The 72,089-nt window shown below is 45.2% G+C and overlaps 1 protein-coding gene across 1 annotated transcript; it reads right to left on the minus strand.

Moving 5' to 3' along the window:
* Window positions 1–10,083: 10,083 nt before the first annotated feature.
* SDHAF3 (succinate dehydrogenase complex assembly factor 3) lies at window positions 10,084–47,085 on the minus strand. Its single transcript, XM_044291765.1, has 3 exons — window positions 46,968–47,085; window positions 45,299–45,482; window positions 10,084–10,511 (listed from the first exon to the last, which is right to left on the minus strand). Exons 2-3 carry the CDS (start codon window positions 45,467–45,469, stop codon window positions 10,308–10,310), a joined length of 375 nt encoding a protein of 124 aa, XP_044147700.1. The 5' UTR covers window positions 45,470–45,482; window positions 46,968–47,085; the 3' UTR covers window positions 10,084–10,307.
* Between the last annotated feature and the right edge of the window lie 25,004 nt (window positions 47,086–72,089).

Below are 72,089 nucleotides of genomic sequence, written 5' to 3' on the forward strand. Positions count from 1 at the left end.
CTGACAGCCAATGCATTACAATACAGGTTGTATTGTAATGCATTGCAGAGGGGATCAGACTCCAGAAGTTAGTGGGCCAAAAATACGGTGAACACCGTAAAAAAAAATATATATAAAAATTGTGTCAAAAAAGCTATTTTTTGTCACCTTATATCACAAAAGTGTAATACCAAGCGATCAAAAAGTCATATGCACCCAATCAAACCGTTATCTCATACCAAAAAAAAATGAGACCCTACATAAGACAGTCGTCCAAAAACTAAAAAAACTATGGCTTTCAGAATATGGAGACACAAAAAAATATATTTTTTTTAAAACACTTTATTATGTAAAACTGAAACAAATAACCAAATAAAGTAGTCATATGGTATTGTCGCGTCCGTAACAACCTGCTCTATAAAAATACCACATGATCTAACCTGTCAGATGAACACTGTAAAAACAAAAAATAAAAACTGTACCAAAACAGCTATTTTATGTTACCTTACCTCACAAAAAGTGTAATATAGAGCAACCAAAAATACCTCAATACCAATAACATGAATATGAGCTTTACCAGTAAAATAGAAGACCAGACTATCGAATTTCTAGATGTACAAGTCAGAGTTATAAATGATAAAATAGACACAACTGTATACAGGAAACCTACTTCAACTAACTCTCTTTTACACTACAACAGCTTTCTTTCTCCACATGTAACAGTAGCAGTTCCCTTTGGTCAATTTGTGCGACTTGCTAGAATAGTTAAAAACGATGAGGAATTTGAAAGCTCTAAAGATGAGATTTGTGCAGCGCGGTTCTCTATCTGCCATCATTGTTCAGGCATACAATAGAGCAGGGGTGCACAACGTTTCCTGGTTGGGGGCCACATTGGTTCAGTCTGGCAATGACGAGGGCCGAAATTAAAATTTAAAGGTGCATTAACAACTGAAATATTGCACTTATGGCATATTGAACACACATTATATACCATTAATGTCTAGTTACACTTCCAGGACTCCCATCTAATGGGAGAAATACATGAAAAATACATGTGAGCAGCCACAAGACATAGGCATACATGTCTGTTACCAGATGGTTGGGGGCCGCACATAATGGTATCAAGGGCCACATGTGGCCCCCGGGCCGCAGGTTGTGCACCCCTGCAATAGAGCATATGCACGTAGACCAAACAGTAATTTCTACAAAAAGAAAAAGAAAACGCAACAAAGCAATAATCCCCCAGATACCGCTAGTGCGGTGTTCACATTTGAATATTCTCCTATGGCCCAGACCATAAAAAATGCGATCTTAAGCAACTGGCACATGCTGCAGAGCGATGGCCAACTGAGTGACAGAACCAAAAATAAATCTATTGTGAGTTTTAAACGTGCAAAAACTCTAGGTGACATAGTTACCAACACGAATCTCCCCGATACCAGAAAGACCTGGCTTGATAAATGGCGTCCCATGGGAAATTTCAAATGTGGACACTGCTCAATGTGTAACTCGAAGCGCGTAGGTACATATATGCAGATGGGAGGAATAACACATATAGTTTGACAATTCATTCATTGCAAAACAACCTATGTGGTATATGCGATTTATTGTCCCTGTGGGAGATTTTATATTGGCAAAACCCACAGAGCTCTATATGTGCGCTTTAGAGATCGATTGCAACGGGTATTGGTGCTATACGCCTCATAAAACACACTGATGAGGTACATCAAGGGAATAAAGAGGTGTTGAAATGTGCAGGTATTGAAATAGTTAATTTACCTGCGCGAGGTGGAGACAGGAAGCGTATCCTACTGCAAAGAGAAGCCGAATGGATTATTAAAACCGATGCCATGGGAGCGTTAGGTATCAATGACAGAAATGACCCTGCTGTCTTTGTTTGACTTTTATGATTTTAATGTTGTATATATTCACAGAGGTGATCCATATGCATGATTGATTCACCTGTCTAGCTGGGAAGGTGTTGCGGGGAGGCAGGTATTTACGCAGCTCCTCCACTACGTCACGGTGGGCTTGACACTATCTAGCACGAAACGGCTGTTGCCTTACATTTCTGCACTAGTGACCCGCATCTGCTGTGTTTTAACGGACAATAAAGCTGCGATTTGTGAACATTCGGTGAGTGCCGCTTTTTCATTTATAGAGCAACCAAAAATCATATGTACCCTAAAATAGTACCAACAAAACTGCCACCTTATCCTGTAGTTTCCAAAATGGGGTCACTCTTTTGAAGTTCCTACTCTAGGGGTGCATCAGGGGGTCTTCAAATGTGACATGACAGCTTAAAATTATTCCAGTGAAATCTGCTCTCCAAAAACCATATGGCGTTCCTTTCCTTCTGCGTCCTGCTGTGTGCCCGTAAAGCAGTTTACGACCACATATGGAGTGTTTCTGTAAACTACAAAATCGGGGTAATAAATATTGAGTTTTGTTTGGCTGTTACCTATAACAGCGGTTGCTGTGCGCCGCTGTTCCCCTGCTTACCACCGCGGTCCCGGGCGCCGTGTTCAGCTGCCAGTGCTTCCCATTCACCGCTGCAGTCCTGGGCTCTGCCTGTGTAGGTACTGTTATTCTGGGATCCACTCCACAGTTTCCTCTCAGCCCTGGCCACAGTATGCTTGCTGCTTGTTTCCTACAGCACTTTCTTAAGGGCCGGCGCGCGTCACTTTCTGTGCTTTATGGGTTAGGTTATGTGACCTCGCTGACCAATCCTAGCCCTCCTGCACATATATAAGTGGCTCAGCCCCCTTCGCAGATGCCTCAGTGTCAAGGTCCTTGTGTCCTGCTAAGGTTCCTTATATCAGCTTGTATTCCTGGACTCTGCTACCTGTTTGATTCCTGCCTGCTTACCTTGACTCTCCTGTTGCCCACTGGATTGCCTGACCTGTGCCGTCTGCCCTGACCTATTGCATGTCTGACTTCGCCTCTGCCTCATCCTTTGGTCCTGTACTGTTGCTCCTGGTTATGACTCAGCTTGCTGACAACACCTGTACCTCTGGTACCTTTCTTAGGTACCTCCTGGTCAGCCTGGACCAGCTGCCTTATGCTGCCAATCCTCCTCAAGAGGTAGCGAACTGGTGTTCCCCTTGGGAAAGTCTATCCCCACCATCAGGGGTACTGGGAATATCGAAGGATTCACTTAGACAACACCCTTAGAGAAGGTAGGACACGTGGCACAGTGGGTTCACACCCGCTGGTTCGTGACATAACCCTTGCTTTGTTACTGGAATTTTTTCTTATTAAAATGGAAAATCTGCCAAAAAAGTAAAATTCTGAAATTTCATCTCCATTTTCCTTTAATTCTTGTGGAACACCTAAAGGGTTAACAAAGTTAGTAAAATCAGTTTTGAATACCTTGAGGGGTGTAGTTTCTAAAATGGGGCCATTTATGGGTGTTTTTTTATTATGTAAGCCCCACAAAGTGAATTCAGACCTGAACTAGGCCTTAAAAATTAGGTTTTGGAAATTTAAAAAATGTTAAGATTTGCTTCTAAGGGGCGTGGCCTAGCGGAGGATGTGAGCGGACGCGCGGTGCAGAGCTCCTCTGGCACCTCGGATAATTTATCCTGTAAAGTCTCCTGATTCACAGCTTCTCCTGCCGATACCTTAGTAGGCGAACTCTAGAACACTCACTCGAACTGTGGGGAGGACTGAAACAGGCCGATATGACCCGCAGGAAGGAGCAGAGAGCGCCGGAGAAGGACAGCCAAGATGGCACCGACGCCACTCCAGGGCGGTCAGGCCGCGTCACGGCTCTTCAGAAAGACGCCGCTGCTAAGCTGGAGAAGTACGCCAGGCTCTCGAACGCAGCCTCAGGGAAAGGTACGCCTAAAAAAGTAGCAGCAAATGAGGAAGTATCTGATATGGACTCTGATGCTGAAGGGCCTGGATCGGATAACACTCTGCCGGCCCGATCAAATAGATTTGGCGCGTTGGCCGCCGCAAGAGACTGCTTGCCCTCTGCGACTCAAGATTCTGATTCAGAGGAACCGACCCTTAAAGATGTTATGCAGGCCATTGCCAGGTGTGGCAAGTCACTGAACACGTTAACCATGCAAGTGGGGGCCATTAAGGAAGATATCTCTATAGTGAGACATGATATGAGGAAGCTGGCAGACCGCACGACTGCATTGGAGGGGCGCGTGGGTGAAATGGAGGACGCCGTGTCACCCCTGGTTAATACTGTGAGAGACCATTCACTAAGACTGGACACTATTGCTGCAAAGCAGGACGATCTTGAAAACCGTTCCCGCAGAAACAATGTGCGGGTGGTGGGGGCGCCGGAGAAAGTGGAAGGTGGAAATCCATCAGAATTCTTTGAGTCCTGGCTGAGGGAGAACTTTGGCGCAGATGTATTGACCCCCCTGTTTGCGGTGGAAAGGGCTCACAGGGTCCCTATGCGGCCTTTACCGCCAGGTGCTCCACCTAGAACAGTCCTGATTAAGATCCTGCATTTCAGGGACCGGGACATTATTCTACAAACAGCGCGTGATAAGCCGTATTTATCCATAGATGGCCATAAAGTAGCGCTTTTTCCGGATTATTCGCAGGAAGTTCAGAAGCGGCGGGCCAGATTTGCGGATGTTAAAAGGCGACTGAGGGGACACGGCGTGTCATACTCCATGATGTATCCGGCCAAGCTACGTGTGGCTGCACTGGGGACCACGCATTTCTTTGAAGATCCGAAAGAAGCAGCAAGATGGATGGACCGGCATGAAAGACAGCTTGCAGCGGAACAAGCCTGATTCATGAAAGGAGAAATGACATTCAGCTTATAGGTTCAGGGCATGGTCTCCTGGTTGGTATGGTCTGTTGTTGAATGAGTGTGAGTGCTTGAAGGTACTGCTATATTACAACATGTGAATAGGGGGAGAATATTGTGCCGATGTTGGAATGTACAGTCTACAAGGTATGATAATCCTTTCAATGATTTTCCTGTAGCGGTCCGAGGAGAAATGGAGGAGAAAGCCCTGCCCTACTCTCGGGTTAGGTAGTTAGGGTTGTGCACTCGACTGAGTCCGGTAGCGGGTTGTGTGCTGATTCCCACGGGCCTTATCTAGGTGTTTTAGTGGGACCCGTTATTGGGTTGGTCGCTGGTTGGAGTAGTGAATTGAATGTTCAGTAAGGAATGTTGAGGGGGAAGGGGGAGGGTAATGTTTTGTTCAATCTTATTGCACTCACTGGATATGAGGATGCAGGTAGTAGTCTACTGTCTGTGTATGATAGGACTTGCTACTATATTTGCTCTCCGGACGCAAGTAGGTGGGACGCCGGGCTTAACCTTATTTGGATGCTTAAATATGGCGGGGAGGGTTAATGTGCTTAGCTGGATTATAAGGGGGATTAAGGATGCAGTTAAAAGACGAGCAGTTATGGACTGCCTGAACCAGTACCAACCATTGATGTGCTGTGTGCAGGAGACTCACCTTACCTCAGACCAGACTAAAGTGCTTACCCCTGGCTGGGCTGAACACTGTTTTCATTCCACTTTTTCGTCTTTTGCTAGGGGGGTGAGCCTTCTGATACACAAGTCAATTGCATTTACCTGTTTATCCCAAAAGGTAGATAGAGAAGGGAGATATGTCTGTATACACTGTGTGATATTTGCAGCAACATGTATACTAGTGGGAGTGTATATCCCGCCACCATATTCGCCAGTGGTACTTAGAGATATACTACTGTTTATAGCAGACGTTCCTGAGGTTCCTGTTCTTTTAATGGGAGACTTTAATAATGTCCTTGATCACAATATGGACAGAATGGGGGTGGGTCATACTTCTCATGTGACCGGAATGACATCTTTTGGAGTTCTGATGCAAGAAGCTATGATGCTAGATTTTTGGAGGTTAAGAAACCCAGCAGTGAGCCAGTTCTCTTGCTGCTCTAGCACATATAATTCTCTATCCAGAATTGATCTCATTCTTGGTAACGCCCATATAGGGCGATATGTAAGGGAGATACAGTATTTACCACGCAGGATCTCTGATCATTCTCCGGTGTTGGCAGTGTTAGACCTTCGTACGACAAGAAACCGAAGTAGTGGGGGTTGGAAGTTTAATCCATATTGGCTACCTCTCCTGCCGGATGCTGGCGGGATTGGTGAAAAACTCGGGGAATTTTTCCAAATTAATTTACCGTCCGCAACCAAATCAATGGTGTGGGAGACTATGAAAGCGTTTTTGAGGGGATTGCTTATAGCGGAAATTAATAGGGAAAAAAAACGAAACTAGGGCACACACGAAAAAGCTGATTATGGAAGTGGAGGCGGCAGAAGCGGAGTATATTTTACATCCACTAGACGGTGCTAGAGAAAAATGGAAGGAATCTCAGCAGCGACTAAATGAGCGGTTGCTGTCTCAAGCGAAAAACAAAAGATTTTTTCAAAAGCAAACCTTCTATGAGGATGGTGAGAGGGCCGGTAGACTTTTGGCATTATTATCTAGAGCTCAGTCGCGACCTACATACATTGCAGCCTTAAGGGATTCGAGTGGTGTGGTTCAAACTGAGCAGTCACATTTGCTCCAGGTCATGTATTCGTTTTATTCCACACTATACCGTTCTAAGCTGACAGTTATGGATGAGGAGATTGTTTGCTTTTTACAACCATTAAAATTATGCTCCTTAGCAAGCGAACATAGGGTGTTGTTGGATAGTCCAATTGCTGTACAAGAGCTGGAGGTAGCTTTAGGTTCGATGTCCAATAATAAAGCCCCAGGTAAAGACGGTTTACCTGCTGAAATATATAAACGTTACTCCAGTGTTCTTCTTCCCCAATTGGTGGAGGTGTATAATGACACCAAGCAGCGGGGTAGGCTCCCTGATTCCATGAATGACGCAGTCATTGTGCTCCTACCTAAACCGGGTAAGGATGTACTTGAACCTGAATCGTATCGGCCCATTTCTTTGCTTCCAGTAGATGTCAAACTTTTAGCGAAAGTATTAGCAAACCGCTTGAACGCGGTAATCCTGCTTTGTCAGGACCAAGCAGGATTTATGCCCAATATGTCAACTGCAGTGAATGTTAGACGCCTCTTTCTAAACATACAAGCGACCCAGGTTCACGCCTCGACCGCGGCGGTCGCATCTCTTGATGCGGCCAAAGCGTTTGATAGCGTGGAATGGCGTTATTTATGGCTGGTGCTTAAGAAAATGGGTTTTGGAGCTGAATTTATTGCATGGGTTCAATTATTATATGCATGCCCTAGAGCGGTGGTGAGGGTTAACGGGGATCTCTCGGACCCCTTCCCGCTGTTTAGGGGTACTAGACAAGGGTGTCCACTGTCGCCGCTCCTTTTCGCGGTGGCGGTGGAGCCCTTGGCGGAAGCGCTGAGAATGGCGGAAGCGGTCAAAGGACTTTCATATGGATCTAGAGTAGAAAAAGTGGCTTTGTATGCCGATGACCTGCTTTTATTTTTGGATGATTGGGCTCACTCTCTACCTGCTGCAATGGCGATCATAAACCACTTTGGTAATATGTCTGGGTTGGTAATTAATTGGTCAAAATCTGCCCTTTTACCCTTAGGGAGTGGTTACAATGGGCCCCCTCTAGATACGGGAGGGTTGCGGGTGGTGGCGTCTACAAAATATTTGGGGGTGTGGGTAACTGCAAATTTAGACGATTATGAAAGATTGAATCTGAATCCACTGCTCACTGAATTTAGGAGGAAAGTACAGGCCTGGAGCAAATTACCTTTGTCTGTGATAGGTCGAGTTAACCTTGTAAAAATGATATTGATGCCGAAACTTCTATACCTTTTACATAATGCACCAATCTGGATTCCGCTTCGGTTTTTTAACACCCTTAACGCAATATTCAGAGATTTAATATGGAGGGGAGGTGTCCCTAGGATTAAACTTTCAACCCTACAGCGGCCCAAAACGCAAGGGGGCTTGGCGGTGCCGGATCCTTGGTCTTATTATATTGCAGCCCAATTGCAGCATTTCAGAGGATGGGGGGATTAACCCAAATTGAATAGTGCGGGGCGTATTGTCCAGCACTTACTGCATCGCTCGTGTCTATTGTCGGCCCTGGAGGATGGTGCGTTTCATTCCCGTGGTACTCAATACCCACTGCTATGATTGATGGATAAAATATGGTGGAAAGCAAAAGAGAGAGCGAATGTTGTAGGGTATAGTACTCATACACCCATATGGCCTAATTTTCTATATTCTGAACTAGATAAGATTAGCGGAGTGCAACAGTGGGGGCAATATGGGCTGGGCAAGATGGCTCAATTATTTTCGGACAAGACACTGAAGAGCTTCGAGGGTCTGAGGCAGGAATTTAACATTCCGCATAGGTACTTTTATGTCTACTTGCAGTTGAGACACGCTATCCAGACGCAGGAAAAGAAGGGGAAGATCCAGCAGGCAGCTAGGTGTCCTATTATTGACTATACAGTGCGGGCAGGGACCACTAGCGGAGTGATATCCCTCTATTATAACACAATCAGGGAGGAAGTTGACAAGTCCAACCCGCTGAAATTGTATGAAAAATGGAAGGGAGATGTTGAGGAATTAACGGATGAGCAATGGAAAGAAATCCTCAATGATGTACCAACGTTGTCACTAAGTGAGTCCTATAGACTATCTCAGATATATCTCTTACATAGAGTTTATAGAACACCTGTACTGTTGTTTAAAATGGGGTATAGGGTGGATGATGTATGCCCATGTTGTAATTTTGCGAGTGCAGACTTGATTCACCTCATGTGGAATTGCCCGCGCTTAAGGAGGTACTGGGATGGAGTAGTGGATCTTATCAATAGGGTGTTTAGCATTAGATTGGAGGCTAGCTCACTGACGTGTCTATTGGGATTGGTGAAAGTACCTAGGCACATGATGAAAAAGAAGATAGCGGTAATGAGAATTTTATACCAAGCAAGGAAATGCATAGCGGCTCATTGGATAGATGAGTTAGCCCCCGTGGTTTAGGAAGTGATAGATAGGGTGCATACTCTGGTCCGGCTGGAGGAATATGTGTATTTACGGAGGAACTCAGCAAAAAATTTTGAGGCAATTTGGTCCTCATGGATCTCTCACTTTGAACCGTCCTAATATATGTTAATGGAAGGGGAGCTGGCGGGTCAGAAGTGAAGGTGATGGGTGTATGTGAGTGGGGTGAGGTACGAATGGGGGTATGTAGGGTGTGCGTGGAGTGGTATGCTAGTTGGAATGATTTTGAAATGTGAGAGCGTTCGGATGTCCTATAAGATGTTGTAGGAGACTATATTATGATTCTTTTGGATGGACTTGTCGATCACAGATATGGACTATGATATGCATCTTCTAAGTGACTGTGCCTTTGGTTGGGGGGTGGATGGGGAGGGGGGGAGGGTTACTATTGTTGTTTTTGTATAACAAAAATTTTGTAAAAGCAATAAAAATCATCTGATTTAAAAAAAGATTTGTTTCTAAACTTTTAATGGTACTTTCACACTAGTGTTAGAAGAATCCGACTTATGCATTGAAATACCAGATCAGTCTTTCTGGTAATATCCGGAATAACGGATCCGGTATTTAATTTCTCAAAGCTAGAAAGTACTGCGCCTGCGCAAACCGGAAAACCGGATCCGGCAATTTATGGAACACTTGGTACCGGATCCGAGATGAACAAATTTCAATTGAAAAGAATGCCTGATCCGGCAAGTGCGGTAGTGTTCCGGGTTTTTGTCCAGTCAAATACCATACAAGGGACGGAACGGAAGACATCCTGATGCATACTGAACGGATTGCTTTCCATTCAGAATGCATGGGGAAAAAACGGATGCATTTTTTTCAGGTACTGAGACCCTTTACCGGATTTCAATACCGGAAAAGAATAACGCCCCAAAAAAAGAAAATGTCATTTACTAAATGATCCAAACATGAAGTAGACATATGGGAAATGTAAAGTAATAACTATTTTAGAAGGTATCACTATCTGTTTTAAAAGCAGAGAAATAAACATTTAGAAAATTGCTAATTTTCCCAAATTCTTGGTAAATTTGGTATTTATTTTTTTTATAAATAAAATATTTTGACTCAAATTTACCACTGTCATGAAGTACAATATGTGATGAGAAAATAATCCTAGAATGGCCTGGATAAGTAAAAGCGTTTTATAGTTATCACCGCATAAAGTGACACACATCAGATTTGCAATAAATGGCCTGGTCCTGAAGGTGAAAAATGGCAGGGTCCTGAAGGTGTTAATAATCGGCAGGCTAAATTACACTTTATTATCGTTGTCTCCAAGTATTGAGAAGAGCAAACCTCATAATGATATTATAAAGATAACATGTGTCCGGTGAATCCTTGCCATAGAATTCCTATCGTTTCTGCCCGTCATCTTCAACTACATCAAACTGCCTTTTAGGTTTTGTGGTTTCTCGCATAAGTTCATGTAGCTGTCCGATCTGCTCCTCGTTGAAGTAGTCCAGCTTATTTTCTGTCAGAGGAGCGCCGTAGTGTCCTTTGGCCTCTGAATGCTCGATTCCTTGTTTGGCTTGCTCCCATAGCATCGCTGCATAGTCCTGGAGAATACAAAAAAGAGGCCATGTCACAAAATATTGTGAAAAATTTGAAAAATTCTAGTGGGAAAAAACAACACAAATACTTTTCCCAACGCAGGTTCAAACCCTGCCGACTATGCCCCAAAAAAATATATATATATATTAATTATTATTTTAATGCATGTTTCTTACCAAAACATCTCATCTTGCTTTTACCTATATGCCTTCACTATAGGCATCTTGCCCTCTGAGACATACGGTTTGTGAGCATATGTCCCAGAGCGGCATTGATCGTGCACACGGGAGTACACAGCATCATAGATTACAATGATGCTGTGCACCTTGGGCCGCCCACGGGGCTATTGTCCCGTTTTCATATGATCTTATGAGTGCGGGACAATAGCACCGCGGGTGGCCCGACGTGCACAGGATCATTGTAATCTATGATGCTGTGTACTCCCGTGCGCACGATGTACGCCGCTCCGGGACACATGGCCCGCTCACGAACCGTATGTCTCGGAGGGCATACGGTCATGTGCAAGAGGCCTAAGCATGTTCTAGCAATCTGCTGTAGCTGGCCGGGTACAAGGTTTTGATATGGAGTCTTGTCCCTGAAGCCCTATGGCCGGAAAAGAGTAACCACAGCTCAGACCCAAGTAACCTAGACATACAGTATGCCAAAAAGTTGAATGCTCCCTCCAGTCTTCAGAAGCCAGGCATGTAGAAATACACACGTTAGGCCATCGGACAGGTCTGATCAACTGGTCTAATATTTAATAGGTTAAAAAAAGACACATACCCAGAGTCCATGGGGACATAGGTTCATCTTACATGAGCCGATGCTGGGCCTGATCAACAACATAAAAGTCAATCACATGGCTCGATGCAAGTGAAAAGTGGAGGAATGATCGTTATGACGATCGATCGTCTCCCATTTACTTTGCATATGTTAATTTAGATGCCCGATAAGCAAGTGTTTTGCCCATATGTCGGATGACTGGTGGCGCCTTGACGCAGGCCAATTATCGAGAACTACGCGTTAGAGGGCACATTGGCCTGCCATGAGGAGTGGTCACAGCTGGAAGGAGCCTTCGTGTTGGCCTGGGCCAGATGAAAAAAAGACAGTGGTAATAACTGGTCATGGCAGCATTATTTATATTTAGTGGACACAATGCTCTGTGAGACTGATACATTGTATCAAACTATAAGAGAAATCTCTGCAGCTGCTGATGATGTATCTCACAGAGCATTGTGTGGACTGGATACAACTGTGTCCACTTCTCAGTGAAGACCATGACCAGCCATAGACAAAAGTGTTCTAATTCACTGACAGCAAGCAGCAACATTGATAATGGAAAGGAAAGACAACATATACATTAGAAAATTGTATAAGTAATTGCAGAAAAATGTGGTTTCAAATTAGGGCCCCTCGGTGCAATGGAGTGCCACCCCTCTGCACAGTAAACTCCTTCCCCATGCTGACTGACGGGAAAAGGCGGTTGAATACGGCTCCTATGTGACCTCATTAACTTGCGCACGTGCCAGAATTAAAACGCATGCACAGTACAGTTCGTCCCGGCACTGGAGCAAGAAGCTATATGGTGCTGGAGCGAGATTTCAGGGGCAGACGAGAGCCGTACCAACCTAAGAAAGGTGGCCCTTCAGTGCACTAAGGAGCTCGGGCCCGCCCTTGGTGCACTGAGCATCTCAAATGCATCTCAGCAACAGATTGCCCTAAAGGTACTGACTTGTGTCTGCAATCCCTACCAGCCACCTGCTGACAGGCTCCCTTTAAGGACTGACTGTCATGGAACCATGAACCAGACGTACAACAAGAGATAAGTGGAAATAAGAAGGCTTTATTGAAAAACAAGCCGTAAGCAAAAGTCCAAACGGATGGCTAAACCGAAGCAGGGTCTTGCGTAGACAGAGGTCAGGAACCAGAAGGGTAGTCAGACGAAGCCAGGATCAGGAACCAGCAGGGTAGTCAGACGAAGCCAGGATCAGGAACCAGCAGGGTAGTCAGACGAAGCCAGGATCAGGAACCAACGGGGTAGTCAGACGAGGCCAGGATCGGGAACCAGAAGCAGCAGCAGTCTTAGAAGCATGTGAACACAGGAGGACCAAGCAAGGAACTGAAGCCACAGACCTCCTATATATATGAGCTAGGCATCCAGCTCCTCCCAGTGGGAAGGAGAAGCCGCAGGGTGGGAGGCTACAAGAAACCCAGAAACCAAGATGGCCGCCAGCACATGTCAAACGAAGGAGAACAGTAAGAAGGTAAGACCATGACACTGACCTGCATTATCCTGTACTAGTAGCAGCTGTAAAGGCAAATATTTAAAGGGACTGTCACTCCTGAAGAACATTTTGCACATCCCTTTTACAGACCTGAGACGTAATATTTTTCTATCTTCTTCTGCTGAAACATTTATTATTATCATCTCCAAGACACAGTTTACAACTGGCAGGAAATAATGAGCACAATTTATGTGACAAAAAGTTGACTCCGCTGTCATCCCAGACGTTCCAACCTCAAACCCTCATCTCTTCGTGTCGTGACGCGTTACCATGGTTTCATCACAGCAAGATTCTGCTCTGCTGATGCAACGATTTCTCCGGACGCCGCACGTAAAGAACTCGTGTGTAATTTAATGTTGCGTTTAGATTTTCTCTCAAACACTGACATTTTATTCCGAGACACAAATCCATTCCCCGGAGTTCAGACCCCTTACCGGACGGGCCGATGCAAATAAACCGCACGATGAGCGCGCCTGTAATCATTGTCTACCTCGCCCGCCTGTCAGTGACAGCATTATAGAGTCAGACAAAGGGCATCAGTGAGGAAGCCGCTGCCCCATACGGCTCTGACGGCACAATGTGTTATCATGTCTCCGGGATTTTATGATCAGCAGAATATCGGAGCACAATGCAACGCGGAGGAGACGGCCAGGGATCGCTGCGGTGAGCCAGAACTTCTAGGACGGATACGCAGGAGTCTGACACATGAACAGAATCAAGTTTTTTGGAAATTTCTCTAACAGGCGGAGAAGCTGAACTAAAACTTACTGTTCCATTTTCTCGGAGATAGTTTATGACTAGTGTTGAGCGAACGTGTGTTTTAAGTTCGGCGTCTAAAGTTTGGGTTATCGAAGAATTGCGTTATGGATTCCGCTACCACGGACCATAACGGAATTTAGATTCCATAACGCGATTCTACGATAACCCGACACCGAACTTAAAACACAAGTTCGCTCAACACTATTTATGACTCAAAATATTCAAGTGATTAAATGAGTTTTCTGGGATTTTATCCTTTGGATAGATCATCAGTATCTGATCGGTGGGGGTCCGACAACCAGTACCCCCATAGATCAGCGCTTGCACTAGCGCTGTGGCCTTCTCTCAGCTTACCAAGGACAGCGCTGTACATTGTATAGCGGTTGCGCTTGGTATTGCAGCTCACCCCTATTCACTGCAATGGGGCCGATATGCGCCCAGGACATGTGACCAATGAACGTGATGTCACAAGGCCTGAGGAAAGGTGAGAGAAGGCCGCCATGCTATTGAGAGCGCCAGTTCCTTCTCAAATAGCACTGTGAGTAGGACCTCCACCGATCAGATACTGAAGAGCTATCCGGAGGCTAGGTCATCAGTATTAAAGTCTTGGAAAACCCTTTTAACCCTTTCTGGACGCGGCGATTTTCCCTTTTTGCGTTTTCCCTGCTTTCCCAGAGCCATTACTTATTTTATTTTTCTATTCTCATAGCTGTATATTGTACTTTCTAACTATAACTGTACTTGCCACTATTTAATATTGCATAGGATGTAGTGTGAAGCGGGGGGGAAAAAAAATATTTCTAATGGGGTGGAATTGGAAAAAAAAAATGCAATTCCGCCACAGTTTTACAGGTCTTTTTTTAACTTTTTTTTTTTTTACTTGTGATCCTCATTCCCCAGGTCAGTACGTATCCGGCGATACAACATATGTATAGTTTTTCTTTCTTTTTTAATACTGAAAGAAAAAAAAGAAAAAAACTTTTGAAAAAAAAGATTTTTTTCTTTTCACTTTGTTAGAGTTATGTCTATGAAGATGTGTGGGCACTCATTTTCTGCGGGACGATCTGTAGTTTTTAATAATACCATTTTGGGGTGTGTATGACCTTTTAATCAATATAATCAAAATAATCTCTTTATTAAATTTTTGGGGGAGATAAAGTAATGAAAAAAAACAGCTATTTAATTTTTTTTTTCCCCTATTGCGTCATTCACCGTATGGGCTAACTTTTTTTTTATTTTATTTTTTATATATCTTAATAGTATGGGTGTTTTTGCATGCGGCAAGGCCATGATGTTATTTTTTTTTTTGTTGTGGAAAGGGAGGAGAGTTGAATTTTTATATATATATTTTTTAGATAGTTTTCAACACTTTTTTTTACTTTTTGTTAGGTCCCTAAGTGGACCCCAACTTGCAATCGTCAGATTGCAACTTGTACAGAATAATGGAATTTGCTCCATTATTCTGTACAGAAATCACTATATCCCAGTTCAGTGCTGCCACCTGCTGGCCGGAAATGGAATATACTAATATTCAGCCTGGAAGCCTAGTACAGGTTCCCTCTAATTATTACAACAGGGCTGGATTTTTCCATCACATTATACACTGCTCGTTTCCATGGTTATGACTACGCATGAGTGAATCGACTTCGGATGAAACATCTGAAGTCGATACGCATAAAACTTTGTTTCAATACTGTACGGAGCGAGCGCTCCATACAGTGTTAGAATGTATTGGCTCCGAAGAGTCGAGGTTATTACTTTGCGAAGTCTCGCGAGACTTCGCATAATAACTTCAGAAATTAATTTATATTGTAAAAAACCAAAAGGTACCACTTGGAACCGAACCAGGAGTTTGGGAAATGTTTTTTTTACAGTAGAAATACATTTTTGAAGTTATTATGCGAAGTAATAACTTCAGCTCATCGGAGCCAATACATTCTAATACTGTACGGAGCACTCGCTCCGTACAGTATTGAAACAATGTTTTATGCGAATCGACTTTGGATGTTTCATCCGAAGTCGATTCGCTCATCCCTAGTTATGACCACCCTGCAATCCAGTACCGGTGGTCGTGCTTGCACACTGTAGGAAAAAGCACCAGCCAATGTGAGCTCCCGCGGTCTCAGCCACCAGAAAGGCTGGCACTTTTTCTTATAGTGTGCAAGCACGACCAGTGCTGATGGATTGCAGGGTGGTCGTAACCATGGAAACAAGCAGCGTATAATGCAATGGAAAAATTTGCAAGGGGTACAGGGCCTTCGTCCTCATGATCATTGGAGGTCCCAGCAGTAGGACCCCCACCGATCTAATAGTTATCCCCTATCCTGTGTACAGGGGATAACGTCTAACATCCGGAATACCCCTTTAAGAAAAGGGGAAGGCTGATTTAGCTGCTTATATCTTGGGACTGGTAGCAGCTAGAGATAGGGGCCTGGTCTTGTTTGTAAGCTGGTATTCCAAGCTTCCAGGCAATATCAGAATCTCAGAATATCTCTACATCTGAAGATATAGCTGTTAGAAATCGAGCCAGGAGTGAAATCTGTGAAATATGGTTTTACTTTCACTTCCAACTGTATTCTCTGTCACTCGACTTCTAGCAGCTATATCTTCCGATGTAATGGATATAATGCTGTGATTCTGGTATTGTCTGAAAGCTTGGAATACCCTATCCCTGATCACATGATCTGACAGACTCCCTTTAAGCTTTATGAACCTAAAACAAAAAAAAAACTAAAACATTAATTCCACATGGTTTTCAAGATCTCTGCTTGCTGACACTCTATAGGAACCTTCACTGTTCTTTCCCTGGTCCTACGATGGAAACACAGGTGCACAGTACCGTCATCGGAGCTGTGTTTTGCAATGACCAGGACAAATCTGTAACCACAGGAAACAACAATGAAGGCTCCCATTCACTGACAGCAAGCAGACAAAATTTGGTCAGATGTCAAAAGAGAAAAAAAAACATCTATTTCCAGCAGATAAGGCGGCATTGTACTGGAACTATCAATTGCGATGCAGGAAGACACATTCATCAATGACAGGTCGCCCCCTACGTGCGCTCACCCTGTCATGTGTGCGTAACGAAAGCTGATGGCAGACCAGAGGTACTGGATGCGGCAGACCATCGGCTACTCTCTGCCAGCCTGGTAATAGGGCTGAATGCCAATCACCTGCTGGGACTTCACCGGCTACTGCTTGACCAGTCAAGGGTCAAGGATTCTGGAAGGAAAATGAATGGTTAACCATGCAATACCTGGCGAGCTAGGGTGGTCCAAAGTGGAACACCCCCCCTCTACGATGTCTATATGTCCCATTAATAGCTCATATGTACAGGAGTTATCTTCATTAGACACTCCTAATGGGCCCATCCAGTAGGTCCAATCCATATTTGCTACACAGCTCCCCAACAATGAAGAGGACCCCCCCAAGACCTAGTGACCGGAGGGTCATATGGAATTCAATGGGCAAACTATGCAACAAATGGAGAGGCTTCATATTCCAAAAGGAGATTTGAACTTTGCAAATGTGTTAAATGTATTTAGGAGGTTGGACACAATGGTTGACCACCCCATTTATTAAAGGGAACCTGTCACCTTGGAAGTGCAGTACAGGATGTTATAGAGCAGGAGAGGCTGAGCAGTTTGATACATAGGTTTGTGGGAAAATATTCAGTACAACTGTGAAATCCCTGCTCATTCTGGGCTTATTCATCCAGTGGGCGGTGTCAGAGGGAAAGCCGTCAATCACTGCTAGCACCGCCCACTGGATTCTAAGTCTAGAATGAGCACTCATTTCCATGAATATGTACTGAATCTTTTCCCAAAAACCTATACATCAATCTGCTCAGCTCCTCCTGCTCTATAACCTGCTGCCTGCATGTTCAATGTGGCAGGTTCCCCTTTAACGATTAACTCCAGCCTTACAAGGGCTCATTTAGTTTCGACAACCCCTGAGCATGGAAAGGAGCTGCAAGTTCATGTTACCATATGGAGAAACATTACGGGTGCCTGATATAATCAGTGGACATGGCACCTTAGCTCTGACTAACGAAGAGATTTGGATCAGGGACCTCCCTCTCTTACCTCAAGGGCTTTTTTTTTTTTTTAAAGGGGTTGGCCCATCTCGCACTTTGGTGGTATATCACCAATGTCCGATAGGTGCTGGTCCCACACCTATCTCTAGAACTGGGCCCCCAAAGTGAACAAAGGTGCACCGCACCGCTCTCCCTTCACTTTAGAATAGAGCCGAGTGAGCATGCTTAGCTATTTACGGAACTCTCATAGAAGTGAATAAAAACCGCACCGTGCAAGCGTGGCCACCTCTCCGTTCACCTCTGCATTTTCGGCATTCCCTTGATCACTTTGGGGGCTGCATTCTAGAGATAATTGTGGGTCCCAGAGGTGGGACTTGTACCCATCGAACTTTGTTGGCATATCTTAGCAATATACCCCCCTCCCCAAAGTTTGAGATGGACCAACCCCTTCAAAAAATGCCCTTGAGGTAATAGAGGGCAGCCCCTGATCCAAGAGATATACCCCCAAAGTTCGAGATGGGCCACCCCTTTAAAAAAAAAAAAAAAAAAAAAAAAAAAAAAAAGAGAGAACCGCCCTTGATCTTAGCAATATATATTTTATTTTATGCATTTCTATAGCGCTGACATATTCCGCAGCGCTTTACAGACATTAGCATCACACTGTCCCCCAGTGGGGCTCAAAATCTATGTTTCCTATGAGTATGTCTTTGGAGTGTGGGAGGAAACCGGAGAACCCGGAGGAAACGCACACAAACACGGGGAGAACATACAAACTCCATGCAGATGTCCTTGGTCGTATTCGAACCTAGGACCCGAGCTCTGCAAGGTACCAGAGCTAACCACTGAGCATATAATATGCTGCTGATATGCCACCAAAGTGCGAGATGGGCAAACCCCTTTAAGGCACTGTCGGAAGCAGAGTTCTACGGATGCTGGCACGTTGCAGACTCCTTCCTGAATCTTGTGAAGCGTCCCTCCGCCGTTCATTCATTATTGCATTAGCAGGGGGCATGGATTCCAGCCAGAAGAGGCCCGCTCTGCATGTCCCATAACAAACTACTGACAACTGCAACGACTACTGTGCCGAAAGCCAAAGCAAAAGAGTTACGGCTCCAGATAAAATACAAGCTCGCTTAGATTACGTTCCAATTTCCAATCTGATTCATTTAGAATTAAACAAGTGCTCCCCCCCGAGGGTCATTTACCTTATGTTCTTTTACACTAAAATTTTCGGGAACAGCTTATTTAGCGCCGGCTGGGGCAGTGGAAGAGCAGACAGAAGCCCTGCAGTCGGGTAATGCTATGACTGCACGAAGAGAAAATATGTCGGGAAAGAAGTCACACGAGTCTCCTGGAAGCGGCCCGTACGCCCATCCTCCGTAATAATTCTCAGCATAATTAAGTCGCTTCATCATCGCTGCGAGACGACGGCACAAACACGGCCCAGACAGAGGTGTAGTATTGTTTTCCTCTTAAATGCTTTTAATCCTAATGGCTGTTCCTATCTAATTGGATAATACAATTTATCAGAATCAATAATGACATTTCATCTTCTTTGGCACCATACCAAAAGAAAAAAGAAAAAAAAATTAACTCTTTAGCCACTTTCTGACGCAGTCAGTTTTTTTTTTTTTTTTTTCCTCCTAGAGCCATAGCTTTTTTTAAATTTTCCTTCGACACAGTCGTAGGACAGCTCGGTTATTTTGCGGGACAAGTTTTGTTTCCAATGGCGCCACTTAATGGATCGTACAAAGTGCTGTGAGACTTGCCAAAAATTAGTTGAAGAGTGGAATGGAAGAAAAAAAAATATAATAATAATAAAAAAAAAAGCAATTCTGTCAATGTTTTTTTAATTTCATTTTTATGGAGTGCGCTCTGTGGTAAAAATGACAAGGTAACTTTATTCGCTGGGTCATTACGATTTTGGCAATACCAAACTTGGAAGTAAATATGCTTTTTTTACTTTACAGTGGTACTGAAATTACCTTTCACTGCCAACCCCTTCGCTTTCCTAGACCACCAGAGATACTGACATTACCTTCTTTACTGTCCTCGACCCAAGAGATCTTGAAATTAACACCTTCACTGTCCTAAACCACCACAGATACTGGCATTAACCAATTTACTGTCCTAGACTACCAGATGCTGAAATTTAAACTCTTTAGTGCTCTAGACCATTACAGATCTTTAAATTATCCTATTTCCTGCCCTAGACCACAAGGGATACTGACAAAAAACAATTCACTGTCCTAGAACACTAGAAATCTTAACCCCTGTACTGCCCTTGACTACCAGCTACTTAAATTAAACTCTTCACAGCTCTAGAACACCAGGGATACTGAGATTAACCTCTTCACTCCTCTAGACCAGTGGTCCCCAACCTTTTTTGCACCAAGGACCAGTTTCATGCAAGACAATTTTCACAGGGACCGGGTGGGGGGTTAGGGGGGTGCTGGTCGGCGTTGACTGATTCACGCACATAACAAATCTCTGCCAGACTCCATGGGACTGGAAGACATTCTGGTAACATCTGGCAATACTGGAACCTGATCTCTGCTAGAACGGCATGCAGGAACTATGCCAGCAGTGTGAAATAGGCCTTACTATTACATTGATATCTGCCTGCCTTTATTTCAGGCTGACATTGTAACTGTACCTGAATTGGCTGCACAAAACTGACTAGGGTCTAGTGGTCACGTGGCTCTGCTGCATGGGGCTCTGCTGCATGGGGCTCTGCTGCATGGGGCTCTGCTGCATGGGGCTCTGCTGCATGGGGCTCTGCTGCATGGGGCTCTGCTGCAAGGGCCTCTGCTGCAAGGGCCTCTGCTGCAAGGGCCTCTGCTGCAAGGGCCTCTGCTGCAAGGGCCTCTGCTGCAAGGGCCTCTGCTGCATGGGCCTCTGCTGCATGGGCCTCTGCTGCAAGGGGCTCTGCTGCAAGGGGCTCTGCTGCAAGGGGCTCTGCTGCAAGGGGCTCTGCTGCATGGGGCTCTGCTGCATGGGGCTCTGCTGCACGGGGCTCTGCTGCACGGGGCTCTGCTGCAAGGGCCTCTGCTGCATGGGCCTCTGCTGCATGGGCCTCTGCTGCATGGGCCTCTGCTGCATGGGCCTCTGCTGATGTCTGTCTGCAAATGACAGGAAGAGGAAATGCACTCCAAGGTCATTCTCCCGCTCCATGCCTCCCTCCGATACTAGCTGAAACAACTCCGCCCCCGGATGCCAACCTTCCCCCGGGCCGTCATGTTTATTTCCGTTGGTGGGGCAGTGACATCATAACCAATCCCTCCCTCACAACCCCTTTGTCAGGCTTTTCATTGGTGGCAGTGGGTGGCCAGCATCACAGTTGGAAGAAAGGAGCGCTCTCCTTCCTTCCTGTTCTGCCACCCGAAGTTGAGTGTGATGTGCACATCCCATGCACATGCGCCTAGCATCTCTCCTCGTCTGTATTGCCGCGGCCCGGCAAACAATCATCCAGGGCCCAGTCCTGGGCCAGTGGTTGGGGACCACTGCTCTAGACCACTAGGGATATTTAAAGGGGTTGTTCATTTTTTTTAATATATACTGTATATGACCTCAGGATAGGTCATCACTATCAGATCGGCAGAGGGGCCGACTCCTGGCTATCAGCTGTTTGAAGAGAAGGCCGCGCTCCTATGAGCCCTGTCTTTTTTTCATGGTTTACCTACTTGACCTCACAACCACAGTGGTGAGTAGGTGTAATTATAACTAAGCCGTCCCATTCAGGTGAATAGGAAAGAGCAATCCCACTGAAGTGAATGGGGTGGCTGAGCAGTAATTACACCTGCTCACCACTGCGGTTGAGACGGCGAACAGGTAAACAATGAGGAGAAGGCTGATCGGTAGGGATGCGCCAGGAGTCGCCCCCTTCCCCTCCGGGGTGATCTTATATTGATAATAAACCATAAATTGATAATAAACCAGACAACCCCGTTAAATTATCCTCTTTACTGCTCTGCACCAAAAGGCATACTGGCGTAAGCCAATTTATCGTCTTAGACCACTAGGAATCTTGAATTTAACCCATTCACTTCCCTAGACCACCAGGGATGCCAATATTAATCTCATCACTGCTCTAGAACACCAGGGATACAGACATAAACCTATTCACCGCTATAGAACAACACAGATACTGACATTAAGCTCCTCAGCGCTCTAGACCACCAGGGATACAGATATTAACCTCCTCACTGCTCTAGAACACCAGGGATACTGAGATGAATCTTTTCATTGTTCTGGACCACTAAGGATATTAACATTAAACTCTTCCCTGTCCTAGACCACTAGGAATCTTAAAATGAACCCATTCACTTCTCTAGGGTCTCACCAGGGTTACTGATATTTACATCTTCATTGCCCTAGACCACCAGGGATACTGATATTAAGCTATTTGCTGCTCTACACCACTAGGGATACTGACATTAACTTCTTCAATGCCCTAGACCAGAAGTGATTTTGAAATCAACCCCTTTACTGTGATAGATCACCAGGGATGCAGAAGATAAAATATTCACTACGTTAGATAGAAAAAAAAAATTTGATGCAGACTATAACTGCTTCACAGTGCTGGATAAGGATGATGTACAGTTAGGTCCATATATATAAACACAAATTTAGTTTTTGGTTTTTTACCCGTTTACTTAAACATATTCAAGTTATAGTTAAATAATAGACATTGACATAAAGTCCAGACTTTTAGCCTTCATTTAACGGTATCCACATTAAAATTGGATGAAGGGTTTAGGAGTTTCGGCTCCTTTACATGTGGCACCCTGTTTTTGAAGGGACCAAAAATAATTGGACAATTGACTCAAAGGCTGTTTTATGGGCAGGTGTGGACAATTCCTTCATTATTTCAATCTCAATTAAGCACATAAAAGGCCTGGAGTTGATTTGAGGTGTGGTGCTTGCATTTTGAAGATTTTGCTGAGATGTAAACATGCAGTCAAAGGAGCTCTCCATGCAGGTGAAACAAGCCATCCTTTATCTGTGAAAACAGAAAAAAAACATCCGAGAAATTGCTACACTATTAGGAGTGTCAAAATCTACAGTTTGGTACATCCTGAGAAAGAGAGAAAGCACTGGTGACCTCAACAATGCAAAAAGACCTGGACGCCCACAGAAGACAACAGTGGTGGATGATGGCAGAATAATTACCATGGTGAAGAGAAGCCCCCTCACAACAGCCGACCAAGTGACCAACACTCTCCAGGATATACCAATATCCAAATCTACCATAAAGAGAAGACTGCATGAAAGGAAATACAGAGGGTTCACTGCGCGGTGCAAGCCACTCAACAGTCTCAAGAATAAGAAGTCTAGATTGGACTTTGCTATATAAAAAAAAAAAGTCTTAAAAAATCAGCCCACTTCTGGAAGAACATTCTTTGGACAGATGAAACCAAGATCAACCTCTACCAGAATGGTGGAAAGAAAAAAGTATGGTGAAGGCTCGGTACAGCTGATGAGCCAAAGCATACCACATTATCCGTAGAACACGGCGAAGGCAGTGTGATGGCTCGGGCATGCATGGCTGCCAGTGGCCCCGGGGCCCTAGTGTTTATTGATGAGGTGACACAGGACAGAAGACGCCGGATGAATTCTGGGGTTTTCAGAGACATACCGTGCGCTCAAATGCAGCCAAACTGATGTCATAATACAGATGGACAATGACCCAAAACATAAAGCCAAAGCAACCCGGGAGTGTATTAAAGCAAAGAAGTGGAATATTCTTGAATGGCCGAGTCACCGGATCTGAACCCAATAGAGCATTTCACTTGTTAAAGACTAAACTTCAGACAGAAAGGTCCACAAACAAGCCGCAACTGAAAACCGCTGCAGTAAAGGCCGGGCCGAGCATTAGGCTGGGTTCACACCTGAGCGTTTTACAGCGCGTTCCTACGCGCTGTAAAACGCACAACAGGCAAGAACCAATGATTCCCTATGGGAATGGTTCTCACCTGGGCGTTTTACAGCGCGTACGATCGCGCTGTAAAACGCCCGACGCTCAAACAAGTGCTTGAGCTTTTTTTTGGGCGTTTGTCGCACGTTCCCGCACATAGATATTCGGGAACGCGCGACAATGTGTGCACGCCTGTCTCTGTATGCGCGATGGTAAACGCCCGTACAATCGCGCATACAGAGCGCTCGTTTCAGAACGCTCAGGTCTGAACCCAGCGTAAAAGAGGAGGAAACAGCGTCTGGTGATGTCCATGAGGTCAAGACTTCAGGCAGCCATTCTCAACAAAGGGTTTTCAACCAAGTATTAGAAATTAACATTTTATTTAATTTGTCTAACTACTTTTGAGCCCCTGAAATGAAGGGATTGAGTTTAAAAAATGCTTTAGTTCCTCACATTTTTATGCAAACGTTTTGTTCCACCGACTGAACTAAAGCTGAAAGTCTGAACTTCACCTGCATGTGAATCCATTGTGGTGATGTACAGAAGAAAGCTTAGAAAAATGTTGTCTCTGTCCAAATATATATGGACCCAACTGTATAATGCTCTGTACATTGATTAAAGCTTTATGTTCATAAACCCTGCCTAAGATGTTTGCAGGTAAGAGACTGATGACTAGATTAGGTCTTTTCCTTAGTGATAGTGGAAGAAAGTAAAAGGAATTGAGGTCTTGCTGTTTAATGAGCCCCCGGCGCTGAGCAGTCTGAGGATTGCAGGTTTCAGGCATTGGCCTAGCACAGTCTCATTGGAAGCGATTTTCGGGATTTGCAGCTTACGCACAATGATACCATTCATACGGAGGAGACGGTCGGCTTCTATCATTTTCAGCTTTAAAGGTCAGGATACAATGAAAATTGCAGGAGTCGTATACAGTATTGAATTTTATCTATGCTGGAAAATACAATATATGCAACCACTTCAGGTGACGTGAAATATACCCTTATTGTAATATTCCATCTCGCAGCGGCTTATAACGTATCAGACGCTTCCTCAAAGGACTGCGAAACCAGATCACGGGAACTTTCTGCTTATTTGCTTTACATTTGCTTAGGGAAAGGTTACGGTAATCTGTGAATATATGAAATCTTGTTCCGTGTAATTTCTGCAATTTTAATAAACTGGTATAAATACAAAATCCATGCGCTTTAGGCCTCGCGCACGCGGCCGTGGCATAGAAACATCGGGTCTGCAATATGCGGGCACGGCCGTGTGCTCACCGCATCATGGATGCGGACCCATTCACTTGAATGATTCTGTAATCCGGAGCTGCGGTGCGGAATGGAGGCACGGAACCCCACGGAAGGTTTCTCTCTGTGCCTCTGCACCGCCCAAAAAAAAATAGAATTTTTTTTTGCGGTGCGGCCGGCCGGCCGGATCACTGACCCATTCAAGTTGAATGGGTCTGGATCGGTCGCGGCAGCCGGACGGATGGCGCCCATGCATTAGGGACCGTAAATTGTGATCCCCAATGCACGGAACGGCCAATCAACAGCCGTGTGCAAGAGGCCTTATTTTGATAGACAGATAGATAAAAGCAGTAATGTGAGCGGCACCGACGTATATATGTAGTTGTGGTGTGCCAGCGGCCGGAGGAAATGATCCAATAGACAGTATGAAGAAATTCCACGGCACTCTCAGATTCACTAATCTAGGAGTGCTGTGGAATTTATTAATTCAACCAACAAACACAAGGATCCCTCAGGAGGTTGCGACGCTATACACTCACCTAAAGAATTATTAGGAACACCTGTTCTATTTCTCATTAATGCGATTATCTAGTCAACCAATCACATGGCAGTTGCTTCAATGCATGTAGGGCTGTGGTCCTGGTCAAGACAATCTCCTGAACTCCAAACTGAATGTCAGAATGGGAAAGAAAGGTGGGCTACAACAGCAGAAGACGCCACCGGGTACCACTCATCTCCACTACAAATAGGAAAAAGAGGCTACAATTTGCACAATCTCACCAAAATTGGACTGTTGAAGACTGGAAAAATGTTGTCTGGTCTGATGAGTCTCGATTTCTGTTGAGACATTCAAATGGTAGAGTCCGAATTTGGCGTAAACAGAATGAGAACATGTGTCCATCATGCCTTGTTACCACTGTGCAGGCTGCTGCTGGTGGTGTAATGGTGTGGGGGATGTTTTCTGGGCACACTTTAGGCCCCTTAGTGCCAATTGGCCATCGTTTAAATGCCACGGGCTACCTGAGCATTGTTTCTGACCATGTCCATCCCTTCATGACCACCTGTACCCATCCTCTGATGGCTACTTCCAGCAGGATAATGCACCATGTCACAAAGCTCGAATCATTTCAAATTGGTTTCTTGAACATGACAATGAGTTCACTGTACTAAAATGGCCCCACAGTCACCAGATCTCAACCCAATAGAGCATCTTTGGGATGTGGTGGAACGGGAGCTTCGTGCCCTGGATGTGCATCCCTCACATCTCCATCAACTGCAAGATGCTATCCTATCAATATGGGCCAACATTTCTAAAGAATGCTATCAGCACCTTGTTGAATCAATGCCACGTAGAATTAAGGCAGTTCTGAAGGCAAAAGGGGGTCCAACACCGTATTAGTATGGTGTTCCTAACAATTCTTTAGGTGAGTGTATATAATATATTGTAGAGTTCAAAGGTCTCTAGGACCTAAGCGTAGCTTTTGCATCCTCTCTGACTAGTAATATATAAAACGTTATTCTCTATTATTTGCTCTTTAAAACACATATGACTCTTGGGAACTAGCTTAAAATTCCTCAGGGAAGACAGGAGGGAATTTGTCTCTTTTGTGTATTAATGTTCTATCACATGTTCAGATGGACCTTGTCTGGGTGGAACACCTGATCACTTCTCAGGTCTCTCAACCCTGCTATTTCATTCTATCCATCACTATCTGAATAAACTTTACCACTATGGGGTCCCTACCTCTAAACCCTGAACTAAAATCAGTGCCTGCATCCCTACATGTTTCGGCGTCTTCAGGGGATGACGTGCAGGTTCGGCATGTGGGGGCGGTCCCTGGGCTTTAAACCCTCGGTTTCTGCGGGCGGGATCATTCTGCACAATCACCAAGTATTATGTACCTGATGGACACTCTTCCGACCAATCATTTTGAAGTACCGGCGCACTCTAGAGTCGTCATCCGTCCCGCATTGATGAGATCACTATAGCGATGTATCACGCCTGCGCCTCTCGTCCCGCATTGATGACATCACCTTAGTGATGTATCACGCCTGCGCCAGCTTAGAACATGGCAAGCTCTACCTCCAAGTTCTGCGCTTGCGATTGTTCCTTCTATCTTTCTGGCATCCGATACAATTCAATGCGCATGCGTCCGCACTTTGAAAATTTCTCTTCATCTCCTGCACTCGTTTCGGGTAAGATATTAGTGCGCATGTATCCGCACTTAGAAATATACTTCTGCCAATCACAGATACCTAGAGTTCTCCTTCCAAATGTCAGCACCTGAGAAGACCCCTATACTTGCACTCTCACTTCGATTTGTCCGTAGGATCGTCATAAATCATTATCCTCATCAGTGCTTGGGGATCCAGACCTCTATCCCTCATCTTCTTTTATTCTGTTTTATTTTGTTGGTCTTGGTACTTCATATAGGGTGCCCTATGGATGGTTATTATGTCTTTTATTTCTTCCATTGTTATTGTTATTATCATTTTATTTTTACCTTTTTTTCTTTTGGTTATTTAACATGTACTTGGTGTAAAATGCCCTATAAATTAGGATACGTGGAATTTATTCATACTCTCGATTAGCTAGATATAGATAGATAGGAGATAGATAGATAGATAGATAGATAGATAGATGATAGATATGAGATAGATAGATAGATAGATGATAGATATGAGATAGATAGATAGATCAGCCACATGGGTGAATAAACGCTACATTGTAAGTAAATAAATAATAAAGAATCCAACGGATCCAATAAAAATCTGTAAACTGAAATGTTCTATCGCTAAACTTCAACATGATGTGACTGTTGTCATGCGCTCTATACAGAAGCCTCCACATCACACTTCATGTTCTTAAAATGTTTTAATCTTTCGGCCATAACTGTCTTGGAGGTTTTTTTTTTTCTACAACATTTATTTTTTGATTAGAGGGATAGTGTACGCCACTGTCATAGCTGTGAGCGCCATCTAGTGGCAGTCATGGGCAGTGCAAGAGAGTGATATGTTAAGGTGCCCGTGTTTTCACTCCTTATATGCAGAAAGAAAATACAAAACCAGCAGATAAGGAGTACGTATTCTTGAGTCTGGTAGAGGTCCCAGATGCCACTCTTCACAATGCATGTGAGGAAATGAATGGAAGTTTCCTAAAGGTGCCAACCATTTCACTGAAGAAAGGCCACCTGGGACCAGGAATAGTTGATATGCAAGATCTGTGGAGGTTCAAGCTTCCAGTCTTGAACAGAAATGAAGAGATGATAGTGCTAACCTGGTCCCATTTATTGGAATCAAGAATGACCAAAAATCATGGCCACTGTTCAACCTCTGGCCAGGACCAGGAACCTCTTATTCTTGAGCCCAATGCATGTCCCAGGTTGTCTTGAAAGTTGGTAATGCGTGTGCGGACACTTCTCCATTGCTGGCCAGGACCAGGAACCTCTTGATTTTGAGGCTGGTGGATGTCCCAGTTGTCAGTCTTGACTAGTTATGGAAAGTTGGCAATGGAAGTGTGGCCACCTTTCCAATGCTGGCCAGGACCAAGAACCTCTTATTCTTGACACTGGTGGAGGTCCGAGCTGTTAATTTTGAAAAGTAATGGATAGACAGCAATTTACGTGTGGTGCCATCATTCCATACAAATGGAAGCTTCCCAACTGCTGCCCAGGACTAGGAATGACAAAATCTTGACTTTGGTTGAGTCCCAGATGGAAGTATTGACCCGAGAGGTGTCAATGGACTAGGAACCTCTTGTTCTCAAGACCAGGAGACGTCACAGCTGCCAGTCTTTTCCAGTAATGGAGACATGGCAGTCCATGCGCAGTCACTCCATTCAAATGGCCACTGCTTGCAAGGACCAGAAATGGTTTATTAGTGGACAACACAGATGTCAGTCTTCACCACACAGATAGCAGCTTGTGTGTGGACACTCCATCGAAATGAATGGAAGGTTTCCAAAGAATCACCCAAGCACATTCCATTGTTGGCCATGACAAGGACTACCTCTGGAAGACCCAGATGCCAAACTCTCACCACTTGAAGTCTATAAACCCTGTTTAATATTCTGTACGGAGACAACAGTGGGTGGAAGCCCCCTCTTGTTGCCATTTTATCAGTTGATTTTGCAGTAAAAAAAAAACAACAAAAAAAAGAAAATAAGGAAAATTCAGAACAACAAGATGTAGGAACCTGTCACTGCGAGACGTGCGGTCTCCTGGGAGCGGCTGCATCTCATGTACCGAGCGCGGTTATACTGACACACTCTTATCCAGCTATTCCGGCACATGATTCAATTGTGATAAGCAACTATGACAATCCAGTGCATGGAATTCATTACTTCCCCTGAGATCTGATCTCCCAAATCAAGGACTTTATACAGAGGACGTCACCAGATGTAAGATATGGTGGAATTGTACCTTGTTCTAGAAGGAAAAATATCAAAGTACTTAAAGGTGACGCACTCTTTTCGCAATCTCTTTTGTGTAGGCTGATCACGCCAGATCCCTCTGATGTGATTCCCTGCAATCCCCTGTATAAGCAGAACTTGGTAGAAGGCATTTGATTCTCCTGCAGTGCCTCCACAGGATAAAAGAAGCATTGCATGTTGTCCAAAGGAAATCAATGGCCAGCACTTGTTACACAAGGACATGCTGGGTCCTCCAGAGACCATATTTTTGTAGATTTAGCTAATGTACTGATAAATTGGCTGAAAAGGATGTTTCCTATAGAGAAACACTTTCCATATGCTTAGGGAATATGGTGGTGACGGCGAGGACCACACTGAATGGCAACTGAAACACGCTGCATCATGCATTATCAATGAGATGGACCGGCCATGCCGCTTCCTCTATTAGACACGGCGATCACATGACTGCCAGGCGCACATCAGTACTCCCTGTGTAAAATAACCCTACAGAGTGCCGCTATGGAGAAATGCAAAAAAGTGCACATATCATGTGCCAAAAATATTTTTTTAAAAATAAGTTAAAAACAATGCAAATAAGAAAAAAAATATAAAAAAAAAAAACTCACACCAACCCAATTGCCATAGCCACCCTGTTCACACAAGACACCACATATTATATATCAAAGTGACCTACACAAATTCAAGAACCCATTTTTATCATTTATTTTGGTGTCAATTTGCAGAAAAAAATAAAGAGTCCTACAAGTCATATCAACAAAAAAAATTTGGGGGAAAGTTAGGGCTGTTAAACCACCATGCGAACAAAACACACAGAAAAAAAAGTGTCCCTATGTGCCCGCATAGCTGAGAAAAATTATGTTTTAATATACGCAAATGAGTCTCTAGGAGCAATGGGGGCGTCGCTATTACACTTAGAGGTTCTGCTCTCCGCAGCTGCCGCACACTCTGCACTTTGATTGAAAGGGCCAGGCAGTGCAGACGTCATCACACCTGGCCCTGTCAATCAAAGTGCAGAGGGTGCGCCAGCGCCGTTAGGTCCCATATAGAGGAATTCCATTGGTAGCAATGGGTGTGGGGGAGTCTCTTCTACCATAATGGGGAGACCCCTCTCTTCTATGTATACTGCTGGGCATGTAAAAGACCCCCATCAAAGACAACGACCGATTGCTCATTCTGCGCCCACCCAGACGAGGTGCCGCCTTCGTTTGTGGTGGGGTACACGTGGGTACTGAAGCTTTGCTCTGTTCAAGTGTCTGTACCCATCGAGACACACAGATCTGCACAGGAGCTGCGTGCAGAAACCGGCAGGAGATTTTTAATCACCATTATTTGCCATTTTCTAGCTTAATTCTGCAATTGTGCAAAAAAAAATAAAAAAAATATGCTTGCAAATGTTTACACTAGAGATGAGCGAATGTCATATTTTGAAATTCGTTCACGCTTCGTTTGGTGATAAAAGCAGAACTGCGTTATGGATTCCGTTACCACGGACCACGGCGGAATGTATAACGGAATGCCTATTCCGTTATTCATTCCGTCATAATAGAAGTCTATGGGCTACAACATGGATCCGTCCCGTTCCCGTTATGCAGGAGAGGACTCCCCTGTCCAGCGGATCCGTTTTGCAGCCCATAGACTTCTATTATGACGGAATGAATAACGGAATGCCTCTAAAGGCCTCCGTGGTAACGGAATCCATAACGCAATTCTGCTTTTACCACCAAACGAAGTGTGAACATGAAATTCGCTCATCTCTAGTATACGCCCCCCTAGCAAATCAACTACTGAAAAATCAGAGCGGTCCCTCGGTCTGCTTTGGTGGTGAATCCGATTTTCCCCACACTGTGTCGCAGCGCAGGATTCGTCTTCTCTGAAGGTCATTAGAATAAACAGATTAAAGTAATATTCAAAATGCACAAAAAAAAAAGAAGCATAGCAAACAGGGTGTCGCGCCGAGGGCGATCCGACTAATAACATTCCGACTTCATTATGTGACTGAGGCCGCGTGAGCGCAGGAAGCGTCCGCATCTTAATAAGCTGCGGCTCCAGGCTCCGCGCTTCCTTCCACCACCACCACCAAATGCACACAGACAGGTCTCTGACGGCCGGGAACGGACTGGAAGATGTCTGAACAAGCTAAAGGAGGCCGTGGAAATGTTTCGTATGTCTCCTTAAAGAGACAGTACGCTTAACGTCTAGTGCTCTCTGATATCAGCCACATCGCGCTGCACAGAGGCTGCCGCTACGCTTCTCCAATGTGATGACTGATAGGAAGTGCAATAACTCTGTGTTCCTCAGGAGACCGCTGTGTATTAATGAAGGGGTTAACACCACTTCATCAGCTAAAGCAATAAACCCATCATTTCAGGAGGGATTTTATCGCTTTTAAGATTTTTTTTTAAACTAGAAATTGCAGAACGATCTCATTCCACATGCAAAAACTTTTATCTTGCATTCATCCTGAATTACAATTGTGTCTTATACTCCAATCACACCCCAAGCTGCATTCAAAATTCTGCTGGCTGTGGAACAGATATACAACAAATAAGTACGCTGCTTTGTGGGAAATGTATTCTCTGCATTATACCAAGCGGAGCAACTTCATTAAGGGTCCATTCACACGTCAGTATTTTTCTATATCCTGAATTGCGGTCCGTTTTTTGCGGATCCGTTGTTCCTGAAAATGTCATCCGTATGTCATCCGTTTTTTGTGGATCCATTGACTTTGTATTGTACCAGGATCCGATTTTGCAGATAATAATAGGACAAGTTTTATATTTTTTCAGACATGCGGAACGGAACAACGGAAACGGACAGCACACATTGTGCTGTCCGAATTTTTTCAGGACTCATTGAAAATGAATGGGTACGCAACTGGTCCGCATCCGTTCCGCAAAAAACGGAACGGATCCAGAAAGAAACAACGGACGTATGAATGGACCCTTAAAGTTACATTACAGTGCATGTGCCGCTAGGACCATACTCTGATGTTTTGTTCAGACTTGTCACAAGATGTTATCAGTGCAGTGATGGTCAATGAGCCGAGACTCCTGAGAGCATCTTCATTTTCAGTACATCCTGTATTATACTCCAGAGCTGCACTCACTATTCTGCTGGTGCAGTCACTGTGTACATACATTACATTACTTATCATGTACTGATCCTGAGTTACATCCTGTATTATACTCCAGAGCTGCACTCACTATTCTTCTGGTGCAGTCACTGTGTACATACATTACATTACTTATCCTGTACTGATCCTGAGTTACAGTCTGTATTATACTCCAGAGCTGCACTCACTATTCTGCTGGTGGAGTAACTGTGTACATACATTACATTACTTATCATGTACTGATCCTGAGTTACATCCTGTATTATACTCCAGAGCTGCACTCACTATTCTGCTGGTGCAGTCACTGTGTACATACATTACATTACTTATCCTGTACTGATCCTGAGTTACATCCTGTATTATACTCCAGAGCTGCACTCACTATTCTGCTGGTGAAGTCGCTGTGTACATACATTACATTACTTATCCTGTACTGATCCTGAGTTATATCCTGTATTATACTCCAGAGCTGCACTCACTATTCTGCTGGTGCAGTCACTGTATACATACATTACTTATCCTGTACTGATCCTGAGTTACATCCTGTATTATACTCCAGAGCTGCACTCTCTATTCTGCTGGTGGAGTCACTGTGTACATACATTACATTACTTATCCTGTACTGATCCTGAGTTACATCCTGTATTATACTCCAGAGCTGCACTCATTATTCTGCTGGTGCAGTCACTGTGTACATACATTACTTATCCTGTACTGACCCTGAGTTACATCCTGCATTATACTCCAGAGCTGCACTCACTATTCTGCTGGTGGAGTCACTGTGTACATACATTACATTACTTATCCTGAGTTACATCCTGTATTATACTCCAGAGCTGCACTCACTATTCTGCTGGTGCAGTCACTGTGTACACACATTACATTACTTATCCTGTACTGATCCTGAGTTACATCCTGTATTATACTTCAGAGCTGCACTCACTATTCTGCTGGTGCAGTCACTGTGTACATACTTATACTGAGTTGATATACATCATACAGTGATGCATTTATTACACGCTCCACTATTTCCCTCAGAAGTTGATGATATCAGGTGATGACCATGGAGTTCCTTGTTGTGCATCAAACAAGGTCACCTGAAAAGCCACAATCTTGAGGCTCCTTTGATGCGCTCAGCAGAAGGTCATCGCGTAGAGGGTTCCTGCTGAAAGCACTGGAGATACAAAGCCCCCACCGGCGGCCCCTCCACTCTCAGGAGCCGTTCAGGACCGTTCCTACTGAGGGCCGTCCGCTGAGTGTCTTCTGTGATTTTCTTTGAGTCAAGCAACCGAGCTGTGAACCTCCGAGCCCCCTGCCCGCTGATAATGAGGAGCACTGGCACAGATGTGGGTGCAAATAACGAGGAGCACTGGCACAGATGTGGGTGCAAATAACGAGGAGCACTGGCACAGATGTGGGTGCAAATAACGAGGAGCACTGGCACAGATGTGGGTGCAATTAATATTTAGTAAAGTGCTCGCCACCAAAACACCGACAAGTCGGCTCTCAGGCTCCACATGACCTCTGAGGGTGTCCTGTGGGACAGCAGATCCTATAGGTCCAGTACATTTGGAGGTCCAGGTGGTACCTGTCTAAGGCCTCGTGCAAACGACCGTATTTTTTATTTTTTATCTTAATTTTTTGTGGATTGGATGAAGACCCATTCATTTCAACGGGGCTGCAAAAGATGTGGACAGCACACCGTGTCCGTCCCCCGGCCTGCAAAAAAATATAGAACATGTCCTATTCTTGTCCATTTTCCAGCCAAGGACATTTCTATAGATGTGGAGGGGAAAAATGGCAGCATGCACAGATGCCGGGTCACGGATCCACGGTTTGCTTACCGCAAAACACACACACAGTCGTGTGCGTGAGGCCTAAGTGGCAGGTAGGTCACGTCCCGTTCCTGAAACATCAATTGATTGACCGGCAGTGGTGACATTCATGTAGACAGCATGTCACACTTCTGGTCCGGCGGGGACGGGAGGCACAGCGCTAGAATCAGGGGGCATTAGCATGGTGAGCAGTAGTATTTTTATTTTATTTATTTTTTTATTTTTCAGCCCATGCCCGGTCAATCCTAAACTTTTTTCGTTCTCAAACAAACCCCTTTAAATTCAACTGACAAAGAATCAGAAGATCCCATTTTTAGTAGACCACCAACATTAAATATAAGGCGCTGGCGCCACCTTGTGGTGGGAGAGTGTTAGAGGCGCTCTCTGTAGAACATGAGGGATGTACATGTAGAGGAGTCCGACTCCCAGTCCCCACCAGCCCATGCACAGTGTGCTTTGGTAGTCTGAGACACTCCCACTGCTGGCCAGCGCTGTGGCCCCTTCATTCTCAGGATCGTTGAGGGCCCCAGAGATCAGACCTCACACCAAATTCTAAGGCCTCTTTCACACGGGCGTTGCGGGAAAATGTGCGGGTGCGTTGCGGGAACACGTGCGATTTTTCCGCGCGAGTGCAAAACATTGTAATGCGTTTTGCACTCGCGTGAGAAAAATCGCACATGTTGGTACCCAAACCCATTAGTTCGGGCTTGGGATCGGTGTTCTGTAGATTGTATTATTTTCCCTTATAACATGGTTATAAGGGAAAATAATAGCATTCTGAATACAGAATGCATAGTACAATAGCGCTGGAGGGGTTAAAAATAAATATATAAATGTAACTCGCCTTAAGTCCACTTGATCGCGCAGCCGGCATCTCCTTCTGTCTTCATCTTACGCTGTGTGCAGTAACAGGACCTGTGGTGACGTCACTCCGGTCATCACATGGTCCTGTCACATGATCTTTTACCATGGTGATGGATCATGTGATGACCGGAGTGACGTCACCACAGGTCCTGTTCCTCCAAACAGCGCAGAAGACAGACAGAAGAGATGCCGGCTGCGCGAGCAAGGGGACTAAGGTGAGTTAAATTTTTATTTTTTATTTTTAACCCCTCCAGCGCTATTGTACTATGCATTCTGTATTCAGAATGCTATTATTTTCCCTTATAACCATGTTATAAGGGAAAATAGTAATGATCGGGTCTCCATCCCGATCGTCTCCTAGCAACCGTGCGTGAAAATCGCACCGCATCCGCACTTGCTTGCGGATGCTTGCGATTTTCACGCAACCCCATTCATTTCTATGGGGCCTGCGTTATGTGAAAAATGCACAAAATAGAGCATGCTGCGATTTTCACGCAACGCACAAGTGATGCATGAAAATCACCGCTCATGTGCACAGCCCCATAGAAATGAATGGGTCAGGATTCAGTGCGGGTGCAATGCGTTCAACTCACGCATCGCATCCACGCGGAATACTCGCCGTGTGAAAGGGGCCTAACCCTTCAGTGTGACATATGAAAGAATGGAGGGAAATCTGGACGGGGCTATACAGTTTTTGCGGCATGGTTGGTGCACTGTGTCATGCCTAGTGCAGGGCCTGAGGGGCGGAGCATGACACAGAGGTGAAAACCAAAAAGAGAGAGAATCCCTGGCTCAAGGACCAGACCCTGTACTGGACATAGGACAGTTTATCAGTTTTGCTCAGAGTGTAAGGGATTAGGCAGCGGGGCTGTCGTCTCTAACTATACAGCAGGAACCCTCCCTGACCAAGTGCCGGCCTAATAGCAGAGTCCATACCTCTTGAAGGGCTGTCACAGGCTCCATGCAGGTAACCTGTTCCCAGGTGAGCGAGCGGTGTCTGCATTCTCAGCCTTATATCAGGCTAGCACACCTGAGGAGTAAAACCCGGACTGTCCGGATGGAGTGGGGCCCACCCTTCTCTCCCCACTCCAGGCCCTAAGAACAGGTTTTATGCAGAGACCTCTCCTGAACATTTCCCTGGTTGCTTTTAATCTTGGGCACACACAGACCCCGTCCACTACTTCTCCAGACACTCTGTCACAGCAGACAAATACTATATCTTGTTTCCAAATGTCATGGTTATCTTGCATGGTTCCTACTCAAGTTCCATGGTTGCCAAATTTTGTACATACAAGTTATCCTGTACCAAAAATATCCAGTGTGAACACAGCACAATATATCTTTTCATGTGTCTGTGCTGCCACCTAGTGGTAAAATTCTATTATTACACTAGTCATGTAATAAAGTTGCAGGAATTACAGTTCCTTTACTTTCTATTATACTTTGCGTTTCAAGTCACCATTTTCACAATGTTTCTTTGCCGTCAGTGAAAATAAATATTCTTCTTTACATACCGAGCCTAAAAATCTGTCCATACCTAATACGTCTCACAGCTGTGACTTGTTACCTATCACTATTTATCTATCTATAGTGACTTAAAACAGTATTCATACCCCTGGAAATTTTCCACATTACACCCACAAACTTACATGTATTTTATTGGTATTTTATGTGATAGACCAGGGATGCTCAACCTGCAGCCCTCCAGCTGTTGTAAAACTACAACTCCCACAATGCCCTGCTGTAGGCTGTTCGGGCATGCTGGGAGTTGTAGTTTTACAACAGCTGGAGGGCCGCAGGTTGAGCATGCCTGTGATAGACCAACACAAAGTAGTGAGCATGTGTGAAGTGAAAAGAAAATAATTCATGGTTTTAAAAAAATTGTATAAATAAAAATCTGGAAAGTGCAGCGTGCATGTGTATTCAGCCCCTGTGCTCGATACTCCTAAATACAATCCAGGGTGACCAACTGCCTTCACAAGTTACCTAGTTAGTAAATAGAGTCCACCTGTGTGTAATGTATTCTCAGTATAACTACAGCTGTTCTGTGAAGGTCTCAGAGGTTTGTTAGAGAACATTAGTGATCAAACATCATCATGAAAACCAAGGAACACAACAGACAGGTCAGGGATAAAGTTGTGGAGGAGTGTAAAGCAGGATTAGGTTATAAAAAAAAAAATATCCCAAGTTCTGAACACCTCGCGGAGCACTGTTCAATCCATGGAAGGAGTATGGCACAACTGCAAACCTACCAAGACATGGCCGTCCACCTAAACTGACAGCCGAGGCAAGGAGAGCACAAATTAGAGAAGCAGCCAAGAGGCCCACAGTCACTCTGGAGGAGCTGCAGAGATCCACAGCTCAGGTGGGAGAATCTGTCCATAGGACAACTATTAGTTGTGTACCCAAATCTGGCCTTTATGGAAGAGCGGCAAGAAAATAACCATTTTTGAGAGCAAACCATAATAAGTCCCGTTTGCAGTTTGCCATAAGCCTTGTAGGAGACACAGCAAACATGTGGAAGAAGGTGCTCTGAGCAGATGAGACCAAAGGTGAACTTTTTGGCCTAAATGCAAAACGCTATGTGTGGAGGAAAACTAACCCTGCACCTCACCCTGAACACACCATCCCCACCGTGACACATTGTGGTGGCAGCATCCTGCTGGGAGGAGGCTTTTCTTCAGCAGGTATAGGGGAGCCGGTCAGAGTTGATGGGAAGATGGATGGAGCTAAATACAGGGCAATACTGGAGGAAAACCTGGTAGAGGCTGTAGAAGACTTAAGACTGGGGCAGAGGTTCACCTTCCAGGAGGACAACAACCCTAAACGTCCAGCCAGAGCTGCAATAGAAGGGTCTAGATCAAAGCATCTTCATGTGTTAGAATGTCACAGTCCAGACCTAAATCCTATTGAGAATCTGTGGCAAGACTTGGACATTTCTGTTCACAGACGTTCTCCATCCAATCTGACTAAGCGCCCGCTATTTTACAAGGAAGAATGGGCAAAAATGTCATCCTCTAGATGTGCAAAGCTGGTAGAGACATACCCCTAAAGACTTGAAGCTGTAATGACAGCGAAAGGTGGTCCCACAAAGTACTGACTCAGGGGGGCTGAATACAAAAGCACGGAACACTTACTAGATCTTTATTTTATAAAAAAAATCTAGAAAACCATGTATCATTTTCTTTCCACCTCACACATACTTGTTACTTTGTGTTGGTCTATCACATCAAATCCCAATAAAATGCATTTAAGTTTGTGGGTATGTGGAAAAAGACAAGGGGTATGAATACTTTTACAAGGCACTGTATCTATCTATCATTGAGGTAAATCTATCAGCAGCACAGAGACTGTTTAGCTCCCAGACTACGGTCTAGACTAGACAGAACTGTAGTAAACCCGACCCCGAGTTCTGAGGGACTTAAAGGGGTTGTCCACGTTTTACCCATTAATATCAGATTGGCTGTTTGAAGAGAAAGCAGCGCTCATACGAGCATCAGGGTCAGTATTGGAGGTGTCACAGTGACCGTGGGGGAACCACAGGGATCAGCACTGAAGTGGTTAGAGTCACCATTGGGGTACCACAGGGGTCAATACTGGTGGGGTCATAACTACCAGTGGGTTGCCACAGGGGTCAGTATTGAAGGGGGTCACATTTATCAGTGGGGTCAGTACTGAAGGTGTTTGAGTAACCAGTGGGGCACCACAAGGGTCAGTGTTGGAGGGGCCACGGTCACCAGTGGAGTTCCACAGGTGTCAGTATTGGAGGGGCACGGTTTTCAGTGGTATACCACAGGAGTGAGTAATGGAGGGTTCACAGTTCCATCTTACTTCCGGCTGCTTTTCCTTTGCGGAAGTGATGTAAGACGCGCTGCGCTCCTGACTTGTGCGGCCCTTAGCGATTGTGATGAGGAGGAGCAAGCCTGGAGCCCACAACCCTACCCGGGTTGCGGCTACCGATCCCCCCCGCCCGCGGCTGTATATTCCGACCTTGAAATCAGCCACTTGGCCGTCCGGTACCGGAAGGGCTGGGGAAGCTAAGGGAGGTTTTAGCCGGGTGTCAAGAGGAGGAAGGAGAGGAACATGCCCCCCCCCCCGATCCCGGCCTTCATCCTGGAACAAATATTCTAGAGACCTCATCTCAGCCCCATCCATTATTGGGACAGGAAAAACACTGGTTGTGTGTGGGGTGGGGGGAAAACTTTTAACCTCTCCCTGTTTCCTGTCCCAATAGTGGGCGGGGAGACATCCTCCATGTGGTGCTGTCCTAGGACAGTGTTTCCCAACCAGTGTGCCTCCAGCTGTTGCAAAACTACAACTCCCAGCATGCCCGGACAGCATTTGGCTGTGCGGGCATGCTGGGAGTTGTAGTTTTGTAACAGCTGGAGGCACACTGGTTGGGAAACACTGTCCTAGAGGACGTCCTGGAAAACAACATTTCCAAAAAAGGGGTGTGACAAGAGAGGGCAAGAACCATTGGGGGACATTTACTAAGCATGTTGCACTAGAATTATGGCGTAAAATGCAACAAAAAGAATGGCGTTTTGATTTGCGTTTCTGGAGAAACTTTTTTCTCCAGAATTTTCACCATAAAGAATGCATCACGCCAGAAATGGGTTATAAATGTCAAAGTGGGCGGGGCTAACAAATTGGCGCATATTACGCCTCATTTATCATCCTCTTATCAGCAGAAATGTCTCAAATTGTAGCAGACAATGAAGTCGGCTTATGTGGTGGGGTTTTGTGTAAAAAGTTGCATTTGTGGCAGAAAGAAAACCAACTTGTCGTGGGAACAAGTGACGGGATCAATTTATTTTTCTCTAATATAAATTATCTAAAAAACAGCATTCTGTCAGTAAATTAGTTTCGTGCTCTCATTAAGAGAAACAAAATAAGAGTATGGCAGGTTGGATATCAAAGAGGTCGCAATAACGCCTGTACAAGCGTCACTGACGCCCGTTCAGGCCATTTTACTCCCTGGAAAAAGTCTAAGGCGTAGCAATAAGCCTTAAGGCCTGGCTCACACCTCAGCGTTTTACAGTGCGTTCCTACACGCTGTAAAACGCTCAACTGGTGAAAACCAATAATTCCCTATGGGCATGGTTCTCACCCGCGCCCATAGACTTCAACGGGAAGGTTATCGTACATGGCCCAGAACTGTCCTCTTTGCTGTCGGTTCGCAATCACAGGATGGACCTAGAACCGTCGCCTGCTCAGTCTCCTTCTCCTCAAACGCATTATACGCACTGCAGCAACTATAAACACACAGGAAAGGGTGATGGTGCTCCGCAGGAAGTCTCTTTCATTGGACGCCTCTGTGGTCAATCGCAAAAACGTGCGTTTCCTATTTCCAAAAACGAGCAGTAATACGCCCTCAAAAACGTCCGACTAAAACGCGCGTATCAAATACGCTCAAGTGTGAACCAGGCCTTAGACTTTTCCCCTACATTCAGCAGCAAGTGATGCTGCCTGTTCCTGAAATGACCAATAGCAAAGCTCCATACAGTAAGGAGCTTTACTATTGGTTGGTTTGGGCAGGCGCCGGAGCGATACAGCGCCGAGCAGCATGGGAAGCCGGCGGGAGCTGAAAGGAGGAGGGGCCGGCTCCCAGGAGTTTCTACAGTAAGGAGAGCGGGCGCGCTGCACAGCGACCCCGGAAAACATGGCGGCGGAGGATCTAAGGAGGACTCCTCAGAAGTGACAGACAGCCCCGGACATCAAGGTGACAGCAAAGTGTAGTGCAATGTGTGATCATCACTGCACCACATGCAGTACAGACCAAAAGTTTGGTCACACCTTCTCGTTCAAAGAGTTTTCTTTATTTTCATGACTATGAAAATTGCAGATTCACACTGAAGGCATCAGAACTATGAATGAACACATGTGGAATTATATACATAACAAAAAAAGTGTAAAACAACTGAAAATATGTCATATTCTAGGTTCTTCAAAGTAGCCACCTTTTGCTTTGATTACTGCTTTGCACACTCTTGGCATTCTCTTGATGAGCTTCAAGAGGTAGTCACCTGAAATGGTCTTCACTTCACAGGTGTGCCCTGTCAGGTTTAATAAGTGGGATTTCTTGCCTTATAAATGGGGTTGGGACCATCAGTTGCGTTGTGGAGAAGTCAGGTGGATACACAGCTGATAGTCCTACTGAATAGACTGTTAGAATTTGTATTATGGCAAGAAAAAAGCAGCTAAGTAAAGAAAACGAGTGGCCATCATTACTTTAAGAAATGAAGGTCAGTCAGTCCGAAAAATTGGGAAAACTTTGAAAGTGTCCCCAAGTGCAGTCACAAAAACCATCAAGCGCTACAAAGAAACTGGCTCACATGCAGTCATGAAAATAAAGAAAACTCTTTGAATGAGAAGGTGTGTCCAAACTTTTGGTCTGTACTGTACATCACACACTGCACCACATACATCACACACTGATGTGTGTAGTGTACATAGTGCACTGTATAGTGAATCCAGGCTATTATAGCCGACTGATAAAGTACAGGGTTAATTCCGCTATATTGGACTGGACTTTATCACTTGGCTATATATGATGGTATTTAGATTAGTAATGGTTCCCTGCATAAATCCCCACCTCTGAGGCCACGTTCACACCAGCGCTATTTATTTCTGTTGTTCGGCTCCATTAGATGAGCAGAGCAACAAAAATAACAGAAGTGCTGGATCGGGCACGGAAGGAGGGGTTTTGTCAACGCACACAAAAACCGTATACATTAACGGACGCCTCAGACAGATGCCATACTGTGGCATCCATCACCATGGAGTTCCATTGTAAAAAAAAAAAAAAAAAAGTATACTTTTTTTTGCAGAACTCGAACGTGTAGTGCACCACATTTTTCCATTCTGCAAGGTGGTTCAGCAAAAAAACATAAAGGATAACGTATACTTTTTTCATTTTTTTTACAATGGAACTCTGTGGTGATGGATGCAGCAGTGCGGCATCTGTCTGAGGCGTCTGATAACACATATACGTTTTTTCTGTACATTAAATGTATGACAACAATGTGATGTGAGCCCGGCCTGACAGGGAAGAAGCTGAACAGACTGCGCCGGCTATGAAGGCGTCGCTCAGTTTCCGCTCACGAGTCTTTTTACCAGACAGGAAAGTCCTGCGTCCGGTACACGGCTTTTATCAGAATCTGCAACAGAGGCTCCGAACGCGGATGGGAGCGAGCGCCGGCCACGTATTATGTATCTGTATTACTGCACCTTTCCTACTCCTCCTCGGGTAGAAATACTCCTCAAAAATGGTCAGAGGAGTATTTTTACTCCTCTGGAAAAAACGTAGTGCGACCTCTGCCTGCAATACTCTTATTTTGTTTCTCTTAGGCCCCTTTCACACGGGCGAGTTTTCCGTGCGGGTGCGATGCGTGCGGTAAACGTATTGCACCCGCACTGAATCCTGACCCATTCATTTCTATGGGGCTGTGCACATGAGCGGTGATTTTCACGCATCACTTGTGCGTTGAGTGAAAATCGCAGCATTCGCAGAAAATCGCAGATTTTCACGCAACGCAGGCCCCATAGAAGTGAATGAGGTGCGTTAAAATCGCATATCATCCGCAAGCAAGTGCGGATGCGGTGCGATTTTCACGCACGGTTGCTAGGAGACGATCGGGATGGGGACCCGATCATTATTATTTTCCTTTATAACATGGTTATAAGGGAAAATAATAGCATTCTGAATACAGAATGCATAGTACAATAGCGCTGGAGGGGTTAAAAAAAAATAATAATTTAACTCACCTTAGTCCACTTGATCGCGAAGCCGGCATCTCCTTCTGTATCCTTTGTTGAGCAGGACCTGTGGTGAGCATTAAAGGGGTTCTGCACCTTCATTTAACTGATGATCTATCCTCTGGATAGATCATCAGCTTCTGATCGGCGGGGTCCGACATCCGGGACCCCCGCCGATCAGCTGTTTGAGAAGGCAGCGGCGCTCCAGCAGCGCCGCGGCCTTCTCACTGTTTACCGCCGGGCCGCCCGCCCACTGACGTCACGACTTGTATCAACTAGAGTGGGCGCGGCTAAGCTCTGTTCACTTGAATGGAGCTTAGCCGCGCCCACTCTAGTTGATACAAGTCGTGACGTCAGTGGGCGGGCGGCCCGGCGGTAAACAGTGAGAAGGCCGCGGCGCTGCTGGAGCGCCGCTGCCTTCTCAAACAGCTGATCGGCGGGGGTCCCGGGTGTCGGACCCCCGCCGATCAGAAGCTGATGATCTATCCAGAGGATAGATCATCAGTTAAATGAAGGTGCAGAACCCCTTTAAATACAGGTAAAGGACCTTTGATGACGTCAGATCACATGCTCCATCACCATGGTGATGGACCATGTGATTGGAGCATGTGATCTGACGTCACCACAGGTCCTTTAGCCCACAGCTGGTAAAGAAGAGACCGGGAACTACGCGATCAAGAGGAGAAGGTGAGTTAACTTTTTTATTTTTTTTAACCCCTCCAGCGCTATTGTACTATGCATTCTGTATTCAGAATGCTAATATTTTCCCTTATAACCATGTTATAAGGGAAAATAATACAATCTTCAGAACATCAATCCCAAGCCCGAACTTTTGTGAAGAAGTTCGGGTTTGGGTACCAAACATGCGCGATTTTTCTCACGCGAGTGCAAAACGCATTACAATGTTTTGCACTCGCGTGGAAAAATCGCGCATTTTCCCGCAACGCACCCGCCTCTTATCCGGGCAAAAAAACTGACGCCCGTGTAAAAGAGGCCTTAGGTCCAGATGCGTTCAGGGTGCGTTCAGTGAAACTCGCACTATTTTACAAGCAAGTTCAGTCAGTTTTGTCTGCGATTGCGTTCAGTTTTTTCCGCGCGGGTGCAATGCGTTTTGATGCGTTTTTCACGCGCGTGATAAAAAACTGAAGGTTTACAAACATCTCTTAGCAACACATCACACCCGCACTTGCTTCCGGATACAATGCATTTTTCACACAGCCCCCATTCACTTCTATGGGGCCAGGGCTGCGTGAAAAACGCAGAATATAGAACATGCTGTGATTTTCACGCAACGCAGAACGTGATGCATGAAAAACAACGCTCATGTGCACAGCCCCATTGAAATGAATGGGTCAGGATTCAGTGCAGGTGCTGTGCGTTCACGTCACCTGCACCCGCGCGGAAAACTCGCTCGTGTGAAAGAGGCCTTAGGCCTCTTGCACACGAACGTTGTGCGCCCGTGGCCGTATTGCGGCCGGCATACGGCGGGTCTGCAATACATGGGCACCGGCCCCCGTGTGCACTCCACATCACGGATGCGGACCCATTTACTTGAATGGGTCCGCAATCACGGACATGCCGAAAGGAAGCACGGATCAGAACCCCACGGAAGCACTACGCACCGCAAAAAAATAGAACTTGTGGAAATGTCGCAAATATGCTTCAAAAGTCGCAAGTTTGGTCTGGCAGGGTTGGCTAAAATGGCACATTTCTGTTTAAAAAAAGTCGCATTTTCGTGCTATTGGCATTAAAATGTCGCAAATCGAGAGAAATAGGTGAATAATCAAGTTCATATTTTTTTTAAAGTCACATTTTAAAATGTTGATGTACGAGATGAAACAAATCACCATTTTTGATTTGTAATGTTAGTATTTTTTTGGCGCAAATTACGCTATTATTGATAGATGTCCCCCATTTTTTTTCTTCATTTGTGCCAGTTTTCTGGCGCAAATGAAGACAGAAATCTACGACAGCTACAAGCTAAATTCCATTCTGGCGCACAGACTTGCCATAAAGGAGGTGCCTCCTCCGGCCGCGCACGAGTACCGTATATTCGACCCTATAGTTATAACAGTCTTTGCACAAATCAGTAATACAGGTGACCTTATGAAACCTGGCGGCATCGTCGCCACCTTCCCGCGGCCCGTCCTTCTCCTGTCTGTCCAGAAACCATCTCAATCATCAAAAAAATCCTTCTAGTGTAAAACTGAAATTAGAAGACAGGAAGGGGGAAGAGGAGGGGGATGAAGCTGCAGCAACAGGCTAAGAGGAGGCGGAGAAGCTGGGAGAGGCATGTGATTGGCTCGGAGCACACAGATTAGCTCTGACATCACACCGAGAAGACCCCGCCCACTCATCAAGCACGGAAAGAGAACATGTACATTTAGAAGAACCTGCAGAGAAAAGGGGGGGAAATAAAAATAAAAAACACCTGCGCTTCATGTAATACACATCTGCAGCCGCCTGTGGGGGAGCTTTCCTCATACAATGATTCTGCATTGTCTATAGATAACTGGACTTCCCCTTTAAGAAGCAGAGAGCGGCGAGTACCTCCCATTCCTTCATGAAGAGCTTGGCTTCAGCGCGACCAACGTCCTTGTGTCTCCTGAACTCGTCCTTCACATACTGATCTCCCAGCGCTCGCAGGTGCAGCGGTAACGTCCGGTGCAGCAGGAGGATCTTCTTGTACAGAGATCTCACCTGGGAGACGTGAGAAGACATCCTCAAGGCAGATCTGCAGACAAGAGACGCCTTTAAAGGGATAGCGCAATGGTGGAAAAATGACAGACACAGGAAACTGAAAGCTGGCAGCCATCGTCCACCGGTGATGAGCAGAGAAGCTGGCGGACACTGTTATGGGGAGGAGAGATAGCCAGCAGTCTCATGGGATGGATGGCTGGCACTGCTAGGGGAAAGCTGGCACTGCTAGGGGAGGTGGCACTCTTAGGGGGCTCCTGGATGGATGGCACTGTTAGGGGGAAGGTGGTGTAAATGAGAACACTGTATAGTAATTAGACACGAAGGGCCCTTCACTCTACTAATGAGCGATATAAGAAGGCGCCGGGCCCCACACCGCTCTCCGGCAGCTATCACACAGCAGAAGAGCTGGTGCTTTGTACCGATATATAAATATATTAGTATTAGGCACACTGCCCCCATACCTATCTCAGTGTCTTGTGTGGGGTAGTGGCACTCGATGTGGACACTAACTGGTAAATGGGCACAGACGCTCCACGTGCCACATTGCTACAAACCTCCACCTCACCGCTCTCCGCTGCCCCCCGACCCCTCACTGTGACTGATGGGTGCTGCACATGGGTCACTGAGAGGAGCCTGCTGGGCTCTGAGAGAGGCTGATGACTGGCATTATGAGGGCGTCTAGCAGGGGCATAGCTGTAGGGGGTTCAGGGGTAGCAGATACACCCAGCCCTGGGGCCTGAAGGGGCCCAAAAGCCCCTCTGTCATTTAAGATGGCACAATGTTATCAATGGCACAGGGCAGGTGGGGGATGGTTACAGAATTTGCACCGGGGGCCCACATCTCCAGCAATACTGGGTTCTGGGGCACATAGGAGCCCAGCACTATAGGGGGGCGTCTGTGACTGACGGGGGTGCCTGTAGCTCTAATGTTGGAGACGGAAGGGAGCGCTCTTTGGCTGAGGGCCTTTGGCTATGCCTCTGCGGCTGACAATTCGGGGGGGTCGGGATGGTGTACCCCAGGGAAGGGGCGTCACGCGGCCGACGCTCCGGGGAAGGGGCGTCCCGCGGCCGACGCTCCGGGGAAGGGGCGTCCCGCGGCCGACGCTCCGGGGAAGGGGCGTCCCGCGGCCGAAGCTCCGGGGAAGGGGCGTCCCGCGGCCGACGCTCCGGGGAAGGGGCGTCCCGCGGCCGACGCTCCGGGGAAGGGGCGTTCCGCGGCCGACGCTCCGGGGAAGGGGCATCCCGCGGCAAACGTTGAAGGTGCACGTGCCTGCTTATGCTGAGTATCTATGCCTATGTTCTGGAAGGCCATATGTGGTGGGTATCTGTGGCTGACACTGTGGGGGGGCACCCTGTTCTGTACGACCTTTTTTATTCATTTATTCAATCAATCTGTTCTTATGTCAGGGTGCTGTTATCTTATGCCGCCATCTTGTGCTCTATACACCGTGTAAACAAGCAGAGTGTAATATAATATAACGATGTAACCGCAGGACACAAACGTACAAAGTAAAACTCACCAGAAACGCGATTTTCTTCTCGTTCTTTAGTTTTGACCTTTGCGGGCACTGTACCTCCGGCTACAGAACGTCACATGATCAGAGGCGCCGTCCACACACAGGAAGTAGCAGAGACGCCATATTTATTGTGGGCAGAATACTTGACGAAAGGGAACAATTCCAGCAGTGAGCAGTAGATGGCGTGCGGCAGATAATAGCACTGCAGCCATGTCATCAGACCTCATGAGAAATGCGTGTCCCTTACATAGCTGCTGCCTAGAATGGTGTGCTGAGACTTGTAGTTCTCCAAGAGAAAGCCACAGGGTGCTCACCCTATTATATGTATATTGAACAGAATATCACTTCACAGCAGGCTGCCGTGTGACGCGCTTTCGTCATATATCCCTAACTGAATAACCCCTTCAGGGCAGTCATTATTCATATTTAGGGGCCTCACAAAATTTTCCTCTCCTCACCTTTCACCGCGCGCAGCAGTATCTCAGAGCCGTGTTTAACCCTCAGTGACTGGACTTCAATTTTCAAGTTTCTGTATTTTCCTTTTTTTCTTTCCCGCCTTAAAAGAGCCGTAACATTTTAACTTTTCCGTTCACATAGCCATATGGCGGCTTCTTTTTTGCGGAACAATTTGTATCCTTTTAATGGCGCTGTTTCATTTACCATCGCTTGTATTGGAAAATGAAAAAAATAAATTCTTTGTGGGATGAAATTGAAAAAGAAAACCGCAGTTCTGCCATTATGTTTTTATGGTGTTCCTAGAGTGCTAAAAACCATCACAACTTCTTGCCTGGCACGCAGCGCGCTCTGCGGATGGTGTCGGGGAAACGGGACCAGGTGAGTATTCATTTTTTAACTTTTTTTTTTTTTTTACTGGGGACATTATAGGGCATTACTGGGGTCACTGTGGGGAAATGTTAACTGGGAGCACTATAGGGGGCATTATTATTGGTGGTGGCAGTATAGGGGGCATTATCATTGGTGGCAACACTATAGGGGGCATTATTATTGGTGGCAACACTATAGGGGCATTATTATTGGTTGCGGCACTATAGGGGCATTATTATTAATGGCAACACTATAGGGGCATTATTATTGGTGGCGGCACTATAGGGGGCATTTTTATTGGTGTTGGCACTATAGGGGGCATTTTTATTGGTGGCGGCACTATAGGGGGCATTATTGGTGGCAGTGTTATAGGGGGCATTATTTTTGGTGGCGGCATTATAGGGGAATTAGTAGTGGCAGCACTATAGGGGGTATTATTATTGGTGGCTGCACTATGGGGGGGTATTATTATTGGTGGCAACACTATAGGGGGCATTATTATTGGTGGCAACACTATAGGGGGCATTATTATTGGTGACAGCACTATAGGGGACATTTTAATTGGTGGCAATACTATAGGGGGCATTATTATTGGTGGCGGCACTATAGGGGCATTATTATTGGTGGCAGTACTATAGGGGCATTTTTATTGGTGGCGGCACTATAGGGGGCATTATTTTTGGTGGCAGCATTATAGGGGAATTATTAGTAGTGGCAGCACTATAGGGGGTATTATTATTGGTGGCGGCACTATAGGGGGCATTATTGGTGGCGGGGTTATAGGGGCATTATTATTGGTGGTGGCACTATAGGGGGCATTATAATTGGCAGCATTATAGGGGGCATTATTATTGCTGGCGGCATTATAGGGGGCATTATTATTGGTGGAGGCACTATAGGGGGCATTATTATTGGTGACGGCATTATAGGGGGCATTATTATTGGTGGCGGCACTATAGGTGCATTATAATTGGTGGCATTATTATTGGTGACAGCACTATAGGGGCATTATTGGTGGTGGCACTATAGGGAGCATTATAATTTGTGGCAGCATTATAGGGGGCATTATTGTTGGTGGCGGCATTATAGGGGCATTATTATAATTGTTGGGGAAATTATTTCTGGAGGTGCTATGGGGCATTATTAATACATGGGGCAATATAAGGGGCATTATGACATGGTGTGCTATAGGGGGCATTATTACTTCTGGGGCACTATTTTTCTGGAGTAAAGTATTTAGGATATTGGAGAGTGCAGCGAGCACAGCACACCCCGTTCAGGAGGAGCCGGGGATGTAAAAGCGAGGAACCTAAGATGTCTGTGGCAAACTGCAGACAAGACACAGCTGAAAGAAGTTGTCATGGCGGTCTGGTCTGAATGGAGAAGACGAGGAAAGAGAATATCTACATCAGAGAAGACATCACTGCAGGTAATGGGTATGTTGTGCTAAATTCTCCTGAAAGACTATGCAGCATGCTGGAGATAGGGATGTGTAGCGAGGGGATCGGCATGTGCGGGATGTGGGCCTATAGGTGCCGGCAGACGGACCTACAAAACTTGTTCTTTTCTGTTTCTGCATGGCAGAGCAAGCTCCATAAAGACATGGTTGGGAACTTGGGTGAGTTTTGGTGTAGAAGAACTTAACCGGCCGCACAGAGTCCTGACCTCAATCCAGTTCCATCCTTTAACTGCCACAAGCCCTATCTGCTCTTAGAAACAATGAGCGTTACAGGGAGAGAGCTGCAGCAGAAAGAACACGCCCTTTGAGCTGTGATAGGGAGAGAGCTGCTGCAGAAAGGACATGACCCCTGAGCTGTGATAGGGAGAGAGCTGCAGCAGAAAGGACAGTCCCTCTGAGCTGTGATAGAGAGAGAGCTGCAGCAGAAAGGACAGTCCCTCTGAGCTGTGATAGAGAGAGAGCTGCAGCAGAAAGGACAGTCCCTCTGAGCTGTGATAGAGAGAGCTGCAGCAGAAAGGACAGTCCCTCTGAGCTGTGATAGAGAGAGAGCTGCAGCAGAAAGGACATGACCCCTGAGCTGTGATAGAGAGAGAGCTGCAGCAGAAAGGACAGTCCCTCTGAGCTGTGATAGAGAGAGCTGCAGCAGAAAGGACAGTCCCTCTGAGCTGTGATAGGGAGAGAGCTGCTGCAGAAAGGACATGACCCCTGAGCTGTGATAGGGAGAGAGCTGCAGCAGAAAGGACAGTCCCTTTGAGCTGTGATAGAGAGAGAGCTGCAGCAGAAAGGACAGTCCCTCTGAGCTGTGATAGAGAGCTGCAGCAGAAAGGACAGTCCCTCTGAGCTGTGATAGAGAGAGCTGCAGCAGAAAGGACAGTCCCTCTGAGCTGTGATAGAGAGAGAGCTGCAGCAGAAAGGACAGTCCCTCTGAGCTGTGATAGGGAGAGAGCTGCAGCAGAAAGGACATACCTCCTGAGCTGTGATAGGGAGAGAGCTGCAGCAGAAAGGACAGTCCCTCTGAGCTGTGATAGAGAGAGAGCTGCAGCAGAAAGGACAGTCCCTCTGAGCTGTGATAGGGAGAGAGCTGCAGAAAGGTCACAACCCCTGACCTGTGATAAGTAGAGAGCTGCAGCAGAAAGGACATGCCCTCTGAGCTGTGATAGGGAGAGAGCAGCAGAAAGGTCACAACCCCTGACCTGTGATAAGTAGAGAGCTGCAGCAGAAAGGACATGCCCTCTGAGCTGTGATAGGGAGAGAGCAGCAGAAAGGTCACAACCCCTGACCTGTGATAAGTAGAGAGCTGCAGCAGAAAGGACATGCCCTCTGAGAGGAAACACACGCCCCTGAGCTGCTAGCTTGAAATAAATCTAGAAGATCAATGAATGGGGAGATCTCTGGATCCATGTGGGGTACAGGGCTGGTTCTAGCTTTGTTAGAAAGGCATTGTCCTATATGAATTAATAATGGGATAACCCTATTAACTATTTAAGTGCCGTTTTCCTTGATCCCAAAGTGCAGCTGAGTATTACAGTCATCCTCTTACAGTCCATTATGGTGCCTGAATTTCCTATGCCCTGTGACAGGCTGTTATGTCAGGGTATAGGAAGGGGGTAATTTTTTTGTAAGGTCAGCGGCTGGCCAGACGTGGACCAGCTACGCCCATCCACCCCAAAACCGTGCCCGTATTCTGCTTGTGCCGTGTTCCTGGCAGCCTTGCTAGAAGAACATACGGGGAATTTGCTAAACGGTCCGGCCACACTGTTGGACCAGCACGCCACTGTGCCGGCCGGGGATGCATCTCTACACCAGTGCTGTGGGCCCTGAGATCCCTGTGATATGCCTTCACTTTATAAGATGCCCCTTTAATGGAAAATCCATCTTAAAGGGGCTGTCCGCTTTAAACCATGCTGATTGGTGGGGGAATGGTGGCCCCTATTTTTCTTAATACAGACCTCATACATTAATCTCATGCAACCAAGCTAGGCTATACATATTATATGGGCCCTAAAAAATGCAAGGGCCCAACTGCCTCACCCTACATGTGTCTTCCAATTCCTCTCCAGAATGTTATGCGGTGCCTATGGTGCCCCAATACTTTATTGTAGGCACGTAGCCATTCTCCTCCTACTATCTCCAGATCTACTGGACTACCAAATGACCACATCTCGATTTCGCCTCAAGGGCATATGTAACACAGAGACAGACCATGCGGGCCCCTAGAGAGAGAGGGGCCACACTAGGTTTGCTTCCTGACAGATGGTGAGCAGCGGGGTCCCCTTCCCATAGGGGATAGTGTAGGAAAACCAGCTGACTGCTACATAATAACAGCTCAGCTGGTCACATGTCTGACAACAGGGTGGAGCTCGACTGCTGTCTGTTACCAAGGGCGACCGGCAGACTTTTGAAAGCGGCTCTGTACAGGAATGGAAAAAAATGACATAAAATAACTCCAAATCGGTCCAAAACCAATAAAGTGAAGTATTTGGAAAGTTGCTCGACTCGTTCTGTAGATTCAGTCCGTGAAACGTTGTTGAAAGAGGAATTACACTTTAATAATATAAGTAATAATTATTATCCTTTCAATAAAAACGTACTGAAAAGCGTTCTGAACCGCGGCCAATGCAATCACATCACGACCTTTCCCCCCCCCCCCATTAATTATAGATTCTATTAAACCTGTCCGATCAGGACTGAACGTGTAATTACGGCTAAGTACCTGGATCTGCAGGATTTCCCCATCACAAAACAAACAAAAACGTGCTAAAAACCGATATTGCAATCCGATCTCAATCTTACAGCAGCGACATAAAAGCGCAAGTAACACATTGGCACCGCTGTGCGCCTTTCCACCCCCCCATGACTTCTCCCCTACATGTCACCTACGTAAACACAACTCGGTACAGTATACGCTTTTATTTTCAGATTTTTGCTTCCAAGCCAAGAAAAATTGTAAAACTATCCTTTCGCTTGCTGCTTAAAAGCTTAGGTAAAGTCTCGAATATAGCGCCAAGGCTTCACCTCTAAGGCTTCTTTTTCTGGGAAAGCTGGGTGACAAGTCATGACGGCTCTCATAGCGAGTCACCCAGCTTTTCCAGGGTTCATCTTCTAATTAATCGAAAATGAATAAAAGAATTAAGTTTTGCCAGTAGCTTGCTTAAAAACCCTTACCGTTTTGTGTCTACAGTTCCTAGGCAGGTCTGTGTGTCTCCATGGTAACAGACAACAAGCAGACCCTTTGTAGTCAGATCCCATAGTGATATCTATTTCCATCTGTCCTCTACTTCCTGACAACCTAACAATTGTATTTGATCAGACTTTGCAGGCTTTGTTTGTAGTATGCAACCCCCATAGTGGTGCATAGGAGCTGTATACACATTACGGGAGAATACTTTTAATCAAGAAAATTTGAGAAGTGGCTTAATTTTTTTTATTATACATCCAAAAAATACATTGGTTGCAATAGTAGAAAATGTTGAGCTGAGGTGTTTCTTGTCTGTTTTGTAACATTGATTAAGCCACAGCTGTGATCAGAGTCTCGAGCTCACCGGCAATGTTTATTGGTAGTCTGAGGTAGTCTAAATTTCACCTCCTGCTTTATCTCTCCTTCATGCTTTAAACCAGTGTTTCCCAACCAGTGTGCCTCCAGCTGTTGCAAAACTACAACTCCCAGCATGCCCGCACAACCAAAGGCTGTCCGGGCATGCTGGGAGTTGTAGTTTTGCAACAGCTGGAGGCACACTGGTTGGGAAACACTGCTTTAAACTGCAGATCTGCTAGCACCTCTCTGCATAAACAAAAGTGAAGCAGGAAGTCAGCACATGGTACAGGTGGATATCCATGATCAAAATCTAATGGGGGGGTAGCACAGGAGAGGTCAGTATGCCAGTCATAGACAGAATGCACAACAATTACATCCAGTGACTTACAGGTGACGCCTTCTCTGATTTTAGACATTCTCTTTTTCTTCTCCACCCGTTCCAGACTGCTATGACGACTATGAAGCAGGAAGTCAGCACATGGTACAGGTGCATATCCATGATAAAAATCTATGGGAGGGGGAGCGCAGGAGAGGACAGTATGCCAGTCATAGACGGAATGCACAACAATTACATCCAGCGACTCACAGGTGACGCCTTCTCTGATTTTAGACATTGTCTTTTTCTTCTCCACCCGTCCCAGGCTGCTATGATGACTATGAAGCAGGAAGTCAGCACATGGTACAGGTGCATATCCATGATCAAAATCAATGGGAGGGGGAGCGCAGGAGAGGACAGTATGCCAGTCATAGACGGAATGCACAACAATTACATCCAGTGATTCACAGGTGATGCTTTCTCTGATTTTAGACATTGTCTTTTTCTTCTCCACCCGTCCCAGACTGCTATGATGACTACTCCTGACCAAGAGAAAGTTTGCTGCTGAAACATCATTGGCCCCTTGTTCACATTGTCCAACCTCCTCCTCAACTTATGAAACCACAGAGTCTGTCACGCTGTCCCTCTGGTTGTTTACACAGTATGTGGAAAGGTCTATGTGAGTGCTGTGGTTGTCACCCCTGCTGTATTTTTGGGATCACTAACACAGTTTTTATGGGGTTACTGTGACTGTCTTCATTGAAATGTAAGTGTTGTGGTTATCCTTATGGATCATGTGACCATTAGGACTCATGCACACAAATGTATTTTCTTAGCATTTTTTTTTTGAAAATTTTTTGGTCTGCAAAAAAAAAACATTAGTTACTCCGTGTGCATTCCGTTTCTGTATATCCGCATGTCCGTTTCACAAAAAAAAAATAGAACATGTCCTATTATTAGGGATAGCTGTGTTCTATTGGGGCCAGCTGTTCTGTTACGCAAAATAAGGAATGCACATAGACGTCATCAGTATTTTTTGCGGATCCATGTTTTGCGGACAGCAAAATACATACGGTCGTGTGCATGAGCCCTTATGGGGGCTAAGCCATGAGACCCCTGTGTCTGTCCTCTATGATGGTCATATTTTTGCTCTGAATTTAACACATTCCTCGCTCTGATTAATTTTGGTGCATCTTGCGGAAAGTGTCCAGGTTGGTTGTCGAAGGACTGATTTCATAAAGCCAGATGATACATTTGTTATCGTGCTATTGTGTGTTTTTAAAATTCAAAAACAAATAGAAAAAATCAAATCTTACCCTCTCCCTATTTCCCATATTAAAACAAATTTAACCCTTTAAGGACCCATGACGTAGCTGTACGTCATGGGCCCGATCCCTAAACATGGCGCCCGCTCGCACGGGCAGCGGGCGCCTTAGCCGCGGGGTTTCTGCTATTTTAAATTGCAGAGACCCGCGGCACATTTATGCGATCAGCCTTATCCTTCAGATAAAGCCGTGGTCAAATGTGACCACGGCATCTGCGCAGACCGAAACTGGAAGTCGCGCGCTTCCTGTCCGGTAACAACTTTCCCCGGCTGAGATCGGGGAACCTGTTATCTTGCGCTAATTGACCGAAGCCTCAAGCCGGCTTCAGAGTCAATTAGATGTATATATCAATACAGGCCACTAGGTGGCAGCCTTGTATTGATATAGTGCAAATGAAGTCTTCAATGATGGCTTTTTAGCCATCACTAAATACTATGGGCAATCGAATGATTGCCAGTTATTGTCACCCAAGGTGAAAAAAACGTTTTTACAAATATAAAAAAAATAAAAGTTTAAATCACCCCCCTTTCCTTTAAAATTAAAATACTTAACCAATAAAAAAAATAAACATCTTGGGCATCCCCACGTGTGAAAATGTCTATAACTACTGTTATATTAAAATATAACAATATTAATGGCATACAGCAAATGGCTTAGCGGGGAAAAAAATAAAAACAGCCAATTTGCCACATAGCTACAAAAAAGTTATAGGGGTCATAATATGGTTATGAAAAAAAATAAAATTTCCTCAAAGGTTTTAATATTTTTTCAGTATTAAACGCTAAAAATATTATACAAGTGTGGTATCGTTGGAACTGTGCTGGCCTGGAGAATGAAGATAACAGGTAAATTTTACCGCATAGTGTACAGTGTAACAAAATAAAAACAAAAACCTTTATCAGAAATGCGTTTTTTCTCCCCATTAGAAAGTACAACTTGTCCCGCAATAAATAAGCCCTCATAAGGCTGGAAAAATAAAAAAGCTAGGACTATAGGAAGGCGAGGAGTGAAAAACAAAAATGCAAAAATGAAAAATCCCAGGGTCCTTAAGGGGTTAAATAAATGATCAGTGGCGCAAAATATAAAAGTATTTATCCTACACCGTGAACGGCGTAATGGAGAAAGAAAAATCAAAATGGCTAAATCACCATTTTTTGCTTGCTTCACCTCCCCAAAAAACGGAATAATAAATTATCAAAATTCATATACACCCCAAAATGGTATCAATAAAAATCACAGATTACTGCGCAAAATAACACAGCTCACTGGACGGAAATACAAAAAAGGGAAGTGGGGTCAGAGTATGGAAATGAGATTTTAAAAGTATTAAAACATAAGAAAAACTACAATGTATAAATCTGGTCCGGCTGTAATTGTACTGACCCCCATTGTACTGTAATTTTTTAAATGTGGTGGGAAAAAAACGAATTCCACCATTGTTTAACGAATTTCATTTTTTTTACGACCTTCACTGTGCGGTAAGAATGATGTTATTCTGGGGGTCAGTACAATTACAGCCGGACCAGATTGATACATTGTAGTTGTTCTTAAGTTTTAATACCTTTAAAATGTCGCATTGTCTTGCTGGAAGATCCCATCTGCCCCAGGAAAGACAATCCGCATGTATGGGTGTACGTGATCTGCAAGGGTGGAGTCATACCCAAATTAGTAGAGTGTGCCTGCCACATGGATGAGCGGCCCAGAGAATGCCCCGAAAACATGCCTCCGAACTATACTGCTGCCCCCGCCACCAGCTTCTGCTCCTCCAGGAATGGTTGCAGGGTGTTTGTTCTCTGATGTTTCTCGCCTGACACGCTAACGTCCATCCGTCCAATCAGCGGAGGTAAAATTCCGACACGGCCGGGAATATTGAAGCCTTGTCTGTTGATGCAGCTCCATTATCAGAGGTGCAGTGACCGTCCGTCCGCTCCGGAACCCCATACACAGTAGGGTTCAGTGAACTGTTGTGTTAGACACGCGTCTGGTTGCTCCACTGTAGGGCGTCCTCCGCTCTCGAGCACCTTCATAGCCGATGTTCACCTCTCACATCAATGGCACGTGGTGCTCCGCAGTTTCTACATCGTTAATTCACAATGGCGCCATTTGTCTGCTCACCACAGCAGCACGAGAACAGTTCACACTGCGCAGTGTCAGAAATACTGACACCCGGGGCCTGAAACCAATAATCGTACCTTTTTGTAAAGAGGGATATGCGTGCAGACAGCCTATCACACACCTTATATACCCACGAGACAGCTCACCACACCTTATATACCCACCGAGCCAACTTACCGCAACTTATATACCCACCGAGACAGCTCACCGCACCTTATATACCCACCGAGCCAGCTCACCGCACCTTATATACCCACTGAGCCAACTCACAGCACCTTATATACCCACCAAGCCAACTCACCGCACCTTATATACCCACCGAGCCAGCTCACCGCACCTTTTATACCCACCGAGCCAGCTCACCGCACCTTATATACCCACCGAGCCAGCTCACCGCACCTTATATACCCACCGAGCCAGCTCACCGCACCTTATATACCCACCGAGCCAGCTCACCGCACCTTATATACCCACCGAGCCAGCTCACCGCACCTTATATACCCACCGAGCCAGCTCACCACACCTTATATTCCCACCGAGCCAGCTCACCGCACCTTATACACCCACTGAGCCAGCTCACCACACCTTATATACCCACCGAGCCAGCTCACCCCACCTTATATACCCACCGAGCCAGCTCACCACACCTTATATACCCACCGAGCCAGCTCACCGCACCTTATACACCCACTGAGCCAGCTCACCACACCTTATATACCCACTGAGCCAGCTCACCACACCTTATAGACCCATGAGCCAGCTCACCACATCTTATATACCCACTGAGCCAGCTCACCGCACCTTATATACCCATAGAGCCAGCTCACCACACCTTATATACCCATAGAGCCAGCTCACCACACCTTATATACCCATAGAGCCAGGTCACCACACCTTATAGACCCACGAGCCAGCTCACCACATCTTATATACCCACTGAGCCAGCTCACCACACCTTATATACCCACTGAGCCAGCTCACCACACCTTATATACCCACCGAGCCAGCTCACCACACCTTATATACCCATAGAGCCAGCTCACCACACCTTATATACCCATAGAGCCAGCTCACCACACCTTATATACCCACGAGCCAGCTCACCACATCTTATATACCCACTGAGCCAGCTCACCACACCTTATATACCCATAGAGCCAGCTCACCACACCTTATATACCCACTGAGCCAGCTCACCACACCTTATATACCCACCGAGCCAACTCACACCTTATATACCCACCGAGCCAGCTCACCACACCTTATATACCCACGAGCCAGCTCACCACACCTTATATACCCACGAGCCAGCTCACCACACCTTATATACCCACTGAGCCAGCTCACCACACCTTATATACCCACTGAGCCAGCTCACCACACCTTATATACCCACTGAGCCAGCTCACCACACCTTATATACTCACCGAGCCAACTCACACCTTATATACCCACGAGCCAGCTCACCACACCTTATATACCCACGAGCCAGCTCACCACACCTTATATACCCACGAGCCAGCTCACCACACCTTATATACCCACTGAGCCCGCTCACCACACCTTATATACCCACTGAGCCAGCTCACCACACCTTATATACCCACTGAGCCAGCTCACCACACTTCCACTGTGTATGTTCTTTACCTGACTTTCTATGATGTGAACAGGTGGAGAACACTTCTGATGTTACCTGTCACATGGCGCAATGACCACTAGGTGGAGACACAGCTCACATGATGCAGGATGTGATGATTGCAGTGTAGCCGGCATCAGTAATTAGTTTTGTGATTAGGACTCACATTATCTGTTTTCAGTAGGAAGGAGATAATTGGTGTATATATATATATATACAGTATCTATGCATTTAAGGAGAGGTAAAAAAAAAAAACTGCGCATAAAATTGTATCAAACCCATAAATATGATCACTTGGAGGAAGCTAAATGTTACTCTCTCCACCCCTTAAAGGGAACCTGTCACCGGGATTTTGTGTATAGAGCTGAGGACATGGGTTGCTAGATGGTCGCTAGCAAATCCGCAATACCCAGTCCCCATAGCTCTGTGTGCTTTTATTGTGTAAAAAACCCGATTTGATACATATGCAAATTAACCTGAGATGAGTCCTGTACGTGAGATTAGTCAGAGACAGGACTCATCTCAGGGTAATTTGCATATGTATCAAATTGGTTTTTTTACACAATAAAAGCACACAGAGCTATGGGGACTGGTATTGCGGATGTGCTAGCGGCCATCTAGAAACCCATGTCCTCAGCTCTATGCACAAAATCCCGGTGACAAGGTTCCCTTTAACTCCTTAATGACCAGACCTGAAATGGCGTCAATGACCAGAAGAAAAAAAATTATTATATTTTTTCTCTCTCTCTGCATTGCAGCAGCCGAAACTTTATTATTTTCTTTACTCACTGGCCGTCTCAGGCCTTGTTTTATGCGGGAGAAATATTATTATTTTTTGGCGTTGTTCGGAGATACGTGTAAATTACAGTATAATTTTTTGGGCTGCCACAAGATAGATAAAAAGGGATTTTTGGAGTCTTTTTATTTTATTTACTTTTTATGCGGTTTCACACTAGACAACCTGATCATTCAATTCTTCCGGTTATTACAGTCATTTGGATGCAAATTACCTGTATTTTGTTTTATTTAATGTTTGAAAAATAAAATGTATTTTACACTAAATACCGTAATGGCAATATTTTATTTACTTTTTGGGGTGGGTGATTTTAAATTTTTAAATTTTTTATTTTTATTTATACTGTTTTCTAACTTTATTTCCCATTTATAATGTATTAACCTTCTCCTGTATGGTAATGCGCTATGACACACGCTACCAGCGGGCTGTATCCTGGGGAGCCCACCCCGGTACACGGCTTCCATCATAGGTCACTTCCTGTGTCCAACCACTCAGATGCCGTGCTTGCTATGATCATGACATTTTAGGGGTTAAATAGCCAGGATCGGAGCTACTTCAGATCCTGGGTGCTGCAGGCGGGCGTCAGCTGTGTAACACCGCAGGCACCTGACATTTGACATACAGGAAAGGGTTAAAGGGTTCCTCAGATTTCTTCTTCAGTGAGCTGATCACTGCTGGGATACTGTAAACGTGGTCTGTTCTCCTGCAGCGCCACCACAGGTCAGGTGGAGCATTACACAATTCCCACTGCTGCCCATACAGTACCAGGACATGCCGGGTCCTCCGAAGCCAGAGACACTCTTTCATTCTCCTCCTTAGCTAACAGATGAGGGTCCTGAATGGGGGATCCCTCTCTGTTCGCTCAGAATTTCCTAATAGGATACTTGACAGTGTGTGTTCCTCTACGGAGAGCCCCTTTAAGTGATTCTCCAGGCGGGCTGATCATTTAGTGATGCACTTGGGCTGCGCTCCTGGCCAGGAATAAATGTGATAGTCTGGGCCTACTAGTGATCCAGACTAAGGGGGATTCGCCGCTGATTTTCTGTGACCTCTGTTTTCCACTTCACCTCCACAAGTCCTGTAATATTAGTTTCCTACGGTCCGGCCAACGAAGATCTGTACACGGGCGGCGTCTGTCCGACCGCCCCCCCCCCCGTCGAAATAAAGAATATTCCACTTACACACTGAAACGAGTGGATGCATTTACAGCATCTATTCTGCAGATTTATTCAAATTTGCAGGTGTTGCTGCCCCTGTCCATGTGCCCCATTGCCCCGGTCCTGAAATCTGCTTTCTTGCCCGGAGGGTCCATTGTGTTCTGCATCAATCTCAATGTGTACATGACAAAGCTAGAACCAGCCCTGCACCTCACATGGATCCAGAGATCTATCACTGCTCCAACTGCTCAGCTAAATTCTTTTCAGTTTGTCATTTCTCTGAGGGGCATGCCCTTTCTGCTGCAGCTCCCTCCCTACCACATCTCAGGGGGTGTTTGCTTTCTGCTGCAGCTCTCATCCTAGCAGAGCTTGGGGCGTGTCCTTTCTGCTGCAGCTCTCATCCTAGCATAGCTCGGGGGCGTGTCCCTTCTGCTGCCAACTCTCATCCTAGCGGTGCTCGGGGGAGTGTCCTTTCTGCTTAGTGCAATTGTCTGTATTATGTATGTGCACCCCTTATCATATGTACAGCGCTATGGAATGAATGGCACTTTAATAATAAATAATAATAATATAATTTCTTGCTTTTAAACATCTTTTTTAGGGGAATCTCAGAAAACCTCAACTTTGAAAGAAAAAACTGTATTATTCAGTTTTGGAAGGAATACCCCTTGTCCGCTGTTCTTCTCGTTATGATCTGCGTTGTGTACACGGACATAGAAATACAGGCCGTGTGCTTTTCCTGGCAACGTGCAGCTCTGAGTAGAGACACGGCAGTATCATTTTCTTCCCCCTCGTTAACCTAATTACTCTTTAAAGTTTCCCGAGTCGCTCTGTGTGGCTTATCTAGTTTTGGCATTACAAGAAGGAAAGCGCCGAGGGCCCGACACCCTCCATCATCTCACATGTGCTATAAACATACACTTCATTATAATTAAAGCTAAATGAGAAGATGATTCTCACATAATTGACTTTTATTATGGTAATTAATTAGACAGCTGCAGATGTGTAGGAGAGGCAGTGTGGTCAATACCTTGGGTGTCCATCCAGAATGGCTCCTCGAGAGGTGAGGTTTGCCCTTAAGGTTGATGAAATTTCTTTTTGTCCAAACTCCGTAGAAAAGGAGATTTCGGAAGACTCGGCAGATCCCCCTGGGTGCCGCAGAGGCCGCAATGCACCTCCCAGAAAGCAATGCCATGTGTGCACCAGGATGCCATGCCGTAAGACCCCTCATTGTCCAAACATTCATTTAGGGGGCAGCAACACGTCGTGTAAAGGTTGCAGTTTATGCTCGAAAAAATAATGGATCTCTGAGATTGTTGGATCTCTCAGAAGTATGAGTGTATGCCCGTAGAGCAGTGCACAGTACTGCAAGACAATCAGATGTTCCCCCTTCCCCTCTCACAGCATGCAGCTTCACAGAAAGATGTATATACAAGCTGCAGCTGCATCCCCCTCCTCCCTCTCCGTCTTATTCATCCCTTAACAACCTTGACGCTTGTAGCAGTGGCCATTTAATGGACTTCTTCTGATGCACCAGTGGGATTGCTGCAATCCCAAAGTCGAGGCTGTTGCTAATTGAACTGAGACCAATAAAGTTGGTATACAATAACTGCGAGCATGGCTACAATCACATGGCCGTTTTCAGAGCCAGTTAAAGTCTATGGGGCTATTTACATGGCCATCAAAGTGGCCGCCAAAAAATAGAACGTGTCGTATTTTTGGCTGTTTTCAGGGCCCATTAAAATCACTGGAGTCAATGGAATATTTGGAGTGCTCCCATCTAATGGCTACAAGGGTCTTTCAGGAGTAAAATACAAAAAAAAAATACCTCATCCATTTGAACGCACGGGGACACCGACTCTTTGAATCCTTGCTAATCACTAAATGCAGCAGGAGCTACGTGACGTCACACGTGCTGCATCCAGTGAATGGGAAGGGTCCGAGTGGCGAGTATCCCTGAGTGTACTTTTTTTAAATGTAATTACATAAATGATGATCACAGTTATTCAATCGCTCAGATTGATACAGATATTTTACCCCTTAGGCCCCTTTCACACGGGCGAGTATTCCGCGCGGATGCGATGCGTGAGTTGAACGCATTGCACCCGCATTGAATCCCGACCCATTCATTTCTATGGGGCTGTTCACATGAGCGGTGATTTTCACGCATCACTTGTGCGTTGGGTGAAAATCGCAGCATGCTCTATGTTGTTTGTTTTTCACGTAATGCAGGCCCCATAGAAATGAATGGGGCTGCGTGAAAATTGCAAGCATCCGCAAGCAAGTGCGGATGCGGTGCGATTTTCACGCATGGTTGCTAGGAGACGATCGGGATGGAGACCCAATCATTATTATTTTCCCTTATAACATGGTTATAAGGGAAAATAATAGCATTCTGAATACAGAATGCATAGTACAATAGCGCTGGAGGGGTTAAAAAATAATAATTTAACTCACCTTAATCCACTTGATCGCGCAGCCGGCATTTCTTCTGTCTGTCTTCTGTGCTGTGTGCAGGAAAAGGACCTGTGATGACGTCACTCCGGTCATCACATGATCTATCACATGATCTTTTACCATGGTGATGGACCATGTGATGACCGGAGTGACGTCACCACAGGTCCTGTTCCTGCACACAGCAAATAAAGAAGACAGAAGAGATGCCGGCTGCGCGATCAAGTGGACTAAGGTGAGTTCAATTATTATTATTTTTTTTTAACCCCTCCAGCGCTATTTTACTATGCATTCTGTATTCAGAATGCTATTATTTTTGCCTTATAACCATGTTATTAGGGAAAATAATACAATCTACACAACACCGATCCCAAGCCCGAACTTCTGTGAAGAAGTTCGGGTTTGGGTACCAAACATGCCGATTTTTCTCACGCGAGTGCAAAACGCATTACAATGTTCCTGCAACGCACCCACACCTTTTCCCGCAACGCCCTTCTGAAAGAGGCCTTAGACTTCTTGGTGCGCTAGCAAGGACCCGAACGGCTCCCTCACCTTCTGAAGGCTCCGAGGACTGCCATAGTAGCTCATTGAAGCTCCCATAGACTGCAACGTTAAATCATTGCAATCTATGGGGGAAACGATCAGATGATTGTTTGTTAAAGTCCCCTGGTTGACTTAAAATAAGTGTAAAATAAAGTAAAGAAAAAAACGGTTAAAAAATATAAAAAATAAATATGCAAATCACCTTCTTTCCCCATATCAAAAATAAAAAGAAACAATGAAAAATCAATAAACATCATTAATATCCCCATGTTCCAAAACGCCGGAACTATTAAGAACTATAAAGCACGGTGAACAGTGTAAAAAAAAAAATAGACTAAAAAGTGATCAAAAAAGCCATTTACACCCCAAAATGGTATCAATAAAAACTAGCCTTACACAGCTCCATAGAAGTGAACATAAGAAAGTTATGGGGGTCGGAAAATGGCAATAAAAAGAAAAAAATGTATTATTTTTTTTATGTATAGACTAAGCAAATGTGGTATCGCTATCATTGTACTGATCCTCAGAATAAAGCTCACAGCTCAGTTGTACCGCATCGGGAACGCCGTAAAAACAAAACACATAAAATTGTGGCGGTATTGCATTTTTTTCCCAATTTCATCCCATTTGACAATTTTTTTTTTTCAGCTTTCCACTACATTGTATGCAATATTGAACAGGAAAGTATAACTGGTCCTGCAAAAAACAAGCCCTCATACGGCTAGGAGAAAGGAAAAATAAAAAAGTTAAGGCAGGGAGTTAAAAGCGAAAGACAGGAAGGGGTTAATAGCAATATTAATACGTCCTTTCATCTCAAATTTCCACCCCCTTAATATTCGGCAATGTTCTTTCCCAGGGTCCTGTTTTTTTTTTGTTTTGTTTTTTCAAAATGTCTCCAAATCCCCATTCAGGTTACAAACCCGCGCCCTTCATAAAACCTCCAGGAGAATTTTTACCCGAGACAATTGACGAGCGAAACGATCTGCAAGCCCTAACGACGAAGGAAAGCAAAATGCCATTGCTAATAAATTGTGTACACAGCTTTTATTGGGGTTTTAATTATAGCTTACAAGCGCGGCACACGGAACCGTGAAAGATCTTTATGTCATGAAACCCTACCACCCTCATTCTGGCATTCAGGCACCTATACCACCCACACTGAAGGCTAAGTATGGACTCAAAGAGCGGTGAGAAGCGAGCGCCGTGTTTATATAATTCCACAGGTTCCCACCCATGAAACCTCAGCAGAATCAACACAAAGTCACATTTCACACAAAAAAGAAAACAAAAAAAAAAAGTGTTGGTGGTGTTCTAAAATATGTCAGCAAAAAATAGTGGAGACATATGGATTCCTATATGTCGGGGTCAGGGTCTATTAACCCCTTTCCTATAACCTGGAGAAGAAGCCGTGATCAATGGCACCATCAAAGGCAAAAACAAGATGCTTACCTAAGAGATGTGGCCCCTCCCAGGACTGAAGATCATAGATTGTGATCTGGTTCTTATTGAAAATTTTATTTACATGATTATGGAAGGCAACCGTCTTGACTAAGTTGCTAGGAAAATCTGAAAATGATCTACTAAAGGAGTGATTTACCCCTGGGGACCTTTTCTGCAGCCCCCCCAATGTGGCAGAACCCATGGTGAAAATCACACTTACTTGATCCCCACTGATGGGTTACAGCTCCACAGGTCTCAGATCTTCCTGTGTCCACATCTGGTTTGACATGGGTCATGTGGCCGCCGCACCGCGTCATGAGACATATGAATGTCACGTCACTGCTGCAGTCAGTCATTGGCTGCAGCAGCCTCATGACCCAAGTCTAACTGGATATTAACCAGAGGAGGCCTGAAATCTGCAGAGAAGGTGGGGGGAGCGATGGAGCCAAAATGCAGCAACGGGGATCAGGTAAGTTTGATTCCCATCGTGGGTCCTGTCATGTCTGGGGAGTGATCTGCAGAAAAGGTCCCCAGGGGTGAACAATTCTTTCAAGTTATAGTGGGCATGTTCTGGGACATATGCAGTGGTAGGAAACCTTGCAGTAAGTGCAACCACAGGGGCAATGAAGTATTACACTGTGCCCATTCACATCAGTGGGTTGCCTTAGTAATATGGGACAGGACAGGTCCTCCAGAGCGAGAGACATTCTTTGCAACCACTCTCCACTGTGGCCAAGACATAAGGATCCAGAACCCGGAGATCCCTCTGAATTCACTTATGGGGTGAAAATGGATTTTCAAAACTGGACAACCCACCTAATATCCTTCTATGCTTCACCTATCTTTGTCCCATGCACAGCGCCGTGCATTTGATTGTGGCTGAATCTGGAACTGCAACTCACTCCTTTTCACTTGTATTGACTGAGCTTGCAGTACCAGGCATCACCATGACCAGGCACAGCAGTCACATGACTTTGTGCACACATCACCATTGAGACCATTGGTTGACTGGCGGTAACCAGAAGGAGATGGGATGGGACAACCCAATCAGTTGAATGCTTTTTGGTTTTGGTTTTTTATTTTGATGCTACGCTCAGCCATTTTTTGAACCCCCTTAAGGAACAGACTTTCCATTCAGCTGACCATTGAGGGTGCCAGAAGTCTGATACCCATCAGTCAGATATTGAGGGGATCACATGGGCTCCCTTAGACTTTACATCCCAGCCAAAACCAATAGCATTCCAACCCATCATAACAGGTGTGACCATCAGGCGCTAGTCACTAATAGAACCCTGGAGTTGACCCGTCAAGCTTCTTGGTCATATTTCATTCAAACAAGCTTGACTTCCATCATGAATATGCAAAAATAAGGACAATCCAGTCCATGTAACCGGAGAAGATGGTTTCCCGAGTAAGACTGTTACTCATCCTACCAGTCCAGCTAAAACCCCACACCCCAGCCAAAACCAACAGCAACCCAATGAGTGCCCCTGTTCTATCCACAACAAGTGTGACCATCAACCACTTGTGACTAGCAGAACCCTGGAGTTGACCTTGGTCATATTTCGTTTGAACAAGCTTGACCTCCATCATGAATATGCAAAAATAAGGATAATCCAGTCCATGTACCGGGAGACGATGGTTTGCCAAGTAAGGAACATAGAAACATAGAATGTGTCGGCAGATAAGAACCATTTGGCCCATCTAGTCTGCCTAATATACTGAATACTATGGATAGCCCCTGGCCCTATCTTATATGAAGGATGGCCTTATGCCTATCCCATGCATGCTTAAACTCCTCCACTGTGTTTGCAGCGACCACTTCTGCAGGAAGGCTATTCCATGCATCCACTACTCTCTCAGTAAAGTAATACTTCCTGATATTACTTTTAAACCTTTGCCCCTCTAATTTAAAAAACTATGTCCTCTTGTAGCCGTTTTTCTTCTTTTAAATATTCTCTTCTCTTTTACCTTGTTGATTCCCTTTATGTATTTAGCAGTTTCTATCATATCCCCTCTGTCTCGTCTTTCTTCCAAGCTATACATGTTAAGGTCCTGTAATCTTTCCTGGTAAGTTTTATCCTGCAATCCATGTACCAGTTTAGTAGCTCTTCTCGGAACTCTCTCCAAAGTATCAATATCCTTCTGGAGATATGGTCTCCAGTACTGAGCACAATACTCCAAATGAGGTCTCACTAGTGCTCTGTAGAGCGGCATGAGCGCCTCCCTCTTTCTACTGGTAATGCCTCTCCCTATACACCCAAGCATTCTGCCAGCATTTCCTGCTGCTCTATGACATTGTCTGCCTACCTTTAAGTCTTCTGAAAAAATGACCCCTAAATCCCTTTCCTCAGATACTGAGGTTAGGACTGTATCACTGATTTTATATTCTGCTCTTGGGTTTTTACGCCCCAGGTGCATTATCTTGCACTTATCAACCAAGACTATTACTCATTCTACCAGTCCTGCCAAAGCCAATAGCAACCTATTGGGTGCACCATTCTGTCCACAACAGGCGTGAAAATCAACCACTTGTGACTAACAGAACCCTGGAGTTGACCCATCAAGCTTCTTGGTCATGTTTCATTCGAACAAGTTTGACTTCTATCATAATTATGCAGAAATAAGGACAATCTAGATGGCTTCCCGACTAAGACTAGGAAGGGATATGATATCCCACCAGTCCAGCCAAAACCCCACATCCCAGCCAAAACGAATATCTACCCAATGGGTCCACCATCCTGTCCACAAGAGGCGTGACCATTAACCAGTTGTGACTAATAGAACTGTAGTTGACCCGTCAAGCCTCCTATTTCATTCAAACAAGCTTGACTTCCATCATGCATATGCTAGAATAAGGACAATCTAGTCGATGTAACAGGAGAAGATCATCTGGTTTCCCAAGTAAGACTATTACTCATCCTACCAGGCCAGCCAAAACCTCACACCCCAGCCAAAACCAATAGCAACCCTATGGGTGCACCATCCTGTCCACAACAGGCATGACTATCATCCACTTGTGACTAATAGAACCCTCAACATATTTTATTCAAACAGGCTTGACGTCCATCATGAATATGCAAAAATAAGGACAATCCAGTCCATGTAACGAGAGAAGATGGTTTTCCGAGTGAGGTTATGAAGGGGTATGTGTAACATGACTCATCCTACCAGTCCCGGTGTCGGCTCTGAGGCCATGCTTCCCTACAAGACCTTACAATGTTTATTAGCTTGGCCGATGGTGAAACTTTCCAGCGTATTATTTGGAGAGCTTCTGCAGCCCTTCGGCCCCATCCAAGTCACATATTTACTGTTTCCCCTTTCGACACATTTTGATTTTGTTTTAACTTCCTCCGTAACCACAGTGAGTGCGCTAACGCGTGTCGTGTCGTGGCCTCATAAACATAGAGCTTCTTTTCTTCACTGCCAGCAGGAAATACATAGGAGGAATTAGCACTTGACATCTACAAATGTCACGGAGAATGGGAACATAGAAGAAATTTAGACTTTGGACGTCTTCAAAAATGGCCCAAACAAGCTGCAGGGGGCTGAATTGCAAAACTACACATAACCTGTGGACAGTTGTGGCGCTATAGTCATATCTTTCCAATCTCTTTGATGAACTATCTTTACAGAGGCACAGAAGCTCGTCAGTACAGGCGGTACTGCAGCTCAGCCCTATTAAAGTTAATGGGATTGAGCTGCAGTACCAAATGCCACCACTGCCAAGTGTATGGCGCTGTGCCTGGTAAACAATGCAGGGCTGCTGTGATCCCTGAAAACCCATTTGACCGCTTCAGCACCAAACCATTTTCCATTTTGGCGCTTTTGTTTTTTACTCTCTGCCTTCCTGGAGCCATAACTTTTTTATTTGTCCATTCACATAGCAATATGAGGCTTGTTTTTTTGTAGTCCAAGTCACACTTTTTATTGGCACCATTTAAAATTAAAAACTGGGGGGGAAAAATTCCAAATGGGGCAAAATTGAAAAAAAAAAAAAATGCAATTCCGACATGTTTTTTTTTGTTTTGTTTTTACGGCGTTCTCTATGGGGTAAAACCAGTTACCTTCATTCTATGGGTCAGTAAGATTAGAGCAATACCACATTTGTTTAGTTTTTCTTGTGTTTTAATACTGAAAATAAAATAAAAAAATGGGGCAAAAATTTATTTTTTCTTTGCATCGCCATATTCTGACCCTCATAACTTTTTTATGGTAACGTCTACAGAGCTGAGTGAGGGCTCATTTTTGCAGGGCAATCTGTCTTTTTTATTGAGACCATTTTAGAGTGAATATGAATTTTTGATAACTTTTTATTCATTTTTTGGGGGCAGGGGAAGCAATGAAAAAATGCCAAATAAGCCACTTTGATTTTCTTCTTTCCATATGGGATTTGAACATCTGATTGTTAAATCGCGTCTCCCATAAATCGAAATGCAATGTAAAATGCAATTACTATTTCAGTTTATTGGAAGTCTCACTGTGTTCCTATGGAGCTATGCTCCATAGCAACATCGCTGTGGTAAGCCTGGTAGCCTCCAGCAGGCTCGAGGCTACCACAGAGAACGAACGGCATCACCGATCGCCGATCAAGGAAGCCGTTTGGGTCCTCGGAAAAGCTGCCTCAGACGTCATGGCCACAATTTAGGGGTTAGATGCCTGTGATCGGCACTATTGCCGATCACAGAAATTAGCCCTGGGTGTCTACTGTGTAAACAAGCAAAAACCTGCCGGCTATGGTGCCCTTTCAGCTTTTGAGCGGGAGCCATTTTTAAAGGCCAGACTTCAGATGTTCATGTCCAGAAAAGGGTAAAGACCATGCCAATTTTGGCAGCGACATTTCCATTTTTTTTTTTACTTCCCTGCATTTCAAGAGCCATAACATTTTTATTTTTCCATCCACATAGCCATATAAGGGCTTGGTTTTGGGGAACAAATTGTATCTTATAATGGCACCATTCAATGTACTTAGAACCTAAAAAAAAATGGGAAAAAAAGGACCCATTTTGGGTTTTATTTTTACTACAATTATTTTACGGTAGAAATTACAATGTAACTTTTTTCCCGGGGGATCACAAGTGATTATGGCGTTACCAAATTTATATATGATTTACTACTTTAATTATTTAACTTTTTTTTATTTTTTATTTTTTTTACTTCCATCACTGCACATGTGTCAAGGTGTATTTTTTTTTGCTTTTAACTAGGAAAGGAGATACAGCAACTGTGGGATGCCTTTTCATAAAAACTTCTTTTATTTAAAAAATCCATAAAATAGTCCATAAACCAAGCAATTAAATATCCCCCCACAGAGGGGGATATTTGACTGCTTGGTTTATAAACTATTTTATAGATTTTTTTAATAAAAGAAGTTTTTTTTAAATGAAACGGCATCCCTCAGTTGCTGTATCTCCTTTCCTTGTCGTCTGCTCGACCTGCTTCGTCTAGATCTGAGCACGTGGGAACGCCCGTGAGTGGTGAGCTGATCAATCCTCATTTAGGTTTGTTTGACCTTTAGTTTTTATTGCAACCATTTTGGGTTACATATGACTTTTTTGATCATTTTTTATTCCATTTTTTGGGAAGGAGAGGTGAACAAAGAAAAGTAATTCTGTCGTTATGTATTGTTTTTATAGCCTTCACTATGCAGGCTTAAGTGAAGTGATCTAATATTTCAGGTATTTTTGGAGGTACCAATTGTTACTCAATATTTTTTTTACAGTTTTTGCATTATAAATAGGAAACGTTTTGTTTTTTTATTTTTTATTTTTAGCATTAGCAGTTTTTTATGTTTCAAAAAACGTTATCAACCCAGGAGTTTTCTCCAATCCCGATGGCTGCAGGCTGGTTTATTACACGGCCAGGACCTAGGACATTTGTTTTTACCCCATTCATATTCAGAGCCCCGACCCTCAGGGGATCCTCAGAGAAGAACTGAATGTTCACAAATTCCTCCCCCCTGATGACATATTGGGCCCCCAGCTGCTTTCTGTATCTGTATTACGGCCAGGCCTGTGTCTGCCATTTATCAGCTGTCCATAATAATGACAGGTTCCCCCATAGAGGGGTAAGGAGACCCTCGAAAGAAGACCTGCAGCAGATTTTCAAAGGGAAAAAATTGCACTAAACCCAAGTGATCCGTGTTCTGGGCTAATCGCGGTATATTGTGCTTCAAAGCAACGCGCTGCAAGGTGACGTTGATAAATGAGCTCCTTATATCACACACTCAAGGACTATTCACTATTCATTCTTATTGGGGTAAGGTTTAAAGGGCTATTCCCATCTGGACATTCAATAGAACGGGTCCCGCTCCTATCTCAAGAATGGGACCCTTCTTGACTAGGGAGCAAACCACGCATCATGCAGGGCCACCTTCCATTCCCTGCCGTACTCGCTCGGCTATTTTCGGAGGTCCCATAGCAGTGAATGGAGAGAGCTGTGCGAGTGGGGGCCCCATTCTTGAGATAAGAGGTGGTACCCTTACCTATCGGACATTAATGTCATATCCTAGAGATATGCGATAAATGTCCAGATGGGACAACTCCTTTAAGATGAAGATCATCTTAACCATCTCATCCAAGGTTGACAGACCTTTCAGGCTTTAGGGCCCACAACCGAAAGGGGCCCGGAAACCTGTAGTCGCATTCATTAAAATTTAGCATCACATAAATGCTGCTCACTGAGTTACCCCAAGAAAGAGTGGCGCACTTAGAAGAGAGCGAGCCCCATAGCAAAGACTAAAATGGGCCCCCATTATGGTACTGTGCTTTGCCACCCAAGGCAGATGGTTGTTTACCCTCTTTCCTTGACCCTTTGGGGCAATTCTGCCCCTCTTTTCTGCAATGCCGTCCCTCTGGGGAGGGGAGTCCAATTAGGTTTTGACACCCAATAGCAAGATAGAGTGGACCAGTTAAAGCTGCACCCCCTCATTTTGTGGGTCCCATGCAACCACATGGTCTGTCTTTATGGTACAAAGCTCCACCCTTGGCGCTCAATGTCACTCTCACCCTGACCGTACATTTTCTCCACTTAGCCTTACTTTAAAGGGGTTTTCCAAGGCTGTTATACTGATGACCCATCCTCTGGATTAGTATCTGATTGGTGGGGGCCCGACACCTGGGACCCCCCGCCGATCAGATGTTTGAGAAGTCATCGGTGTTCACAGTACCGCCATGGCCTTCTTCCTGCTCACCAAGCACAGCGCCGTACATAGTATAGTGGCTGTGCTTGGTATTGCGCTCAGCCCCATTCACTCCTATGAGGCTGAGCTTCTCCTAGGCCATGTGACCGATAAACGCAAAGTCACATGGCCTAGAAAAAGCTAGAGAAGGTCACTGCGCTACAGTGCCTTCTCAAACAGCTTACTGGCGGGGATCCCGGGTGTCAGACCCCCACCGATCAGATACTGATGACCTATCCAGGGGAAAGGTCATTAGTATATAAGTCTAAACCCCTTTAAATGTCTCCAGTACATTAGGGACCCCGGTTATGACTGCATTCATTTGCAGGGGGTTCTTCCTATAT

The sequence above is a fragment of the Bufo gargarizans genome, chromosome 4 (genome assembly GCF_014858855.1).
Source record: "Bufo gargarizans isolate SCDJY-AF-19 chromosome 4, ASM1485885v1, whole genome shotgun sequence".
NCBI lineage: Eukaryota > Metazoa > Chordata > Amphibia > Anura > Bufonidae > Bufo > Bufo gargarizans.

Coding starts and splice junctions, on each gene's coding strand:
- SDHAF3 (XM_044291765.1), bottom strand. CDS start 45,469: ATGTCTTCTCACGTCTCCCAGGTGAGATCTCTGTACAAGAAGATCCTC. Junction 10,512..45,298: donor TCTTCATGAAGGAATGGGAG/GTACTCGCCGCT, acceptor TGTATTCTCCAG/GACTATGCAGCGATGCTATG.